Source organism: Silene latifolia, chromosome 6 (assembly GCF_048544455.1).
Source record: "Silene latifolia isolate original U9 population chromosome 6, ASM4854445v1, whole genome shotgun sequence".
Taxonomy (NCBI): domain Eukaryota; kingdom Viridiplantae; phylum Streptophyta; class Magnoliopsida; order Caryophyllales; family Caryophyllaceae; genus Silene; species Silene latifolia.
The window spans coordinates 11,918,120-11,989,587 of record NC_133531.1 but is presented as its reverse complement, the minus strand read 5'-3'; the positions used below and the strand labels follow the sequence as shown (position 1 = coordinate 11,989,587).

At 37.6% G+C, this 71,468-nt stretch overlaps 5 protein-coding genes across 10 annotated transcripts in view; 2 read left to right on the top strand and 3 right to left on the bottom strand.

Moving 5' to 3' along the window:
• Positions 1–13,346: 13,346 nt before the first annotated feature.
• Positions 13,347–15,365, top strand: LOC141658590 (protein STRICTOSIDINE SYNTHASE-LIKE 10-like). The gene is made up of 3 exons (XM_074465515.1): positions 13,347–13,689; positions 14,425–14,691; positions 14,806–15,365. Exons 1-3 carry the CDS (start codon positions 13,448–13,450, stop codon positions 15,248–15,250), a joined length of 954 nt encoding a protein of 317 aa, XP_074321616.1. The 5' UTR covers positions 13,347–13,447; the 3' UTR covers positions 15,251–15,365.
• Positions 15,366–24,598: 9,233 nt separating this feature from the next.
• On the bottom strand, positions 24,599–30,650 carry LOC141586359 (uncharacterized). Of its 2 annotated transcripts, none has more exons than XM_074407561.1 (15): positions 30,585–30,650; positions 27,805–27,926; positions 27,666–27,725; positions 27,474–27,593; positions 27,271–27,390; positions 27,021–27,162; positions 26,756–26,926; positions 26,503–26,658; positions 26,290–26,396; positions 26,093–26,183; positions 25,869–26,007; positions 25,540–25,696; positions 25,343–25,459; positions 25,116–25,239; positions 24,599–25,030 (listed from the first exon to the last, which is right to left on the bottom strand). In XM_074407561.1, exons 1-15 carry the CDS (start codon positions 30,627–30,629, stop codon positions 24,788–24,790), a joined length of 1,914 nt encoding a protein of 637 aa, XP_074263662.1. In that variant the 5' UTR covers positions 30,630–30,650; the 3' UTR covers positions 24,599–24,787. The 2 variants fall into 2 exon arrangements, with proteins under 2 accessions (XP_074263662.1, XP_074263661.1); XM_074407560.1 differs by lacking the exon at positions 30,585–30,650 and adding an exon at positions 28,382–28,515.
• Positions 30,651–30,849: 199 nt separating this feature from the next.
• Positions 30,850–36,540, bottom strand: LOC141586357 (uncharacterized). The gene is made up of 6 exons (XM_074407558.1): positions 36,343–36,540; positions 36,110–36,208; positions 35,296–35,431; positions 33,561–33,698; positions 32,994–33,115; positions 30,850–31,280 (listed from the first exon to the last, which is right to left on the bottom strand). The coding sequence occupies exons 2-6, from the start codon at positions 36,151–36,153 to the stop codon at positions 31,118–31,120; spliced, it is 603 nt and encodes a 200-aa protein (XP_074263659.1). The 5' UTR covers positions 36,154–36,208; positions 36,343–36,540; the 3' UTR covers positions 30,850–31,117.
• A 3,138-nt stretch (positions 36,541–39,678) lies between these two features.
• Positions 39,679–42,342, bottom strand: LOC141586352 (protein LURP-one-related 7). 3 transcript variants are annotated; one of them, XM_074407549.1, is made up of 5 exons: positions 42,216–42,342; positions 42,014–42,090; positions 40,399–40,633; positions 40,109–40,303; positions 39,679–39,987 (listed from the first exon to the last, which is right to left on the bottom strand). In XM_074407549.1, the coding sequence occupies exons 2-5, from the start codon at positions 42,040–42,042 to the stop codon at positions 39,850–39,852; spliced, it is 597 nt and encodes a 198-aa protein (XP_074263650.1). In that variant the 5' UTR covers positions 42,043–42,090; positions 42,216–42,342; the 3' UTR covers positions 39,679–39,849. The 3 variants fall into 3 exon arrangements, with proteins under 3 accessions (XP_074263650.1, XP_074263651.1, XP_074263649.1); XM_074407550.1 differs by having other exon boundaries at positions 40,399–40,818; positions 42,216–42,329; XM_074407548.1 differs by having other exon boundaries at positions 42,014–42,299.
• A 15,374-nt stretch (positions 42,343–57,716) lies between these two features.
• Positions 57,717–71,468, top strand: part of LOC141586351 (MADS-box transcription factor 23-like) — a 20,307-nt gene continuing 6,555 nt past the window's right edge. Inside the window, exons 1-10 of one of the 3 annotated variants that reach the window (XM_074407545.1) lie at positions 57,717–57,944; positions 58,089–58,280; positions 64,541–64,619; positions 65,857–65,918; positions 66,381–66,480; positions 66,554–66,595; positions 66,686–66,769; positions 66,862–67,013; positions 67,115–67,176; positions 68,177–68,473. In XM_074407545.1, the coding sequence (XP_074263646.1) occupies positions 58,099–58,280; positions 64,541–64,619; positions 65,857–65,918; positions 66,381–66,480; positions 66,554–66,595; positions 66,686–66,769; positions 66,862–67,013; positions 67,115–67,130 (717 nt within the window). In that variant the 5' untranslated portion in view covers positions 57,717–57,944; positions 58,089–58,098 and the 3' untranslated portion in view covers positions 67,131–67,176; positions 68,177–68,473. Of the gene's footprint in view, positions 57,945–58,088; positions 58,281–64,540; positions 64,620–65,856; positions 65,919–66,380; positions 66,481–66,553; positions 66,596–66,685; positions 66,770–66,861; positions 67,014–67,114; positions 67,177–68,176; positions 68,474–71,468 lie in introns of those variants that run through there. The other 2 variants (XR_012519511.1, XM_074407546.1) reach the window with 2 other exon arrangements.

Below are 71,468 nucleotides of genomic sequence, written 5' to 3'. Positions count from 1 at the left end.
AAGCCTGATAATGACACTTTTCGGCTTCGGAGCTGTGAGGTGTAATTTCTGTTGGCACCTCATCTGTCAGGATGGCAATGTCTAAAGCCATTATACCCAGTGTATACTTTGGATCTTTAAGGCCCACTCATCATAATTAAGCCCATTAAACTTTACAAAAGAGTCAGCAGATGCAAACATATTTGGAGATGCTGCAAACATTTTGTAGACACCTCGTTTCTGCACCCCTCGCAAAACACCCGGTGATGATTGGGCCGCATGTTTGATACGCGGAACGATTTGTGACAGTTCGTAAGATTATCGTCAAGTGATTGCTCAAATATTAAATGTCGACCTCATAGTTGCCATCTACGTCCCGATACGGTCGTTTTGGCGATAATTAGAGTACATTCGGTCCGGTCAAAAACCGTCTCCCATTTCGATAACCGTTAAATCCCGAGTCGAATATTCGGAATGTTCGGATGTTTCTATTCCATATTTCACAAATTTTATCTTTTGGCAAATAATATCCCGTAATATTCATAAGATAATCGAATTATTTCCGTCCTACCATAACTCAAACGCGAAATCTTTCTTCACGGAGGAAACCTCCTGGGAATAGACGCAACGAGCGGTCTTTGCGCCTCTTCCAAGAGACGCAGTGGCTGCTGTGCCTCTTCCCAGGCCCTTCTTTGCATGATTTACGTATCTTTTTCATATCTTTCCGAGATTCACTTCCAAAGAGTCTCCGAAACCCTATTCCTTCACGTGATTAGTATAAATAGGAGCCTTCGCTCCTCATATTTCTCACGCGAGTGTCCGCCCTTCTCTTCTCCCTTTGCATTCTAGACTTTGTTCTTACTTATTGGCGCCTACGTGCTTGGACTTCCGACCACGTAAGCTCGGATCTTTCCGGGTACCAGCCTCTCCGTTGCATGACCGACCAATTTGACCAACTACACCAATAATCAACTTAATTAATCAATCGTTTTCCTCTTACGAGGGCACTCTCTTTGCATTCGCGTCGAGCATTCACTAGTCGATATCTTAGTCCTTGTCGTTTCGTCAACATGTAAGTCTGAGGGTGTATAATCCTTATTTATTTATTGTATTTACCTTTTGTATCACTCATTGTAAGATTTACGTCGAAAATACCATTAAAACCGATTTCTAAAACCCTTTGTTAAAACGTGTTTTTGCGGATTTCCAGTAGATACCCGTCGAGAAAAGACGCAGCAACTGCTGCGCCTCTTCGAAGGAGTGCAGTTCCTGCTGCGCCTCTTCGTGAGGCTGCCGCAGTTCCTGCTTCTTTTCTTCTTCGTTTGTCCTCTGTAATTCGTGTTCAAATTCTTTCTTTTGTTTGTTTCGTCTGTTAATTCTTCGTCTCAATATCATATAATCCACATGTATTATAATCATTCATCATTAGCATGTTTTAATTTATCATAAATCCGACTTAAATCCTAAATAATCCAATATTTACGGGTTTTCGTCATAAAATTCAAACCCGGATTTTAGAGATTCAATTTGTTCATATTGAGTTTCTGGAATTCGTCATTGATATAGTTTAATCTGTTTATTCGCATGTTCGTCACGTATTCGTTGTATATCCGTCGTATTTAGCCTAATTGACTTATTTCAATAGAGGACTCATTAGTACTTTCTTCGTTTTCATCATAATTTCATGTAAATAATCCGTTTCCGATTCATCCTATCCATGTTTATCGCTTTTATGACCGTCATTCACATGTAATTAACCTGTTAATCACTTTCGTCCGAGTAAATATTATCAATCAATCATTAAATTTACCAATCGACATTAACGATTTGCAGTTCCGGCTTCACAGCCAGAACTCACCCTTGGAACAGACGCAAAGAATCGCTGCGCCTCTTCCAGAGGGCGCGATCTGCTGCGCTGTTCGAGATGATTTACGTCCCCGAGCTCCGTTTACGCCTTGACCTAGTTTGTTTAGCTTACGTATAATTGACTATTATCCGTATTATCACTTTCTGTTTCGTTCGTTAATTTATTTGTTTTCATCCTTTTATTTCTTTTTCTCAATTATCCGTTTTAAAAGTATTTTCGACATAAATCGCCTATCCAATGTAATTAATGTAATTTTCATCGTTGTAATTTATAATCATTGTATTTCTTTTATTGCTTGTATGTTTTCACATGTAAATCAACATTAAATCCTACTTCGACCCTATTGTGTGCTAAATTTCGTGTCAACCGACTTAGTATTAATTCTCACATGCTAGGATTAATCTATGGGTGTTGCATTGCATGCATTATAACCGACGATATATCAAGTACGAATAACTTCCCTAATCATTAGTAGAGGCCGCTATCGAGGCGGGCGGGATTAGGTGTTCGATCAAAAGAGCTTCCTAATACGTACCCTCACCCCTTACTCCAGATCTCCGTGAGCACCCGTGTTCATTGGCATCCACGAGAGTCATTCTAGACATAGAATGCTAAGGGTAACGATTGCTTAGTGTTCATGTCACTACTTTGTGTCTTGACATGACACGAGGTATTCGAACGGTTCCAATTTCCCATAAAAATTGGTGGCGATTCCATACAAAAATGCAAACGCTTGTTTCGTTTCTCACCAAGCGCCCCCGTGGGCGGCCCGCTGTCCACAGTTTGGCGACTCCGCTGGGGATAATACACTTACGTGTAGCCAAGGGTGAAACTTGAACAAGGTTAGGGAATAGTTTGTACAAGACAATTGTCGGTTTTCATAACTCGGTCTTCCTAGACCGTTTATTCGGTCTTCCTAGGCCCAACCCAACCCATTCGACCAATCGTCCCGTCTAAACGGTCCTAATTCTTATTTGGGCCTAAGGATGGATAACGATTGACGTCATCCATACCATGGTACTTACTCTTGTTTGTATCAAGGGCCTTCACTACTTGAGGAAATGGACTAGGAATCGGCCTTACTCTTGTTTGGTACGAGCCTCTCCACAGACTTCGGGTTTGATGGTTCGGTATGGCAACCCACCCTTTAAACCAAAACCCTTTTAAATGCACTCAGCATACCGTTATAATGCCTGTATATATGTATAAATACGTGATCACCATTTCTAAACGAAACCATGACAATTTTTTGTAAAATTTAAAATCCTTTTTAAATGAAAATTTCGAAAAAGGCCTTCAAAATAGCGCAAAATGAGTCAAAACTCTGTCCATATGTCGAGTCAAACTTCGGGCCTAAAACCCATTTCAAAACTAAATACAAAAAAAAAACCAAAAAAAAAAAAGTCGAGCAAAAAAAAAAAACAAAGTCCAAAGTCCAAAAAAAAAAATCAAAAGAAAATCGAAAAAAAAAACCAAAAAACGTTTTAAAAAAAAAAAAAAAAAAAAAAAAAAAAAAAAAATCTCAAACTGTGTAAATGTAAATATGTAAATTCAATTGGGCTAAGTTAGAGTCAAAGTTCAAACCGACTATGTCCTAGTCGGAACTCTGTCGAGTCATAAACCGTTTTCCTTTACTTTTTTGGGTCTTCAAGTCAAGTCCTAAGGCGTCACGCCGTCATTTTGGACCCCCTACCCCAATTCAGTTAGGATCTAAACACTCGAGTCACACGTTCCGAGGCTCAACACACGAGTCTCAATGGGCCTCATATTTGAGTCTAAGCTACAATAGTCTTCTTAACACCTATACCCGAACCTCGAGTCCAGAATCAACACGTGTCATCAATCCCGTCAATAAGGTCAATCATATTAGGGTCACTCTGTCAGAGTCAACACTCGAGTCTAAAATCAAGGTCAAACACCGTGAATCCAAACACGAGAAGTCACTCACGACATTTTCTGGATTCACAAGTCAAGAGTCTAGCCATCTCGTCTCGTCGTGTATCCTTTGTTTGTTGCCTTAGTATGCGTGATCCCATGTCAAATCAAGTCGTAATGCGCATCATTTTCTTCTCGGTAGGAATTCTGCAATTTTCAGTGGAAGTATTCAAGAACGTTTATCTATCGTCGTCGAGGGACTAAGTGCTGCAGTCATTAAGCTCCAGGCCACCGTCGAAGACTTGAGAACTCGTGTCATCAATATGGAAGACAAGATAGACATGATGAAACCTTTACCATCTTCTCATACCCTAAGGCCAGGGCATAGCTTCAACACGATTCACCCATCTAAAAAGGCCAATGAAGACAAGGGAGTTAACCTCTTGCAAACTCCACTCAGAAGGCCGGGACGAGCTCATAGGGAATTCGTTGACCTCGGAACCACATATGAAGTAGCTCTACAAAGACTGATTTCCCAAGGAAAACTTCATCCAATTGGTCCAACCCCAGACCCTGAAAAGATATTCCCTAGATGGAAGGGCGATTCATATTGTCAGTACCATCGAGGTAGGGGACACGATACGGAGGAATGCTTTTGTCTAAAGCATATTATTCAGGATATGATCGAGGATCGCAAGCTTCCTGTGCCACCTTCCGCCAAGAAATCCAAGAAGACCGACCCTCTTGGGTCTAATATCATTAAGCATGATGAAGAACCACCCCTAGATTGTTCTCATCTCCTCGCTCCTCATGGGAGTGAAGAGATCAACGTGCTTGAAGACGAGAGTATCCAAAATGGAATGCTCATGCTTTCCATGGCCTTTGACAACAAATTTTCTAAAATAGAAGGAGCTATTGATAGCCTAAACTCTCGGCTTTCCAACATAGAAAACCAGTTCGCCGAAATGGGTAAGAAGCTTGATGCCCAACCTCTCAAAATGAAAAGTGTCCAGACAAACCCTCAACTTGACAGTCCTAAGGAGAAAGCAACAAATGGACAATCTATTCTTAGTTCTTATCATCGAGGAACCAAAATTAATAAAGGCATCCTCATGGATCCTTCGTCAAAGAAACCTAACAACCCTCCAAGGGCATTTCCAAAGGCTTCCGAAAATAAGGGCACACCTCCTAGGAAATTTACCAACATTGGTATTACATACACCGATGCCCTTCAGAGACTCATGGAGCGACGAATGTTAAAGCCTATAGGACCTACACCTGACCCAGAGAAGAAGTCTAAGTTCTGGGATGAGAATGCCTACTGCAAATACCATAGAGGCAAAGGGCATGATACAGAGAAATGTTACAAATTAAAACACGTCATTCAGGATATGATCGAAAGCGGGAGGTTGTCCCTCTCAACCTTTAATCCACAAGGTAGCTTAGGCAATCCTCATGGATATACCAATTATCAAGAAACTCTTCTTGACTGTTATCCTTCCGATGTTCCCAATGATGAGGACGAGGTGCTCAAATGGGTGAATGCTCAAAGCCGGATGTCGAAGCCAGTTGCTGGAAGAGAAAATGTTCAAGCATGGGCCGATGATTACGAGTCTGGATCTGAAATCGAGTCAAAGTCCAAATCCGAGTCCGAGTCTTAGGCTGTCTATCTCATATTTGTTCTAGTATCTTTCTTTGTGTCCATTTCCATTCCTAGTGACAACCTGGGGGCTGTCCCACAAGTCACATGTCTTCTCGAGTCTATGTTAAATACATTCATTAATCATTTCAATAAAAGTACAATTTTCAATCCACGTATTCTATCATACCTCTTCTTTTATCCATTTCCTGTGACAACAAGAATTGGTTTGAGACATTTTAAATGAATAACGACAACACATGTCAGTCAATGTGAGTGCACTTATATGATGTTCCATTCCAAGTTGTAGAGGACCTGAAACTCCGTGTTCGTTTTTCCTTACCTATTCCATGTCTGGCAATAGAAACCACAATATAACCCCATTTTAGGACGAGCCTATCTCAAGAGATTCTAGGACGAATCCAGACCATCTCCCTTGTTAACAATCCATGACGGAAGGCAAGCCCATTCCCCACAATAAACAACCCGTGTTACTAAAAGACCAACCCGTTTCACATCAAAAGGTGCTAGTCTGACCCAAGCCCATCCAAGACGATACGAGCCATGATCAAAGACCAAAGGCTCAATCAAGAGAAATGAACCAAGATCAATATCCGACACAAAAGAGTCAAAAGAAGAAGGCTCAATCGAGAAAGCCATGTCAAGACAACGTTATCCTTCAAAACCTGATCAAAAATCTGAGCAAAAATCCTAGATATATTCCGGACCAAGAATCTGAATCTGAATCAAGAATAAGCCTGAAATCAAATGCTATACAGAATACTGCTGAAGTCTAGGTAGAATCAAGACATTGATGAAGATGGTTAGCTAGCACCCTCACTTAGCCTTTCACACATATCACACCCTAAGTCCTTCTCGAGACCATTACAGGAGATAGTTAGGAATTTTGAGAATCCTCTCAAGCTCGTCAAATATACCCATCCTTTAGGGCCAAGACATGGAAACTTGAACCCACGTCATTTTAACCCACCTTTATGTGCTCAGGCTACATCAAGCCAAGAGACTCCATTTCCAAGCCACATTACAAGCCATAATCCCATTAAAGCCTTAACTCCACAAAATCAAGCTCCAGAGATTTGTTCATCAAAGCCTCTTATGTCCGAGCTCCACATTCCAAATATCCAATCCAGTTTCACCTTGACCCATACACGGAGTCTTCAATACTTTGCTACCCAGAATGGGACATACCCATATCATCCTTAGGGTCCACTATATGTGCTCACATGACAAGGAAATTTTTACAAACTTAATTATACCTCTTTGGTCTATGATCATAGGGAGTTATCTCAAATCGATTCTTTGAGTCACCAAAGGAATATTACCCTTGTGACCCCTGCACTTTAAGGCCCTAACAACATAGCTTAGGCACACACCTGAACTACGATCTTGTTTGATTTCACCTTCTCAGGTGGATACGTAGGCAGTCCTTTCTTACCCAAGAAGGATACAACCACAACACCCAAACAAAATTAACCAAACCTCAGAACTACGATCTGGTTTGATTTCACCTCAGGTGGATACGTAGGCAGTCCTCAAGGACACAACCATCCCAACTTTCAACCTCAACTATCAACCACCTCAATTATCAACTTTCAACCTCAACCATCAACTTTCAACCTCTATTTCTCAACCTTCCAACCTCAATTAACATCCCTTCCACAACCAACACCTCTATGCTGGGGGCTCCTTATTGTCGCCCAACCTCTTTTTTCACCAAATTCTAGAATCATCCTCCCATCCTGGGGGCTTCTCTTCCAAGATGCCGCCCTTCCTCTATTCCTTTAAGTCTAGCTAGTGCTCGGTCCAGGCAATGACAAAGGTCTTAGATCAATTCTCCAAGTCATCGTGCCTCAAGAGGGGTCTCTTTTACAGCAAACGGTGGTGAAAGAAGTCCTATTAGACAGATGATCCATGCCTCATGCCTTGCATTTATATGCTTTCATCATTCTTGCAATTCTTCCACCTTTGGAACTGATACGCATTGTCACCCACACTTGGCTAGGGGTTGCGCATACTTAAGCAAAGTCTGTCTAAGTCATCCCTGTGTCGCGTCAAACCTAAGTCTATATGTTGTGTCCGTATAAGGTCTACGTCGCGTCAGTCACGTGTCTAAAGCCCATTGAATATGCATAACGTATTACAAACGACAAATTTCCTTTACACAAGTTTTAAACAACTTTTATAAAGAAACGCCTTTTGCAAAACCTATGTGTTTCCTCATTCGAGGTCCATGTGATAATTGCTTACGTGCATATGTGTTTATGTTCTATTTGCATATTAGATTGCATTCTTGTGTGGCTAATATCCATGCGGGTAAGTATCGAAGCGTGCGTGCTCGCTCCGATTGGGGCTTCACCCAAGTCTTCATTCTCCCAGTAGACAGATTTTTGCAAGATTGCTCACTCAAGATTTTTTCCCTGACGATCAAGATGTTCCTAATCGTCAAAATATGTGTCCCCATCGCAGCAGTATTTTGCAGTATTGCTCACTCAAGATTTCTTTCATGACGATCAAGATGTTCCTAATCGTCAAAATATTCCCCAGCAAGAGTTCGCTTGGGACCGACGCAAGCAGATTCAACCTCAAGTTTTTGCCAGAGTTCGCTTGAGACCAACGCAAGCGGATTCCCCAGCAGTTTCTACCGACGTCCTGCTACCCCCAACATTATTGTTTCCACGCGGAGTTCGGCAAAGGTGTCGTTCTCCAGAAGTTCCCAAACCAGAGCCTCCTTCCTTAGGTTCGTAAACCCAAAGTTAGGATTCTTACCCCTAGATTCTTAGATCCCAAAGTGGCTTCCCATATGTTCATGAACCTTTAAGCTCCCACACAAACGTCCTTAGGTTCATACACCCAACTCTTTAGGTAACCCTTTTCAGGATAAACCCTTCAAATCTTTCAGAAACTTACCTTAATCTTTCAGACAACCCTTTAGATAACCTTTCAGGATAATCCTTCCTTCAGCCTTATCCCTTCAGACAACCCTTTAGATACCCTTTCAGGATAATCCTTCCTTCAGCCTTATCCCTTCAAGATAATCCTTCATATGTTGATCCTTTCGGTAACCTTCAAATAACTCCTTTTCAGTTAAGTCCCCTTCAGCCTTCCCTTTAGAGAGAATTATCCTTCAGCCTTCCCTTTAGAGAGAACTATCCCTTCAGCCTTCCCTTCAGTGGGAGATATCCTTCAAGAGTTAGCCTTCAGAAGTAGTAAGAAGTTCCTTCAGAATCCCTGTGACCCCTAATTATCTTCAGGCCAAAGAGTTTTGCCGAAGCGTCTTCAGTCCCGTTTCACCCAGGGGTATCTCAGGTATGGTCTCTTCTTATGGCTGGCGAGCTTCCTTACGTAGTCTAATGGACTTTAAACGACCCTCCCCGATAGTCGACAGACTCTAAAATGTTCCCGACGACAGGTCCTTGGTTCAGACCCCTTGAGCCGCCTCGCGTCGCCATAGTCGTCAGGTTGTAATCTTCAATTGACCTGATGGCTATACTTTGACTTTCGCCTTGTCCAAGCCTCAGTCAAAGTGGGGGCTCTGTAGACACCTCGTTTCTGCACCCCTCGCAAAACACCCGGTGATGATTGGGCCGCATGTTTGATACGCGGAACGATTTGTGACAGTTCGTAAGATTATCGTCAAGTGATTGCTCAAATATTAAATGTCGACCTCATAGTTGCCATCTACGTCCTGATACGGTCGTTTTGGCAGTAATTAGAGTACATTCGGAGTCCGGGTCAAAAAACCGTCTCCCATTTCTGATAACCGTTAAATCCCGAGTCAGAATATTCTGGAATGTTCCGGATGTTTCTATTCCATATTTCACAAATTTTATCTTTTGGCAAATAATATCCCGTAATATTCATAAGATAATCGAATTATTTCCGTCCTACCATAACTCAAACGCGGAAATCTTTCTTCAGCAGGAGGAAACCTCCCCGGGAATAGACGCAACGAGTCTTTGCGCCTCTTCCAAGAGACGCGATGGGTGCCTTTGTGCCTCTTCCCAGGCCCTTCTTTGCATGATTTACGTATCTTTTTCATATCTTTCCGAGATTCACTTCCAAAGAGTCTCCGAAACCCTATTCCTTCACGTGATTAGTATAAATAGGAGCCTTCGCTCCTCATATTTCTCACGCGAGTGTCCGCCCTTCTCTTCTCCCTTTGCATTCTAGACTTTGTTCTTACTTATTGGCGCCTACGTGCTTGGACTTCCGACCACGTAAGCTCGGATCTTTCCGGGTACCAGCCTCTCCGTTGCATGACCGACCAATTTGACCAACTACACCAATAATCAACTTAATTAATCAATCATTTTCCTCTTACGAGGGCACTCTCTTTGCATTCGCGTCGAGCATTCACTAGTCGATATCTTAGTCCTTGTCGTTTCGTCAACATGTAAGTCTGAGGGTGTATAATCCTTATTTATTTATTGTATTTACCTTTTGTATCACTCATTGTAAGATTTACGTCGAAAATACCATTAAAACCGATTTCTAAAACCCTTTGTTAAAACCTGTTTTTGCGGATTTCCAGTAGATACCCGTCGAGAAAAGACGCAAAAATCGCTGCTGCGCCTCTTCGAAGGAGCGCGATTCTGCTGCGCCTCTTCGTGAGGGCCGCCAGCTTCCTCGCTTCTTTTCTTCTTCGTTTGTCCTCTGTAATTCGTGTTCAAATTCTTTCTTTTGTTTGTTTAAATCGTACTTCGTTAATTCTTCGTCTCAATATCATATAATCCACATGTATTATAATCATTCATCATTAGCATGTTTTAATTTATCATAAATCCGACTTAAATCCTAAATAATCCAATATTTACGGGTTTTCGTCATAAAATTCAAACCCGGATTTTAGAGATTCAATTTGTTCATATTGAGTTTCTGGAATTCGTCATTGATATAGTTTAATCTGTTTATTCGCATGTTCGTCACGTATTCGTTGTATATCCGTCGTATTTAGCCTAATTGACTTATTTCAATAGAGGACTCATTAGTACTTTCTTCGTTTTCATCATAATTTCATGTAAATAATCCGTTTCCGATTCATCCTATCCATGTTTATCGCTTTTATGACCGTCATTCACATGTAATTAACCTGTTAATCACTTTCGTCCGAGTAAATATTATCAATCAATCATTAAATTTACCAATCGACATTAACGATTTGCGATTAAAACTTCACGGCCCGAACTCACCCTTGGAACAGACGCAAGAATCGCTCGCTGCGCTCTTCCAGGCGGGCGATCTGCCGCGCTGTTCGAGATGATTTACGTCCCTGAGCTCCGTTTCTGCCTTGACCTAGTTTGTTTAGCTTACGTATAATTGACTATTATCCGTATTATCACTTTCTGTTTCGTTCGTTAATTTATTTGTTTTCATCCTTTTATTTCTTTTTCTCAATTATCCGTTTTAAAGGTATTTTCGACATAAATCGCCTATCCAATGTAATTAATGTAATTTTCATCGTTGTAATTTATAATCATTGTATTTCTTTTATTGCTTGTATGTTTTCACATGTAAATCAACATTAAATCCTACTTCGACCCTATTGTGTGCTAAATTTCGTGTCAACCGACTTAGTATTAATTCTCACATGCTAGGATTAATCTATGGGTGTTGCATTGCATGCATTATAACCGACGATATATCAAGTACGAATAACTTCCCTAATCATTAGTAGAGGCCGCTATCGAGGCGGGCGGGATTAGGTGTTCGATCAAAAGGGCTTCCTAATACGTACCCTCACCCCTTACTCCAGATCTCCGTGAGCACCCGTGTTCATTGGCATCCACGAGAGTCATTCTAGACATAGAATGCTAAGGGTAACGATTGCTTAGTGTTCATGTCACTACTTTGTGTCTTGACATGACACGAGGTATTCGAACGGTTCCAATTTCCCATAAAAATTGGTGGCGATTCCATACAAAAATGCAAACGCTTGTTTCGTTTCTCACCAAGCGCCCCCGTGGGCGGCCCGCTGTCCACACATTTATACATGTTACCAATTAGTGCTTTGAAAAACTATCATACAGATTCAAATAATATTATATAAACTTTTATACATGTATTTAAATGACCTTTGGGCAACACTTAAATACAAGTAACCATCATTGATGTTATTGTATTCTTTAACAATTAATTATAACACACATGAATCAAATAAGAATGCTATCTTTGGATATACATACTATTAGACCCACTTTATGAATAATTAATCCTTTCATATTATCAACTATATTTAATGACCCACCTTTGGGTGATCTCCCAAAATATAGATGACAAAAAATAATTGACCAATCAAACTATAATGTCATTTTAACTATATCTTTTAATCATTATCAATTAAAACTTTAATTTCAAATGTCTAAATGCAATATAACAAGGCCACTTTGGTGACTAACATGTCATATACAATATAACATTTAAACTTCAACAGTGAAAATTCCTTCAATACTTTTATGTAACATCTTACTGTCATAATGTGTGTGAACTTTACTACACATATATATAAATGTTACCGTCTTATCGTTCAAACAATAATGAAACCATGCCTCTTATTTGCAGAAATTTCTTTGTATAATATAATGCCCAATATTATAATCATGGATGCGTGTATACCCAAATAATGCATAAATGATTCAATAATATATGGCTGATGACAATAAAGAAACATCCTTGAGCAATGCAGCGAAAAAAAAAACTTACTGGTAACAATACTTAAATCAATTCAATTTAATATTGCAAAATTTGGGCTATCTTACAAACCCAATAAACAAATAATAAAACAAATTGATAAGATTCATATTGTATAGCGTACTGCATACCTACAGAACTATGACCATTGTACTAATCCATTATGCCATCAAAATTTCTCCACTCATGACTTAAAGCACCATCATTATTTATCATTAGTCAATATTGTATTACCATTGGTACATTATTCAACGTGCAATTCATGGCTATAAAAACCAATGGATAATTACAAAAGTGATGCAGCGGACGCAAGTGTTGAAGTGTTTCAACATACAGTGATTTGAATAATCTATCTGACATTTAACAGTATACCAATGACTATAAACAAAATCAATAGTCAATTCGTGAACCCATACAATCAGAATGACAATTCTTTTATAGGGAAATTAATCAAATCTATAGTTGCTCTGATACCAAATGTAAGATATACTTTATGATTTCGATAATGAAATCAGTCCCAAGATACAATATAGATTTGAATCAATTCAACCTTTTATACAATTAAAAGACGGAATAAAGGACTAACCTTGGTCCATGTCTTACATACGCAATCAATTCAATAATAAGAAGTATAAACCAATTGATTCTCCTCCTTAACCCTTTCCTTTATGTTGTTTGTTGATGATGGAGGAAAAAACTGTCTCACCCTTTCACTTTCTTAATCGTACGATGTTTTGTTCTTTTGTCAGGATGAATTATAATTATTATCCTTTTCTTACTGTATCCCATCATATATATGGTGGGTTACGTACCTTTTCACAAAACAAAACCGTTCGTACCTTTTCGTGAAAGACGACTTATTAGGGTAAGATAGGAGGGAATAATAATTCTCGTACTTTAATTACATTTAATCGAGACCGATCCATCACGGTATCGTCTTTTATATTAAAGTCTCGTAATATTTAATCTGAACTTAACTTATATTTAAACCGAAGCACTTAGGCCACTCGAATATAATTAGATATTCCAACAGGAAAAACAAATACTTAGGCTTATACCTTTTCCTAGTAGTACAATAGGATTATGGATTAATGTCGGAATAACGTAACAACTAAAAAGTTGTCTATATAAATATATTACTCCCCCTCCTAACAACTAAAAAGTTGTCTATATAAATACATTACACATTACTCCCCCTCCTAACAACTAAAAAGTTCTCTATATAAATACATTACTCCCCCTCCTCTTGGTTACACATAACAAGACAACAATAACTTTTCACATAATCATTACACATATCAACAAGACAACAATAGCTTTTCACATAATCATTACACATATCAACAAGACAACAATAGCTTTTCACATAATCAGAAACTATGATTTATTTTCATCATATTGTCGTCATTATTATTGCGGTTTTCTCTAGTTTTCTTATTATAAACACTCAATCTAGAGAATATCATCACCTCCCGTTAGGTCCGAACATGATCGGACCCGAGTCTATAGCTTTCGACTGTAAAGGCGAGGGTCCTTATGCCGGTATCTCTGATGGCCGTGTTATGAAGTGGCAAGGTGCCATACAAGAATGGGCGGAATTCGCTGTAACTAGCCCATATAGGTATATCGTTTCTTCTAATGAATCACGTATTAATGCTTCATATTCATATATATGCATGAGTTGTGTATGCGTTACGTGGATCACTTATAGTTATAGATTCACTATATCTTATGACACTCGTCTTATATATTACTGAAAATTTGAACGTTCGAAAAACGTATACAATCTAATTTATAATGTAAATACGTAATGTATCATTCTGGTCTCATTTCGTACATATAAACATATCCATGTTTTTTCTATATATTTATCTATAATTTAAGTTCAGTTTAGGTGATAGATAATCAATAGGGTTTATACTCGATCATGACCTAAATTGGAAGCCGTTAGTATTAAAATTGCCCTTGTGAACATTAATAAGGCCCACTAAAGCATAGTATAACAAAATTCTCATGTGTCATCACTGTTATTTGGTCTTGCAATAGAGAAGAAGACAAGTAGGTAGCTCGTTTAGAGTAGAGAATCTTATCTTTATGTTATATTCTCACGTGCAACTCTATGTAATAAAAATATTTTTTTAATAAGATCCATTCTAAAACATCATCACAATTATTCAATAGAGTTTGTCTAATAATAAAGAATATTTTTAAAAAAAAAAAATATTGGCACCCGTATGAATTAGTTGGCCGGAATGAATCATTGTATAAATGAATGTTAATAATCAAATAATTATTGTTATAATTGATATTTTAGCATATAACCATCTTGAGATTGACTATTTGGTAAATTGTTTAGGTCAAGATACTGTGATGGACTTGATAATTCAATAATGGAACAATATTGTGGAAGGCCCCTGGGAATAAAGTTTGATATGAGAACCTGCGAACTATACATAGCTGATTCAAGCTTGGGTTTGATGAAAGTGGGTAGCGAGGGTGGTGTCGCTACATCACTTTCTAGGGGTGTCGCGGGAGTTCCATTCCGATTTCTAAATGCATTGGATATTGACTCCCAAACCGGAGCTGTTTACTTCACTGACACTAGTTCTAACTATCATCGATGGTATTTATTTTTCATCTCTTTTTTCAACTCTTTCCATTAAGTTTTATAATAAATATTGAAATATTTTCGTAAAAAAAAAAAAAAAATAACTTGTATTTGTAATTTGTGTTATAGGGAATATGCAAAGGCAATAGCTAGCTTCGATCACACTGGAAAATTACTAAAGTATGATCCAAGGACCAAAGTTGTCACAGTGTTACTAGATGGGTTGTTTTTTGCAAACGGGGTTGCACTAAGCGAAAAGAAAGACTTTGTGCTCGTGGCTGAAACAACTGCATTTCAGATAAGAAGACTTTGGCTCACTGGGCCACAAGCGGGAATTTCAGAAATTTTCATAAAGCTTACTGGCTTACCCGATAATATTAATCGGAACAATAAAGGTGAATTTTGGGTAGCCCAGAATCCCGCCAAACCTGTTAAATTGGATCAATCCGGTAAGATTATGGAAAGTCTGGACACGCCGATGATCGTTGATTCAAGCGACATCATAGAATTTCACAATAGTATTTGGATTGGATCTCTTATTCAACGTTATCTTCTTTATAGTCGTATTGGGTAGTTAGGGTTTTAAATAACAATTCTCATTTTGTTCGCGGTTTGTGTGTAATATGTTCGAGTTGAACCATGATAAAGGATGGTTTACCATGTGCACCCGTCTTCTTTTATAATAAAGGCCCTGTTCTTTTGGACTTAAAGTCACTTAATTTCAGTTCACTTCAGATCCTATAAGTTCAGTTCAGTTCACTTCAGATCCTATAAGTTTAGTTCAGATCCTATAAGTTCAGTTCAGTTCACTTCAGATCCTATAAGTTTAGTTCAGATCCTATAAGTTCGATTCGATTCGATTCGAGATCCTATAAGTTACTGTTCATTCGAGATCCTATAAGTTCGATTCGATTCGAGATCCTATAAGTTCAGTTCAGATCCTATAAGTTCAGTTCAGAAAAATTCAGATCTTATAAATTTAGTTCAGAAAAGCTATATACAGAGTATTATTTTTAAAGACCGATACAAAAACATTTGACATTAATTATCCGATACATACATTATTATTTAAAAAAAATCACTCCTCTCATTAATAATTTCAGCGTCACAATAGATTTGGGCATGTTTGATAAAAAGCGGAATAAGGCCATGTATTAAGTACGAAACAACATAGTCAAAAACATTTGGCGAGGCAATGGATCCGTTGTTGAGAGTGATAGTGAAGATGAAAGTTGATGCGTGTCTAATATATGATGTTTTGCACCTCATTTCACACGCATTTCAGAGCTCGATTGAGTAGTTTATGCTACTATTTCCCTTGTTTCGTGTATTTCTTCCTTTTCTTGTGATTTTGTAGGAATATGAAGATTTCAGTGGAAAATAAGCTGAATCCGTCCCTAAGTACTTAGCATTGCATTTGACATGGAGTATTGACTCGAAGAATGAGCTTGGTGCGCGTTTCAAGGCCTAAAGATAGCAAAAGCAAGGGTGCGTACGAGTTTAACAAGCAAAGAAGCATTTCAGATATTGCAGCCTCGTTCGGATGGCTATATCTCGAGTTATAGAGCAGATAATCGAGTGATTCCAATTGGAGGTAAAAGCTTATCCTCTTAGCTTTCCAACGCCGCATAGAACGCCTGATTTGACCAAGTAACGAAGAAATGACAGCTGTTTTAAGATCGGTGCGCGCTGCAGGAATCGTCAGAATGCAATTCTGTTCAGCATCTTTGGTCGATCGACTGCCCCCTATGGTCGATCGACCACCACGCGGGCTGATGCGCAAATTAAAAGAACGAGAATTAAAGGATTTTAATGTAAGCCCATTTGTAATTAGGTTTGGAGAAGGAGTTACGTGATATTTTCTATATAACTAACTCTTCCTCATCAGATTCATCATCTATCTAGTTCCTAAAATACAGTAGCTATTTTCGTAGTTTAGAATTCTCAATAAAGTTCGTACTTTGCTTTCGGATTCCTCTTGTTCCTTTGCTTCGGTAATTCTAACCTTTCAATTCCTGTATTGTTATTTCGTTTCATTAGTATTAGTTCTTGCTAGATAGAATCCCAAAGCCCTAGTTATAGTTTTATGCGAATTTGTTTATCAATTATTTCAATTATGCAATTCTTTATATCCATTATCAAATTAGTTCTTATTATTTGCGTAAGTATGAGTAGCTAAATACCCCCTTGCTAAGATGTAGGGGATCTATGGCGTAGATGGCATTAGAATAGGTGACCTCGCATTAGGGCTTGGTCGATCGACAGGCTTATCTAGTCGGTCGACTGAGCCAGTTGGTCGATCGACTGGGATAGCTGGTCGATCGACTGACTTCGCGTCTGGTTTTGCTTTGTTTGTTTCGTTAAGTGCTTTATCTTTCAATGAGACCGAGAGGAGACTTGATAGATGCTTAAACTTGACCATCCCGTAGATCGAGAGATAGGAATGGACAATAATTAACGAATTAAAACGACTAAATTGCTAAGATCGAGAGATAACGTGATTTAGTTTGCATTAGGAATCATTAATCAAGAACGAAAGTTAGTATTAATGAGACTTAGGGTTTAGTAGCATAGGCCGAGAGGTAGTTACTATTTGACATGGACCGAGAGGACTTGTTTTCACCATCCTTCGCGACCGTATTTCGAGACTTACCTAGACTTATGTGCCATCGAAGCTGTAGTGAACCGACCGTCTTAGCATTTCTTTTATCATTGTTTACCGTCCTTATTTACTTTTACTTGTGTATTTAGTTTATGTTATTAGACTTAGTTACAATTTACATCAAAACCCCCTCAAAACTGTTACCCTTAGACTAAGATTAAAAGCAACTATTATCTCCCTACCTCCCTGCGGATCGACCCTTACTACCGCTTGTTAGTTGTAGTTCGGAATTTATAAATATTATTTTTGGTACTCACAACGACGGGTATCAAATTTTGGCGCCGTTGCGGAGGCTAGTTTTTAGTTGTTTTTCATTTTAGTTCTGTTTTTCGCCTCAAGGGAAGACGAGTACCTTGAGGCGCTTCTTATCTTCTTCTTTAGTGTTGTTTATTTGCGATTTTCAGAGAGTCCACTCATGTTCCATTCTCGGGAAGCGGCGAGTCTTTGTTTTGTGGGAGATGCGGTGGAGTGGGACACACATCTGAAGCATGCGGGCACCCTAAGGAGAAGATGTTTGCTTTTCATCAACTTCAGCTCGACAATTCGTATAACTACGCTCCTACTTCACCGTATCAACCATATGAGCCTCCAAATGAAGCCCCACCACCATCCACTCCGTCACAGCAAGAGTTGAAAAACGAAGTTGCAGAGTTGACGAGTCTATTGCAGCTTCTTATGGTGGAGGTACAAAAAAGCAATGCGGCGAATCAGGCCTTAATCGCGAAGCTAATATCTCAAATTGCTACATTAGACAAGAATGCAGCTGAGATACCGAGTCAATTTCACTCTCTGAATCAGCGTATTGAGACCGTACATGCAATGACGCTGAGGAGCGGGTCCGCTCTCGATGGACCCGAGAAAGTTCTTGAAAAGGGGAAGAAGAAAAAGGGGAGAAAAAGACGATCAGATAAACACGATCGATCGATCGACATACCCATCGATCGACCGATCCGCGCAAAGACACAGCTTTCATTTCGTAGTCGATCGATCGATCGACATTCATGGTCGATCGACGACGACGCTGCTGTAGGTGAGTCTTTTCGTCCTCCGATGCCAGACAACTTGAGGGACCACTTGTTTCGGGATGAGACGACTCCGAAATTATTGAGGCAAGACCTGAGTGCTGATGGGTCAGTCCCGGTTCCGAAGTATGACCCGATGTCGATTAACGGTTCATATCTGAGACGGTCTGAAGAAGGGTCAAGCTATAACAAGGAGAAAGTGGTGGATTTTCAGACTAAGTCCACTGATGCCGGTGTGAGAGACCTAGAGGAGAGGGCAAAGCTACTTCTGACAGTCCCTTATCCAGAAAGACTGGTGCCGACCAAAGATGAGGTAACATTCGATAAATTTAAAGATGTCGTGCGTAGTCTTAACGTGCAAATTCCTTTCTTAGAGCTAGTTAATCAAATACCTGCATATACGAAGTTCATGAAACAGTTGCTAGCTAAGAAGAGGTCTTTGAATGTTGTGGAGTCAGTGCATTTAACTGAAGAGTCTAGTTCGTACTTAACTCACACCGCCACTCATAAACCGTCGACCCGGGTAGTTTTTCTCGTCCCATGTAGCATTGGTACCTTCTCAATTGAGAAGGCATTATGTGATTTAGGGGCTAGTGTCGGTGTTATGCCTTTGAGTCCGGCTAAGAAGCGGGATTGACTAGATTTGCCATTACCGACATGATCGTGCAAATGGTGACCGTTCTGCGATTCGACCGGTAGGGGTCTTAGAGAATGTGCCTGTTCAAATTGAAAAGTTCCTTTTTCCTGTTGACTTTGTTGTTTTGGATATTCCTGAAGATGTCAACACCCCAATTATTTTGGGAAGACCATTTTTGCACACTGCTGGTGCAATAATTAATGTAGGGGAAAGAACTTTGAGATTCAAGGTAGGGAAGCACTCTATTATGTTTGCCCAGTCCCCTAGGAAGAAAGACCTCATGTGGCCCATGACCTGTAATATGATTTCTGAAAAGAAATCTTATTTTGTGCTTTCTGACATTCCCACTTCCTTACCCGTACCTATTCTGTTATGACACCTCCGCCCCAGTTGGGAGCAAATTGGAGGAAGATTCTTCAGTTTTGAATATTGCAGGAACTGGTTTGGGGAAGGAGAAGCCGCTCATTGCTCCAGCTGTGAAGGAACCCATTGTTCAGAGAGGCGGTCTAGGGTGTCTTAGCTATGGCACTGACGAGGAGCCAGAAGAGGAGTCCAAGAAGAAGGAGCCAGTCAAAATTTCGGAGTCGGATCTCGAGTGTGAGGAGCTAGAAGATGATGGCCATGCTTGGGAAGATGCTAGAGATGACCCATTGAGTATTCCAATCGGAGTAGAGTGGAGTCCAAACCGAGATGAGCACTGCGGAAGCTACTTCATGTAGGCAGAAGCCTTGGTCGGAGATTTTCCGCAGTTTCCGTTGATCTATTTTATTGCTTTTAGACTTTATCGTTTTTCGTGTGCGCGAGACTTCGCTTTTATTTATGTTTGCTTAGGATTTAAGACCTTTAGACTTTACATTTGGGTTTTGCGCAATTTTGGGCGCGTTATTATGTGTTTTTGCAGGTATAAAGACCATATTAGATCACTTTATTGAGCTAATTCGAAGAAATCTGAAGTTACAGCAGTATTTTCAGTCGATCGACTGCCTTCTATGGTCGATCGACTGGTCTGCAGTTTCCAGGAGCTACTGTTCCTGTTCACTCTGGTCGATCGACTGGGTGACGTGGTCGATCGACCGCCTTGCACTGCTGTACCTTTTCACGACCCTTCCCCTGCTGTGTTTGGTCGTTTTGCGGAATTGAGGGAGTCTTTCCTCCTCCTTATTTTCCGACATATTTCTGTTTTCTTCCATTTTCTTAATTTTGCATATAATTACCATCCCAATTTTGCTTTCTTGGTTTTATGCGTGGTATTTTTGTCTTTTCAGGTACCTATTAGTAGCACTGCTGGCTACTGAAACCTCCTAGCTCACGCTGGTTTGGGGAGGTTTCCTTTTTGCTGCGCTTAAAGTCTTGTGAGTTCCCGATTTTCACTTCATGTCTTATTTCTTTATTTTCTCGCAAATTCCCGTTCTCCATTTTTCTTCATTACATGATTTTGCACAATGGGGACATTGTGCGATTTGGTTTGGGGAAGGGTTTTGCGTTGCATTTCATTTGCTTGCATTCACGTTTACATTCTGTCTTGCATTGTTGTTTATTTCTTTATATATATACAAAAAAAAAAAAAAAAAATTGAAAAATTTCAAAATTTCAAAAAAAAATATATCACGTTTATTTTAGCATATAGGTTGAGTCGGAACGGTAGTATTTCAAGGATGATATTGCATTTTGCACCTGTTTTGCCTGAGCCTTGCTTGATTAACATGTTATTAGTAGAATCATAAATGCATATCTACGAGTTTTCGTTAATTATTTGCTGAACTTGGGACTTGACTTAGATTTTTGGCAAACTACTTATATTTTCTGAGGTTTAGAGCCTATAACTGGTGACATTCATGACCAGTTTATCTAGGAATGTGAGTAGTTACTCCTTATGAGACATGTTACATTAATATGCATAAATATGAACTTAATCTGCTTAATACCTGTATGCATTCGGTTTGTGGTTTTTGACACATGTGGTAGAGGTTTCCCTTTATTCATTTTACCCATGAGCCCCTCATAGCCAAATTTAGCCTTTTCTCCCTTAACTACATCCTATATTTAGCCTGCCTTTGTCAAGCTAGTAGTCTTAGTTTCTGGGAATTTGTTTATTGCGGTTTGGTTATATGCTCTCATTGAGATGATGTTGGAAAAAGAATGAAGGAGGAAAAAGAATTGAGAAAGTTGAAAAGAAAAAGAAATAGAAAAAAAAAAGAAGAAAAAAAAATGATTCGAAAAAGAAAAAAAGTGTGCTTACTGTAGAATCCGGTCGATCGACTGTTCCTTATGGTCGATCGACTGCAGCCCGAGAAAAAAAAAAGAAAAAATCACATGTTTCAATTATTATGATTTTATTATGATTTGGTGATTTTCACTCCCATGTTATCATCTATATTCTTTGGGGAGTTGACTTTTATGGAAGTTGCGAGATTTGTGCTTGATAATTAGCACCCGGTTTTATTGTTGATTTTGAGCAAGAAGTTGGATGTTGTCATATGGTTTTGTTTAGGTACTAGCTTGATCACCTATACCTCCACTTTTCCCATAAATGTTTTGCCTCTTCTTACCCATTACCTCACATATCCATATCTACCTCGGCATGTGTCATGGTCTTTTGTTTGGTTGGAATGCGTATGTACGGTTGTAGAGATTACTTTCATATTAGATTGCAGGCATGTTTTCATAGGTCGTAGTTAGGTGAGAGTCTTTACAAATTTTACTTCTTTCTATCTTTTACATATATTCACCTTGTGCTTATTTGAGTGTTTTGAGCGACCCGTGAGAGTCCAATTTGATAAGTCTCTACAGTTGATGGTTCAGCGAATTTTTAACGACATCATAACTCGTTTGCATGACTCACCTTGCTAATTGATTGTTGGTTATTGCATTAAATTGGCTTAGGCTTGACAGGTTGCATTTCGCTCTGAGATTGAACTCGTTCCATTAGGTTTTAGGATCGAGTCTAGTTCTTGCTTGGGGACAAGCAAGGGTTTGGTTTGGGGAAGTTTGATGCGTGTCTAATATATGATGTTTTGCACCTCATTTCACACGCATTTCAGAGCTCGATTGAGTAGTTTATGCTACTATTTCCCTTGTTTCGTGTATTTCTTCCTTTTCTTGTGATTTTGTAGGAATATGAAGATTTCAGTGGAAAATAAGCTGAATCCGTCCCTAAGTACTTAGCATTGCATTTGACATGGAGTATTGACTCGAAGAATGAGCTTGGTGCGCGTTTCAAGGCCTAAAGATAGCAAAAGCAAGGGTGCGTACGAGTTTAACAAGCAAAGAAGCATTTCAGATATTACAGCCTCGTTCGGATGGCTATATCTCGAGTTCTAGAGCAGATAATCGAGTGATTCTAATTGGAGGTGAAAGCTTATCCTCTTAGCTTTCCAACGCCGCATAGAACGCCTGATTTGACCAAGTAACGAAGAAATGGCAGCTGTTTTAAGATCGTTGCGCGCTGCAGGAATCGTCAGAATGCAATTCTGTTCAGCATCTTTGGTCGATCGACTGCCCCCTATGGTCGATCGACCACCACGCGAGCTGATGCGCAAATTAAAAGAACGAGAATTAAAGGATTTTAATGTAAGCCCATTTGTAATTAGGTTTGGAGAAGGAGTTACGTGATATTTTCTATATAACTAACTCTTCCTCATCAGATTCATCATCTATCTAGTTCCTAAAATACAGTAGCTATTTTCGTAGTTTAGAATTCTCAATAAAGTTCGTACTTTGCTTTCGGATTCCTCTTGTTCCTTTGCTTCGGTAATTCTAGCCTTTCAATTCCTGTATTGTTATTTCGTTTCATTAGTATTAGTTCTTGCTAGATAGAATCTCAAAGCCCTAGTTATAGTTTTATGCGAATTTGTTTATCAATTATTTCAATTATGCAATTCTTTATATCCATTATCAAATTAGTTCTTATTATTTGCGTAAGTATGAGTAGCTAAATACTCCCTTGCTAAGATGTAGGGGATCTATGGCGTAGATGGCATTAGAATAGGTGACCTCGCATTAGGGCTTGGTCGATCGACAGGCTTATCTAGTCGGTCGACTGAGCCGGTTGGTCGATCGACTGGGATAGGCTGGTCGATCGATCGACTCAGCGTCTGGTTTTGCTTTGTTTGTTTCGTTAAGTGCTTTATCTTTCAATGAGACCGAGAGGAGACTTGATAGATGCTTAAACTTGACCATCCCGTAGATCGAGAGATAGGAATGGACAATAATTAACGAATTAAAACGACTAAATTGCTAAGATCGAGAGATAACGTGATTTAGTTTGCATTAGGAATCATTAATCAAGAACGAAAGTTAGTATTAATGAGACTTAGGGTTTAGTAGCATAGGCCGAGAGGTAGTTACTATTTGACATGGACCGAGAAGACTTGTTTTCCCCATCCTTCGCGACCGTATTTCGAGACTTACCTAGACTTATGTGCCATCGAAGCTGTAGTGAACCGACCGTCTTAGCATTTCTTTTATCATTGTTTACCGTCCTTATTTACTTTTACTTGTTTATTTAGTTTATGTTATTAGACTTAGTTACAATTTACATCAAAACCCCCTCAAAACTGTTACCCTTAGACTAAGATTAAAAGCAACTATTATCTCCCTACCTCCCTGCGGATCGACCCTTACTACCGCTTGCTAGTTGTAGTTCGTAATTTATAAATATTATTTTTGGTACTCACAACGACGGGTATCAAAAGTGATGAGGATTATGATAATATGGAAATAAATGGTTAGAAAAAAAAATATAATATGTGATTTATTTGTTATCGTAATGTAATCGTAGTATAATGTATGAACAAACTAATGTATATAAAGCGGAAAAATGTTATTATTTTACCTTGTGTTTTAGACTATAATTTTTTTTAATCAATGTTCTCTTTTGTAATAATAATAATAATAATAATAATAATAATAATAATAATAATAATAATAATAATAATAATAATAATAATAATAATAATAATAATAATAATAGTTAAGTTAAATAAAATAAAATAAAGTTCGGCTCCTATAAGTTTAGTTCAGTTCAGTTCAGATCTTATTATAAGTTCGGTTCAGTTCAGATCCTATAAGTTCGATTCGATTCGAATCTTATAAGTTCGATTCGAATCCTATAAGTTCGATTCGATCCTATAAGTTCGATTCGATTCGAGATCCTATAAGTTCGAATCGATTCGAATCCTATAAGTTCAGTTGATTCGATTCGATTCGATCCTATAAGTTGATTCGATTCGATTCGATTAGATTCGTTTCGATCCAAAAGAATGCGCTTATCATATTAATCGGATTATAAATGGGGCACTTCATATATTTGTTAGGTAATAAGAATCTTTCTCTAATTAATTAGCTTTTTAATGTTCATAATCAGCTCATACCGGATACAACTGACTGATAAAAGTGTGAGTGAAGTTATATTTTCCAATGTCAAAAAGTGGAGCAATTTCAAAGAATCGGTGGGAATATGACTTAGGTCATAGTAGCTGAGGCATTCTACGATTTTATAGTAAAGTCCCTGAGCTAGTCGCGGTGTTGTGGACTTTTAGTGAAACCGCTGAGCGTAAAAAATGGCTTTAGTCCGATTCTACCTGAACCATTTTCGCAAAATAGTTTCAAGAGAATCCCCGTTTATATATAATAAAGGTTCAATTAGTTTGTTCATTAGAAATTCGAGGATCTTAATTAGCATCATAATATTACAGAAGAGTACTGTCCGAAACACTATATAACTGGCCGCTGGTATAATATCATAGACTGCCTAAAGAAGTAAAATATAGTCCTTTAATACTTGGCATTTTAATCGGAGTCAGGTGGTGCTTCAAGGCGAATGTAGTCATACATGATCCCAACAAAAGGGCTGCCACCTCTAGACTGAGTCAAGAAGACGGTATTATCGCCCTGTACAAGCTTGACGCCCTCTATGTCTGCAGTGTAAAGCCTGTACAGTCCATGAATCCCGTGTCTTGTAATTGCATTATCATGTCCTATTAGCCCTGTAGTAAATACTGGAGGGTCTGCTTTTGGATCGTTAACTCTCACCTGCAAAATTTTCCGTATCTCTTAGACACAATCTAATTTTGTTCAACTGAAGACGGAATTATTCAGGAATTTCTGAAGACATTACCTGTAATTCTGCCTGATTCGCCATTGCAAGTGCTAATCTCAGTTTGTAGACTCCGTTTTGGTTCACGTTCTCGAGTTTGAAGATAATCTGCCATGTTGTTCCAATGTATGTGTTGTCTTTCTTCCTGATAAATTCACACAAATTTACGTTTTGATTCATTTTTATGAAACGGTTCTGCAGGATTATCTCATGGGTTTCAGAATTGAAGTCTTCGAAGTTAGAAGTACCTAGTAACTTGAGCAAAGAACCAATCTTTCTGACAATCACTGACACCAACGGTGTAAACCAAATCGTCATTGGGATACAACTCAGTGTATCTATCCCACAGACCATACTGCCTAAATCTGCGCAATTGTCCGAAAGTAAGAAGAAAGAACAAACAACAGAAGCTTAAGATTAGACAGTATGATTCCGAGACTGTAACCTGTCGGGATGGTTAAGGTATAATTTATTGACATAGTTAGGATCAGGATCAGGGACGTAGAATTCTCTCGCTGTTCTATCAGGAAAGCCGATCTCCCAAATTGTCGGTCCATCTCTTGGAGGTTTGTACACGACATCATCCATGTCTATAATACAACCTGCTGTTTCAAGTTCCTTGTACCAGTTAATATTTAAAATGAGAGTCACAAGCTGTCGTTTGAAACCGTCTCATGATATTGGCTAGTTATCTTTAACTTTATCAGATTATACTAATCACATGACCTTTCAAGAGACTAATTGAATGAGGTAAAGACTGGAGTGAGTTACGACCTGCAGTGATAGAGATGGAGAAAGATCTGAAGTCTCCAATGAAACCGGGTACCCAAGCGCAGAGAGCATAGTCTCCAGCTCTAATATCAGTGATGTAGAAATATCCACTCTCATCTGCCTTTGTCCAGAACTGATAGCCCTGAAAACAGTAATTTTGTCTCCGGAATGAACAAATTAGTACACAACGAGAACATTTTAAGCTCAGGTTCCGTAATTCTAATTACCTTGCTTTGTAATTGCCAGGAGTTCACTTCAGTTCCGGAAGCTAGCCCAACATATGCACCGTCAGCTGGAGTATAATCTTCATCAGAGTAACTGCACAATATCGGAACTATTAGACTTTCAAGTTAACAAAGGCAATTTTTTTTTGTTTAGAACATAATTTCGAGAAAATGGAGTAGTAATTATCCATTGTACCAACCTATCGTAAACCAGTAATCTACCAGAGATACTTCCCCGTTGATCCGATGTTGGAAAATCTTCTGAAGCAGGAAAAGAGTAAGGCCAGCTTTCTGTTTCAGTAAACAACTGCAGCATTATCGTTGTCAGTGTTGTATAATTAAAAAAAAAAAATTGCTCCATACTAAAATATCGGTGCCCTAGAAAGCCAAAAATTGAGAGAAGATATATTAACCTGCTCTTTAGCATCCTGCCACAACCAATTCCAATCAAATCCCGTAGGCAGACCGTTTAAGTACATGAAAACTGGGCCGAAAACTCTTTTCCATGGCTCACCATCCGCGAATTTCACCACCATGTCTTCCCCGGCATAATGAGCACTGATGAACATCTGAAAGCAAAACATCCAACTTGATCACATTGATGGAATTATACGTAGTATACGACTGAACAAGTTCTACAAACAACAATAACATTCTGGTGCTCACAGCAAGGTTTGTTGGTCCAACATGAGAGGTCAGATTCTGCTTGAGCGGCCCACCAGTTCGAAACTCATCACTAGGCGTAATTTGCCAGAATCCTGTTGGCGGGTCCTTACATATCCATCCTTGGACTTGAAGATCCTTGTTCTCGCATGAGTACTGATATTTGTCATCCACCTGTTTCATCAGGGTTTAAGTCTAGTCTAATTGTCTCATTTTCAGTTAATATATATACACACGCATGTACGCGCACGCGCAGACACACACACACCTCTCCTTTAAATTCAGGCTCAACCGGGTTTGTGAGCAGCACAGCTTCAGGAAAAGCCAACGTTTGGCATCGTTCAGGTAACCTGTCATCTGGAAGAGGCATGTCTCTTTGCCTGTCATCCGCCACAGCCATGTAGCGAAACCTATTCATTAAGATTCCAAAAGTTAATTCTAGCAAACAACAAACTCACAACTGTAGAGTATCATTATCGTCAAACAATGAATTATCGCAAATTCAGTTATCATTTTACCATTTTTTATTAAGCTTGAAAGCGATCCTAGTTTGAGCGAGATTAAATCCAGGCCATTCCTTTAGTTTTTCGTAGATAGCGTATGAGTAGAACCCTGATGAACCCTGGAGCACTATGAACCTTAAAATTCAAGACATGACCTATAATTAGATTACGTTAATCTTTAAACTGTAAGTACTGTAATGTCTGAATTAGCAGCTCACCTTTTATCGATGTTTAATGGTACGAGTTTACCCTGATAAGAAGCGTCCCATGTCCTCGAGAAGGATACCTCCACCATTTCTTCATCTTCAACTACGATACTGAAGCTCGTTGCTGCAATCCTGCATCAATCTTACTGTTATTAGCTCCACTTTAACACCTCAAAGCAAATGTTACAGTATATTGATACATACCTCTCGTAAAATCCTGTTGTTCCCGTTGATCCAGCTGCGCTCCAGTTAAGGTCCCAATACCTGAACTTAAAAAGTGAGTCGTTTTGTTTTATTCCAGCATATGATACAATCGTGAAGTTCAACAAATGATATGACGTACCCTCTATTATCTTCTGTATTTGTTTCTTCAAGTAAATTCTCTATTCCGTTGTACACTATCTTTGTGACAATCCCATCAGGATTCGATATAGTCATTTGTAGTATACCATTATCGATCACAACCTGTCAAATTCCGAAATAAGATAATCAGGCTTCGAGCCAAATGTAAAAATACTCGGTTACACATCACTAGACCTGTACTCGGGCCGGGCGGGCCGGGCTCTCCGGGTCAGACACAGGCCAGTCCAGGGGGAGGGGCGGGCTTGGTCAGGCCGGGCCTGGTTGGGATATGCTTGACCCGGACCAGGCCTGAGGCGGGCCAAAGGGCGGGTCGGGCTAACGGGCCTTACCAATTTATTTTTTTATCTTATTATTTTTGCTAAAATGGCGGGCCAATCCCATGCCAGAGCCGGGCTGGGTCCTGCTGGGTCAGGCCAAGTTGCATAAAATGACGGGTCAGGGCGGGCCGGGTCAGCCTGTGCTGATGGCCAGCTCTACACATCACATACACACATTAAGCTGTAGTTGTCGAAAAACTGTAATTTACATAATGTAATGGAAATGTAAGGCTTATTTACATAATGATCCTGGATTTGTAACTGGACTGCTTGGAATGACATAGCCAAAGATTTTAATTAGGTTTACGACACGCGATTAGAAAGAAGGCGAAAGACGAAGCTAAAACATAAACTATGGGAAATTGGAAATATGGCTGAGACATTTTTGAAATAGAAGCTATTTATAGAAGAAAAAAGGCTATCTTACAAGGAAGAATATGAGTAGTTATTGCGTAAGACGGTTTCGCACTGTGAGACGGTCCCATTGTGTAAAAAGATAACTCATTTATTAGCAATAAATGAACAACTTTTTTACAAAAGAGGGCCGTCTCACGGTGTGAAACGGTCTTATATACCCTCTTATTTCAATCTAGCTTGTAGTTGTGTAAAACCGTCTTACATTAACTTATTGTCGAATCAATTTACTCGAAAAAGAATAAAAGATGTAGCCTTTTGTATCAATGAGCGTTTTAGTTAGTGATTACTTCCTACATGGCTTAGCCCTTATCATTTATTTATTTTTGATTAAAATATTTCTAGTAATATTGATCATTTCATTATTGTAATATTAATAAGATAAATAGATAAGATAAACAAATGACTGAGACGGAAAGAACATTCGCTTATTTACCTTTTATACTCTGTATTCTATACAAGTTAATTACTATTTTCGTCTCAGTCATTTATTTACCTTTTATACTCTGTATTCTATACAAGGGGTATTTTAATCAAATATAAACAAATGACTTGGATGAGATGAGTAAAAACAAAGAAGCGATTACATATTGATCGGACGTTAAAAAGAGAGTAATTAAATTCCATTGTGACTTTTTGTTTTCTTGAAATAGAAATAAAGCAAAAATATTCTTTAATATTTTGACTTTTGGGGCATGCGTATTCTCTTAACTTAGTTGATACTCTCCATTACATTTTGATGTTTTTGGATAAAAAGAAGAAGTGAAAGTTTGCCATGTTTTAAAGATTGAGCAACATTTTACGGACTTTTGATGACCTCTTAACAAATTTTACGTAATATGAAAGCTCAATAAACCTTTAAGTTCATAGTCACCAGCCGGAACGTCTTAAAATAAATGGAGGTTTTGTACTTCAATGTTTGGATTGAATTCCGTCGATAAAGCTTATAAATTTGATCACCACAGTTGAAGGTGCGGTTTCCCTCGCTCAGGCAAGAACACAAGGTCTTAAACGCCCTTGGTAATGGCTGAGCCAAAATTTCGCCGTTAAAGGGGCAGAAATTTTCATCAAGGACGAACGAGTAATACCATGAATTTGAAGAAAAAATCTAACTAAAAATTTCTAATTTTTTCTCTCTCAGGGTAGACGAGCGCCCTCGTTAGGAAAAAAAAATTCTTATTCACATTTGTCCACCCAACTACGGTCATAGTTAACAAATCCGTCTTTTGAGACTCGTCTTCGCTTCCCTTTATTTCGCATCCGATAAGGCCTCTCACAAGTGAGAAGCACGCGACACCCCATGTGCTTTCCCACTCACACCCTAAATGGGTTTTTTGTGAGAGGAAATGGTATCGGTCTGACAATTTCAGACGGATATGGCGATCTGAAATAAGAATTTGTGAATAGTTAAAGCCTTTTAGATATTTTTCGTATTTTGTCCATCTAATTAGTACAAACCGATAACAGGAACAAATGATGCATGTGGCTGGTTTTCCCTTAAAATGAAGGTACCCATCCTAATAATTCTACGTAATTATGCTTGATTAAGGGCGCCCATAATAATTCCACAAATGATAAAAAGACAACTTTTTGGATTAAATCGTTTTCAGTATACACTTGTTGAGTTGTTGGTCTAATCTTGTAAATTTTAGGTGCATTTCCTAAATTTAATAAGGTTTCTCTTGTGGCGGGCTACAAGTTTACGAATGTACTTGTCAATCCCATGCTGTCATATTTAGTGCAATTTTTCATTTAATTCATCAATAACTTTTACCTCCTCGATCCATGACTAATAATGAAAGACGCCATTGCGAGTTATGATTACACTACTTACTCAATTCTTTACGTTTTCTTTATTCAGGAATGACATTCATTTCTTTGCATTTTCGTTTTAAATATGTACATCTTCTTTTCTATTTCTTATAGCATCCTCTCTTTATTCCTCGACTTGCTGTTTTAGTGAGCCATTTGGTTTTATTTCGTCATATTTTTTCACGAAATTGGATAAGGAAAATGAAATTAAGATTACCAAGTTGGGAAAAATCATATTTACTCCAGCCAACACCAGCATCATCGACCGTCTGATTAGGCACGTTGCTGCCTGCATGAAGTGAGAGCCGAAGTTCAGGATGCTAAACAGTAAGTACTTGAGAAGCAGGCGGAATTTCCGACTGACAAACATTCACCACGTCTAAATACACACCCATCATTTAATTTCAAGAAATAAAAAATTATCCGAAAATGGTACAAGGCGTCAGGATGCTAAATGAAGAGCATCTTGTGCAACAAGGGGATTCAATAAACTGAGGACGATTTTATTCTCCTTTCAATGCACAATGAACGAACATACATTGAACAAAGGTCACTAGACATATATTTACTGCTGTTCACTGATCAGTTCCGAAAAATTAAACCTCATTCATTGCTTAATGCTTAGAAAGCATGTAAAGCAAACATTTTTGGTCGAAAGACAAATTCTGCACATTGGTTCAGATACACATAATACAGATAGAGCCTCAAAGTGTAAATTTTACTGATAAAATGTAATGTGCCGCCTGACGTCTAGTGACCTGGAGTGATGTCAGACTTCTTCTGAAAGAGCAGAGATCCCAAGATAAACGCGATCCCGGTGATGGCGATAGAGAATAGCAGATGTCTACGCAGAAACGGTGGTCCAGCCCTTCTTTCTGGTCGTGGTGGTCTTTCAGCACCTGTCCGTGCATCCCTGTAAAAATTATAAAAATATGGCAGATTGTTACGCATCTAGAGCAAAGATCAAATTTTTACCAAGTAAACCAGGGAAACAATACCTCAACAGTCATGTAGTAATTCAGCAGAGCACAAACATAAATATTTAGGGCAACGTTTTGTACCCTATCACACATACCGAATGGCCACTACCAACTAGGTGAAAGTCTAGAAGATACTACTTTCAGAACGTAAATTCTCATATGAGACGGGCTAATGATAAGATGATACACACTAGATAACAGCCCTCCCGGGGCTACGTCATAGGCACATTGAGAACGTAGATAATTGTAACCATATACATATAAAATAACAGCAATGGAATGCCAATCTTCGGGCTTAACTTGTTTAATCTCTATTCCTTGGTAATCGAAGCCTAAAGATCTATGAACTAACCCATGTTTGGCTAGCTAAGCAGACAAATGAGTAAATGACCCTGCATCATGAGAATGGCCGACATAATCGGGGTAATTATTATTTTGTTAGAGTTTTGTAAGCTTAGTGAGATAGATGGGTGGGATTTTTTATTTAGATGAGTTGGTCTCACATTAAAAGAGTATGAGACCATCTCTCAAGAGACTAGCTACCTTAATTAAAACCCGTCTGGATTGGTTATCACTCTTTAAATCGCAAAAGTCTTAATAAGAGCAATATGAACTTCTGCTTCAAAAGGCTAATGGAAATTGCATGGCCAAAGATGAAGAGAGGTCAAGCAGATGGTTTGAGAGAGGTTGTATAGATGAAAGCAGGATCAGACAATGATAACTAACGATAAAACCATAATTCTTTGAGGAGCACATTGGCTTAATGGGTCAGAAAAGAAAATGCAAGACCCTCGATCAAAAAAGGAACTCCAAATACCATTATTGTAGAACTTTCATACAAGGTCAGCAGTTTATCTATTTACCTATTAAGGCCCTGTTCTTTTGGACTTAAAGTCACTTAATTTAAGTTCACTTCAGATCCTATAAGTTCGATTCGATTCGATTCGAGATCCTATAAGTTCGATTCGATTCGAGATCCTATAAGTTCGATTCGATCCTATACCTCACTTAATTTAAGTTCACTTCGATCCTATAAGTTCGATTCGATTCGATCCTATAAGTTCGATTCGAGATCCTATAAGTTCGATTCGATTCGATTCTATAAGTTCGATTCGATTCGAGATCCTATAAGTTCGATTCGAATCCTATAAGTTCGATTCGATTGATTCGGATCGATTAGTTTCAAATCCAAAAGAACAGGGCCTAAGCCCCCAACTGGCCAACCATACCCAAGCCTACGGTTGATAAGTCACAGAAAGAACACACTAATTTTTACAAAAGATGAAAGAAGTGGCTTCAGCAAACAAAAAAAGACAATCAATGCATTAAACCATATGGCACCAAGACCAAGTTATTTTTTTTCAAATAAATGTTGGCTAGAGAAGGTGTCATACTTAGGCGGTATACCTAATGTTAGTGAACATCCCCTCTGGAATACTCTAGTTGATGATTCAGTGAACTTATAAACCAGAGCCTTTTCACTAGGTTAACATCACTATAAAACACACTACACCAAGAGCACCAACTTTCTGAGTTAAACCCCAATAAATCTATCAACGAACTCCAACATCAGCGTCATCATAATCACAATACCCACTGAAGAAGCTAAAGCTGTAAGATTCAAAAAGAAAGTAGTGCATTATTACCTGGAAGAGCCCACGATACCCTCCACAACAGCATTGCAAGTCGTTTCATGGACATAACTATCACGTAGTCTGATGTACCTGCTACAACGAAGACAGCGTTCCGTTCGATTTCCACATACTTCCTGTAAAACAGTGTTATTTGATAATTTAAAGTACTTTATTAAGTGTTCAACAACAACATTACCCAAGTGTCTCGACTGCCAACTCCAAATATTTGGGACTACTTGTATAGTTGTATTATACTCCCTCCAATCCACACCAAAGGTAACATTCACTTTTTTGTGGTCAAACTTCAAAAACTTTGACCAAGTATACAGTTAAAAATATGAAACTTTAAAAGACGAAACTTATATATATAGATTGGTTATGAAAAAGTCTTTCATAAAATTTTATTTTTGTAAAAAAAAGTGGCGTATAAATGAAGAAAAATACGGTCAAAGGACCGCCTCGAAGACCACCAAAAAGCAAGTGTAACCTTTGGTGTGGATCGGTGGGAGTAAGAAGAGGTTAAAGTATGACTGTATGAGTACTTGGTACCGAAAGACCTGCTTCCACCAGTTGACAAACCTGATGTTCAATCAAATCAATGGCTGGCAGAGGAAATTCACAGAATTCACATGTTATAATCCTTTGAGGACAGCTTTCACCTTTATGCACATCCAAAATATCACGTTCCATTGTCGCAGTACATAGAGAACAAGCTACCTGTTCATGGTAGTACACTATAAATCAACCAAAATCAAGACAGAGTATGTGTCATTGAAACTACAGAAGCCTTTTCACCATTATGCATGCCATATCTGTTAGTGCCTCAGTGATGAGAAAATATAGCAATATTGAGAATTTTTGAGACTAATCAAAATCTGGTTCATCTTTATGATTGCATATTTGCATCATCCTAAAGATAAGAGAGAACATGAGAGACCAAGTAACTTCACATTCTTCAAGGGAACAACCACTCAAGTGTGTTTTGATAAGGCCATAGGAGGTTCCATGCATAAAAGCTGTGTACATAAAGAGGTCTGAAGAACCGACCGCGATTGCACCTAAACCTGATTGCTTTCTTTGTTGGTGTACCCATAAATACCAGCAAACTTAAGATTATATAGCTCACATATACATTATACAAGTGTCTCTAAGTGTGGCGGTGATGTCTCATTTATTGGCCACTAAATTGCAAATTTGCTTATGTCGATAAACATGTACACATTGCCCAACAGGTATGTTGGAAAGGAAGCATACATAATATAACTTGTAAGACTACTTATATACACAGTACATTATAGTTTCTCAAGCTCCAAGGCCGTTTCATTATTAACAGCTGACTACTTGAATGTTCTAACTATCTTTGGAAACAGCATTGGGGTGCACTTCATCCACCACAATTGAGATACTGATCTACTTAATCTCATCAACCCTCTTTTTTTTCCATACACCAACTCATTCAATTACTACCACAAAGTTCCGAAAGTATTGAATGGTTTATACACTGGAGAATCAAAAATCTACTGTCGTGTAGATACACTCCTACGCAATCCAATCCGTTTTGACAGGGTACATACATAAGCATACACAGAAACACAATAATGCTCTAAGAAGCAGCTGCTTAAATGTAATGTATGCATGTTACTCTTTCCATTTTCTATTCATGTTGACAGCACTCACAAGGCTAAGCACTTGACATCTGAATTTGTGACCCTCACTTACAGAGACTGCCGGTCATAGAAACAACTCTAGTTTTCAAGTCAAGAATAATTTTATTTTTTAAATTCAGATACTCAATAGAGAGTAATAGCAACCTAAAGTCCCAATAGCCCAAGACACTTGATCTTAGACCCTAACGGCCCAACTAGTTGGCTTTGCCCCTAAAACTTTTTAAGTGTTTTAAGTAGTTAATTATGGATGAGCACTATAAGCTTTGGAAATGAAATGAAGATGGATTATTGTAATTACTTCTCAATATTTGGTTCTAAATGAGACCCCTGCCATCTTGGTTGGATTACTGTTGAAAGTAGTTAACCGAACCTTAAACTTGCACAAATTTCCCCAAGGATGTACAAGTATTATGAATGTCAAGGCCCCTACCATCTTGACTGGATCACTTGTGAATAGTTGAACGAACCTTAAACTAACACATACTTCCCCTAGGGTATACAAGGGCACCCTTAGTGTGAAGAAGCTTTTCCGTAAATACATGTGTGCTATCAAGGGCTCAAACAGGCACAGTCAAAGATGCTAATTGACAAAATAGGCAATGAAAGCATATATGAGCTGGTGTACATTAACGGAAAGAGTGACCTACAGGAGCATGAGTTTCAAGGTAATGATCTTCGGCATGCTTTCTTGGAATCATATCACCGCAAACTTTGCATTTTTCAAGATTCCGAGAGCAGTGAACAAAATGCAAATCGATGTTGGTCGAAGGGATAGGTCTATTGCTGGAATGAAAAGGGTACCAAGAGTTAAAAACTGTGCAGGCACACACAAAGTTCCATCTTTTCGACACAAACTAAATACAATATCCGTTTTCACATGATCAACATGGCATAACCTCATAGCATTACCATAAACTCATAAACTCCCTCCGACCCAACCACTTGTTAATCTTTGATTAAAATACCCCTCACAGAGAAATGATTGCGAGGGAGGGAGTAAACCGTCATATAATCAAGGTCTATCCCACTTTTTAGATCTTGTTTACAACAATGCATAACAAAACCCAACAATTTTCTAAACTACATCAAATTTCAGCTCCATCCATAACAAAACAATCAAAGACACAAACATGAACATCATCGCAATAACTACAAGCCTAGCTAAGAGCGTATTCTCTATCCCATTTTCATGTTCCGTCTTCTATCCCACCACCTTTATCTTGTAAACATCATCCATTTAATATGATTTCCTCAATATTTTCTATAATCAACAATTATCTACAGTCATAGGACACAAGATGGAACACGAAAACGGGACAGATAACATAAACTACCCATATCACTCAGCCTAGCTACCTTAACATAAACTACCCATACAAAAACTACAAACATTACATCAATTTCAATGATCAAATCAACCCAACAAGTAAAAACATGTAAAAAATGAGATAAAATTATTACCAGTGACTGCAAAGGGTAGTAATTTCTTCAGATAACATAGCCATTTTTCCACAGTAAAAAATAATCAATTAAAAAGATTGTATCTTTTGATCAAATTCACTGCAAAATTCCCACCGACAAACATCAATTATACAATTATTATACAGAAATTAAATTAAAGAAAACAATGATTTATGAATGAAAGATTAAAACTTGAAATGATTGAAATAATAAAGGTGGGTGATGAAGATTACCTGTGAATACCAAACAAAATTAGAGGAGAGAGAAAAGTAGAGAGACGTATTAAAATGTTGTAAAAATGAGAGACTGCATTCTGTTAGCCTTTTATTTTCATTCTGCCGGGCGTTGGTTGTTGCAGCCAAATTCCTACTACGATCCAATTTTAACAAATTATAAAATCGAGTCGGTCTCACAATAAGGTTTATCGGATGCGCTTGTATATCGAGTACATTGTGTCTTAGCTCGAGGAATCCATTTTTGAAATAATGCCGAAAAATAAAATATTTGTTGTTTTGGGTTGGTTTTGAAAGTATTTGTCAAAATGGTGTCTACGTAGACTCGGAATTTCTAGACCTGAAACATGCCACTACCAATGACGTGTTTTGTGAAGCAAACACGCCGTTAGCAGTGGCGTGTTTTTATACAATTTTTTTCTTCAACTGACATAACTTTAAAAAAAAAAAAAAAAAAAAAAAAAAAAAAAAAAACTAAGACGCCATAGGGAATGACGTGTTTCCACACCGAAACCCGCCATTCCCAATGACGTGTTTGTTTTAGTCCATTTTTTAATGAAGTTTCTTTCCCTACTCATTATAAACACGCCATTGGTAGTGACGTGTTTTAGGTTCAGAAATCCCGAGACTACGTGGACACCATTTTGACAAATATTTTCATAACCGACCCAAAACGACAAATATTTTATTTTCGAGCATTATTTCAAAAATGGACTCTAGCTTGAGACGTGAGAAATAAATGTTGGATTTTCTTATCTTATTTTAAGACTGCGGATTTATGAACTTGGCTTGAAACGTGAGATAAAGTGACATACTTTTCATTAGGTCTTAAATCGTAAATTTGATTTGAGACTCGTTAATACTATGTAGTACTCAGTAACACTTTGTGAGTAGAAAAGTTGTATGTAAATCGAATAAAGATAGTCTTATAGTAATACTAGTTTTCTCTAATTTACAAACAATTTCATAATAAACTAATTGTAAAACCTGTTTATATCTTATACCGACCATCTTGTGTTTGTACTCGACTCACCTACTATATATTACTCATTTGAACCTCATTAAAAGGATACTCTTTTTTTACCCCAATAAAACGAGTTTCTTCGGCTTCTTGGGAATTTGAGTTTAAAAGAATTAAGTTTGTCATTTTGAACTAAATTTTTATTATATTTTTTTTACACAATACCATTTCATAAAAATAATACGCTTTCAAAATAATAATGGGAGACATAAGGAGTATAAATACTGAAAGCATTTATGATTTTATCTACAAACATGCAATTTATTTTTTTCGACACAATATTTTATAATGAATCATGGTCATATTCGTAATCACCTAATCCGTTGGTCGTGTTTTTAAATTAAAAGTTCATATCATCCATTCAATAATGACTCTTTTAGTTGGGTTAGTTGGAATCCATTTTTGAAATAATTGTCAAAAATAAAATATTTGTCGTTTTGGGTCGGTTTTGAAAATATTTGTCAAAATGGTGTCCACGTAGGCTCGGGATTTCTGGACCTAAAACACGCCACTACCAATGGCGTGTTTATAATGAGTACGGAAAGAAACTTCATTAAAAAATGAACTAAAACAAACACGCCATTGGGAATGGCGGGTTTCGGAGGGGAAACACGCCACCCCTAATGGCGTGTCTTATGTAATTTTTTTTTTTTTTTTTTTTTTTTTTTTTTTTTTTTTTAAGTTCAGTTAGTTGAGGAAAAAAATTGTTGTAAAAACACGCCACTACTAATGGCGTGTTTCCTTCACAAAACACGCCATTAGTAGTGGTGTGTTTCAGGTCTAGAAATCCCGAGCCTACGTGGACACCATTTTGACAAATATTTTCAAAACCGACCCAAAACGACAAATATTTTATTTTTGACCATTATTTCAAAAATGGACTCGGTTAGTTGCCAAAGAGTTAAAATTCAGTTTATGGACTATACAACTTCAAGTGATTGTGTAAAATCCGAACTTTATAACAAGCTATACGAGTTTTATTTTAAAAAAATACTCCCTCCTATTCTTAATAACCCTCCCTTTTCATGGAGGGCACGAGAATTAAGGGAAGGGAGTATTATATGGTTAAGTATTGTAGTGGGGTAGGAGATTGGGGAGAGGGAATGTATTGTGTGATTAAAATAAGTATTGTTGTGGGGTAAGGTGATTAAAATAAGTATTGTTCGGGGTAAGGTGATTAAAATAGATAAAGTATGAGTATTGTGGGGTATTGTTATGGGGTGAGATGATTAAAATAAATATAAAAATGTGCTAAATAAGGAAATAGGGAGAGTATTGTGAATAGACGAAAAAGGAAATAGGGAGAGTTATTTAGAATAGAAGGGAGTATAAGTTTTATTATAAAGTTTATGAATTTATCCACTTAAAAAAATGGAAAAGTTTAGAAAAAATGCATATAAGCTGAAAACTCAGATAGATATATGTTGGGTGTACAATATTTTATTGTACACTGAATGTATAATCTTTGTGGTTAAAATTACCCATAAAATCATTTCTCAATGCATGCCATGACACAATTTGAGAACCGGTTAACAAGGTGACACCAATAATCTCTTCACACAAAATCATGGTAAATTTTTTTTTTCTCCATTTCCTTTCACAAACTCGTTTTTAATAATATTTTCCCCTGTAATTATTATTATCCCTTTTTTCTATGCATAAATGTAGAACCGTTCGATGTTGCCAAGATACAATCTGGACCGTCGATTTCTTTTTAGAAAATGGAGAGGATTTTAACTAGTAAATATCAGTCTCAAGAGTGGTTTTTAAGTAATGAGTTGGAAAGTACTTTCTTATGTGTGTTTTACATACCAAGAATAGTTTGTTTTGTTGACTAGTATCACTTATCGACAGTTAGGGCAATCTCTTTCGCATATTGAATGCAACTTGATGGGTAAACCTCTCCCAAATTTTGTTTTTCATTCGGAAGAATCGGGAATCGGGAATCAAAACTCTAACCACTTATTTAAGATGAGAGTTATTGTCACTCACACCAAACAACCTTGATTTTATTATGAGATCCTCTCGTCTCATTTTTGTGTCTCATCTCATCTCCCGTCCCATGCTTCCCCTTTTGACACATAGACATAAAAACCACATATATGGTATATTTATTATTTTCTATGTTGATGTGTCAAGAAAGAAATCATTAGACGGGGAGATGACACCATACTTTATAGGGATGGATCCTTACTGTGATTTTACATACTCCCTTTTTTATGTCATTTTCATAGTTCGTTCAAAATTTCTCCAATATAATGTGAACAAATGTATGAAAATGACTTAAAAGGAAGAAACAATACGATAAAGTCAACTTTGACTACTAAGTTAGCTCGTTTGACCTCTGAGAAATCCTCCAAGATTAAAGTAGAAAAATATAGGGGGAGAAGAAGATTGTTCCAACACTTCAAAGTTGAACCAACTCCACCAACAATTACAATGAATTGATCATGAATCATGATACTAATTGTCAATAAAAACATGTATTATTTCCGCCCTTCAAATAAAACCAATATCAAACCCGCAACCAAGGTATAATCTGCGAAACCAGGAAATATGGTTACTCTGAATTTACTCCTTGAGACGAAGTGCTTCCGAAAACCAAGTGTATACATTAGATTCGTCTGCATAAGGTGAGAAAAAACAGACATCAACTCCATTTGCAGACGAATGCAAGCGAAGTATATAGCATCAACTCGATTTCTGAACTATAATAATCTACTGAAAATTTCTAAACATTGCTACCTGAGCTACTAGAGATTTGTCCTCCTTATAGATTGTGCAAGTTCTCCAAAAACAGCAACCTCTCATTGTGAAAGTCGAGTCTCCAGTAAGGATTACATTGAACTCTGCCTTACTGAATGTATTCAGCGTTCGCTCCACTTTGAATAATAACTCCTCTCTTAGACCATCGCCTTTAAGCCCTTTCCATGAGCCATCCTAATAATTATAACATCACCAGAAACGTAAATATACATTTACAGATCGACATGATGGAAATTGTTAATCAAGCAGAGAGTCAGAGAGATACTGACATGAGAGCGGAAAAGGGAGAGAAGAGTATTGCCAGAGACATCATGCAAGACATGTCTGCGATTGCCATGGTGTTGGTGTTGAGAAGCAGTTGATTGGTAGACTAGATTCTGGAAAGCATCAGTAAAGCGAATAGATTTGCGAGTCTTCTTCACAAATAGATCAAAGGGTATCTGTGGAATTCCAATTCCGATTTCATCCTCAGAAACAATCACATCCGTCTCTTTTTCTTCTACACTTGAAGTTGAATGCATCATTGTATCCATTAGTAAATTTGACAAAGCAAATTCGATCCTCCTTAAATTTTAAAGCTTGACGCCCACGTTTACTACAATTAGAACTTGGATGACCGCAAATCTTACTTAGCTACTATCTTACCAAGCGTATCGTCTTCCTTTAGGCTTCATAAACGTAGCTACACACTATGAAATGCCCCCTTTAATGAGATTAATTAACTAGCATGTTTTTCTTTGCATTTACCAAAAGTTATTACCGGTTTAAGTTTAAGAGTACTAGCTCATAATTTGGGGTGATAACGAGTCGAGCGCGAGCTCGCCTTAGCTTGTAAAAACTGAGCTCATTATCAAGCTCGTGGACCCATGAGCACTTAGATCAACTGGCAAGGGGTTGTTCTAGCTTAACCAGAGGTCTCGTGTTCGAGCCCTGGAAACGCAGCAGTGTTAAAACTCATGAGGGAGAGCTTTACCGCCCTAGTGGTCCTACCCGGCTCGAATCCAGATTAAACCGGATGGTTTACAACAACATCAGAGCCTTAATCCCAAAATGGTTTGGGGTCGGCTGACATGAATCATCTTTTAGAACCGTCTTTGGGTGAACGCACACCTCACAAACCGGATGGTTTACACCCAAAAAAAAAAAAAAAAAAAATTATCAAGCTCGTGGGCTTAAACCCGAGTTTGAGCAGAATTTAAGCTCAACTCGAGCTTATTTATAATTGTTAAATTTTGATTTTTCCTAGATTCGACATAAAGATATTGGGCAATCAATGAGCGGAGCCAACATTAGCTCGGCTTGACTTATTAAGTTCTTGAGCCGAGCTGAGCTCTGTCTCGTCTCATTATCATACCCATAATCATCCTGAAACTACCCCATTCATTCCTATCTACTCTAGGATCTTGATGGACAAGAATCAAAATGATATTTTGACTCGTACCTCCCCTTACATAGAAGAACAGGTTTTGTATATTTTCATCTAGTGATACCAAAATTCGTAAACCTAGTGGTTAAGACGGAAGTAATGTTTACATTTTACCAGATGTCGGCTAAATTAGCATCTAATTTGCCCTTTCACATACTCCCTCCGTCCCGGTCAATTGTTGTCCTTTGGTTTTGGCACAAAGACCAAGAAAAGAGGGAAAGGATCAATTACTAAATGATAAGTGGAATAAATTGAGTGTGAATAATCAAATTACTCATCAAATTCATTCTTAAAATAGAAAGGATAACAAATGACTGAGACACCCAAAATGGAAAAGGACAACAAATGACCGGGACAGAGGGAGTACTTGTTAATGAAGATCTACTACAATAGGTAGCTTTAGTTCATGAAAATAAAAGAAGGCAAAAAAGAAAAAAGAAAAAAGAGGAATAATTTACCAGGGAGTATCAAATTGTTGAGACACCATGGCTATCTTTTTCTTCAATCAGAAAAATCAATCATTCAATTAAATCAACTGCAACAAAATTAACAATGATGTGAAGAATATGAGGCCCAAATTGATGGCAACTAAATTAACAAAACTTTAGGATTAAAGATCAAAACTTTCGATTGCGTATGAAGGAATCAATCAATTGAGACGATCAGCAAACTTAAGAAGTGACAAAAATATTGAAGACGAATAGTCGATTGTCGTGTGACAGCTTATCTACTTTTATCTCTCGCTCATTCTTGCAAGAAATCCATGTTTATTATCCAACAAAAACGGGTTAATCAGGTCGCGCTCAAGCCGGGTTAGTTTGAGTTGGGTTGTATTAAGTTTGCAAGGATTTGGGTCGAAATAGGTGGGGGTCAAATTGACCAGAATCGGTCAATTAAGGTCCTCAATACGGGTGCGTCGGGTTATTGAGGACGGTTTATTCAGGCCGTCTGTCTTTCGGATCGGGGCAATTTTGCAGGTTTACTTGTATCCTTCTTTTATTTTTAGAAAAAAAAAAGAAATTAACTGCAAGTTTCGAAACCCGTAATTTATCAAATCAAATGTCTTATAAAAACGACAAATTTGAAAATAAAAATATCGATTCAGAACTTGTAGCTGGGTGATATGGTGGTTCAAAGTTTTTTTTTTTTTCATTAAAAAAATGTAATTTAACCGACCATGTAACACCTTAGGAGATTATGAGATTAAGTTAACCAATATCGGGAAATTGAAGAGCTTATGACATGTTTCAAGTGATTCCACCCATTACATTAGTAGCAAAGCCTTGTGCTTTTGGGTTTAAATGAAGACAAAACAGGCGTGAAAGTGGACATCTCATCTTTAGGGGGTGTGTTGCGACGATGGGGTGGGATTGTTATAGAGCATAACTCTCGGTTACGAGTTCAAAAACTTTTTTTTTTTTTTGCAAATTAAATATTTGTCATGACAATCCATTTAGAAAAAAAATGTAGTTTTTAGCTTGAAACATATTTATATTTACTTAATCACTCGTTATTGCCTTCTTCACCCATTATAAGTTTCACGAATGACGAACGAGTTGAATGAATTTTTAAAGCATCTTATTTCAAAAGTGATCCATTGTCATCTCTACATCACAGTCAATAATTTACGCGTTTTTAGTTGACGTATTGAGGCAATTAGTAACTGGGATGCTTGAGTCACAAAGCCCATTTTTTTAATTGAATTTAGCCCAAAGGACCAACATTATGAAGCATTTGAACATTGATGAATACGTAACCGTTAATCAAACAAGGGTTTTTGGCAAACACAACCTTTAAATTTTTTTTTTCCCAAACACCACCTTTAAAAAAAAGTTTGTCAAACACAACCTTTAATATTTTTTTTTGTCAAACACAACATTTTGGCCAAAGTTTGATCACTTGTAATGGGGTGATTTTCAATCGATGTTTGAGATAGCAAACGAGGTCGGTTTGAGGTGTTTTTAAACACGTTGGAAAGGTGAGAGTGTAAGTTTTCCAGGGGTTATCAATATGGTGGCAATAGGTGGCTTTATATGGGGTCTATCGGTATGTAAAGTAGGGATGGAGGAGCGAAGTGGAGGTAAATACAAATAAATAAAAAGTTAAAGTATGACTTTTTTTTTTTTTTTTTGACAGTCAAGAGAAGTCACTCAACCCCTTACAGACTTAGCAATAGAATGGGCAATCTTATTAAGATGCCTAGGGCAGTGACTTAAGGAAAAACAATGACAAGAGGAAATAAGATCATAAATACTAATAAGAATATTCTTAACATCTTGAGTAATAGTCGCCACGCCGCCCATCTGAAGGGCCAGAGAAAGGCAATCAGTATTAGCATCGATATGACGAAAGCCTCTTGAAAGAGCATCCTGAATAGCAAACTTCAAAGCATAAGCTTCAGCTTGTAATGCAGAGACGGCCCAGAAAGAGCAAAAACCAGAATGAACCATCGTCCCGTCCATATTCCTAAAAAACCAACCCGCTGAACCATTACGGTCAGGAGTCCAGGCAGCATCACATTTAATACGTATATTGTCAGGGCAGACGGAAGTGCCAACCAAGAAAAACGGGTAATGGTTCTTAATATGGGTATAGATGCAACCGTCCTTCAGACTATCACGCAATCTTTTAGTTGCAACTAATTTTCCTTGCACTACTTCCATGTTGATGGTAGCCTCAGAGATAATAAGATTAACTGAAGAAAGAGGGAAGGTTTGAGAGCCATCAAATACACTAGAGCAACGAATACACCAGATACGCCATAAGGTACTCATAAAGTAGGAAGTGGCGTCGACCAATTTCTTTTGTTTGAAAAAATTCAGCCAGTTAATAACCCAAAGATGCAAAGGAATAGAGCCACCAGAACCACACCTTATTCCAATAGGGGAAGCAGCCCAAATTCTTCGAGAAAAAGAGCAGTCACGAAAAAGGTGACTAAGAGTCTCAACAAGGGGAGGGGAACAGTCACACAAGTGACAATGAAAATCCCAATCAAGACCACGCTTCATAGCTTCATACCCACAAGGAAGGGAATTAGAAAGGAGCTTCCACAAGAAATTCTTCCATTTAGCAGAAATAGGAAGGGACCATAAACTATTCTTGCAAAAACTAATAGTTACATCATCCATTCGATTATGATCTGTCATGGTAGCCTTTTGATTCCAGAACAACGAAAAAGCAATACCATACCCACTTCTAATAGAATACACACCACTTTTACTTGGCTTCCAGTATAGACGATCCACTTCATCTGGCTGGGGAATAGAAACAGCGAGAATGAGAGGGACGGCATCGTCACCACAGAGGCTACGGATAAGGTTTGAATTCCATTCGCCAAGCTGATTCTGAATCTGGCAGACAAGGATATGAGGCTTGCCACATAAATCAGTATCAGAGATACCCAGTAACGTCGCAAGAGATTCACCATAAAGCCAGTTATCCCTCCAAAGATCAAGAAAAGACGGAAACCCAATCTCCCATGACAAATAATTTCTTAGCAGTTGGACTCCCCATTGCACACCTCTTTCCCCCCACGAAATAGGACGAGAATAAGAAGGAGGGGAGGATAGGATAGTCTCATGGCTGATTCTATATTTCTTCCCAAGCACTTTGCCAATTAAAGTAGAAGACCCATGTAAAATACGCCATCCAACTTTAGCAAGGAGACTTTGATTGAGACAGTTTACTTTTCGAATACCCAGGCCTCCACTAGACTTTGGTTTATTGATAAAAAGGTTACTACTCCAATGTAGACTAGTTCTCATACTCGTTCCACCCCACCAAAAATGCGAGAGCAAAGAATCAATCTTTGAACACACACTTACCGGCATTTTAAACGCCGATAGGGAGTAAATGGAGAGTGAGGACAGAACAGAATTAATGAGAGTTAATCTACCAGCTGAAGATAAATAAGAGTTATTCCAAGAATGGATTCTCTTACGAACCTTTTCAACAACCAGGGAGAAGATTTCCTTCTTACTTCCCCCAAAATCAGTCGGGAGACCTAGGTATGTACCCATGCCTTTATTAGCTGGAGCATGCAAAATGGCGAGGCATTTGCGTGAATTCTGAAGGGTACAATTTGGGCTGAAAGAGATTGAAGTTTTGGCTTTGTTAACTCTCTGACCCGAAGCTTCACAATAAGAATCCATAATAGACATGAGTTTGTGACAACATTTAGGATTGGCCTCAATAAAGAAGATTGAATCGTCTGCAAAAAAGAGGTGGGAAATAGCAGGCACATTATTGCAGATTCGAATTCCACTTAAGGAGCCCTCCTCTTGAGCATGACATAATTGTTGAGATAAGACTTCAGTGCAAAGGGCAAAGATAAAAGGGGATAAAGGATCTCCTTGGCGAATACCCACCGTTGGCATAAAACTATCGCCAGGAAGTCCATTAACAAGAACTTCGTAAGATACAGAAGAGATGCACTTCATAATAAGATCCACAAAACGTAGAGGGAAATTCATAGAGGTGAGAGTTGCCCGAATAAAATTCCAATTTAACCGATCATAGGCTTTGCTCATATCGATCTTGACCGCCAAGAGCCCCTTTTTCCCCCGTGTTTTCTTGGTAATATGATGAAACAGTTCATGCGATAAGATGATATTGTCAGTAATGCTACGTCCAGGGATAAAGCCATTCTGAAACTCGCCAATTAAACCAGGCATAGCCTTAGCTAACCGATTAGAAATACATTTTGTGACGATTTTCATGATCACATTACATAGACTTATTGGCCTATAATTGTCCACCGACTCAGGGCCATTTATTTTTGGAACGAGAACAATTGATGTGCGATTAAAATCGCTGCACATGAGATCCGAGTTAAGAATACTAAGGACATCATCCTCAATATCCTTCTTAATAATATGCCAATACCTTTGATAAAATAGGGCAGGGATTCCATCTGGCCCCGGAGACTTAGTCGGGCCCATCTGGAAGACAGCAGTACGAACATCCTTCCTAGTAAAATTTTTTGAATAAAGATCATGTTGGTCAGGATTAAGCTTATAGGCAATCTTCGTGAAAAGTCCTTGATGCTTGTCCCAAAAAGAAGAATAAGAGTCGGTGACGTTGTTGGCTTGATAAATATTTTTAAAGAAGTCCTCAAAAGATCTTCGAATGATAGATTTATCAAACACCCAAGAGCCGTCAGTCTCCTTAATACCTGAAATAAAGTTACGGGAGAACCTACTTTTAACAGAATTAAAGAAAAAACGTGTGCAAGCATCTCCCTCTCGTACCCAATTCAATTTAGACCTTTGCCTCCAAAAAAGAGTTGCTGCTTTATTGAACTCCAAGTATTTCTCATGGCTGCTAATATAGGCATCTTCACTACCTCCATGGAAAATATTTTCTAAATCCTTGGACAACAAGTCATCAAAATCAGACCATTTGCAATTCCATGAACTCTTTTTCTCAAAAGTCCAATTTTTGAAAGCATTACGAGTACGCCCTAATTTTTTCTTTAACTTTAATACCGGAGATCCCCAATCCCATCTGAGCCAGGTTTCTTTTAAAATATCCAGACAATCTTCAAAATCGAAAGTCCATGCTTCCATTTTAAATGAACTTTTCTTCTTGCATCCAAAGAAATCAGTGTCAAGAATAAGGGGTGCATGATCAGAACATTGTATAGGCAAATGCCTAATGCCAATGTTTGGGTAAATATCGTGCCAATGACTGGATGCAAAACCTTTATCAATACGCTCGTAAACTCTCGCAGAACCCTTCCGATTATTACACCATGTAAACTTAGGGCCCTTAAACGGTATATCTTGTAACAAATTGCGGCATTTCCACTCCAGAAATTGATTAGCTCCAAAAATTAAACCCTTGCTACCTCCTAACTTATCATCATGAAATTCCACTTGATTAAAATCACCGATCATAATAAAATGTGAATCCATACGTTGAATCCATGCTTCAAGATCATCCCATACAGCCTGCCTCATTTCTTTTTTTGGTGCACCATACACACAAAACAAGTACCAAAAGCGGCCACCACATTCAGTTATCTTTAGGATAATAAAGTTACTACACTTAGTAATACAACTGATGTTCGAAGAGGGTTTCCAGCCTACCCAAAGTCCCCCTTTAGAACCATCGGCATCAACTCGCTCTGAGCAAACAAACCCATACAAACGAAAATAAGAGGAAGCCACAGTAGCCATACATTTTGTTTCAGAAATAAAAATTACATCACACAAATTATTATTATGCATCATTGCTCTTAATTTAGAAATTGTAGGGTCGAGCAAATTACTAATACCCCTACAATTCCAAGAGACGCATTTCATGGCGAGTGAGAGGATTGTTGTGGTTCAATCCTCGCAAGACCTTCTTCAGTGCCTTCAGAATCAGTGCTTGAGATAGTCATTTCTTCATTAGCCACAAAAATACGAAAGGAAGCTCTCTGTCGCCCTTGACGAGAGGATTCAGCAGTGAACTCCGTAGGAGAGACCCTGTGCCTTTTTGAAGGACTAGAAACAGAAGGGAAATCCACATCATAATCATACATGGCCCATAAAGAGGTTTCCTGCGGGCCTGGGTCAGATGACGACCTTCTTTTCAGATTGGGAACACATAGGTCAGATGGAAGACCAAGAGATTCAGCAAGCACTTTCAAGTTTTTCCCTCTCCTAGATTGAGGGGAAGCAGTCCCTGTAGGAGGGTAAATACCAGTATCAAACCTTGCATTTGCATCCTGCAGGAGAGGGTTAGTACCAACATTGTTGACTATAATGTCATTACCCACTCTCACAGGAATTTCTTCCCCATTTCCTGCAGAAGGAATAATAGTGGTCCCCAAAGAAAAGACATCATTCAAATCCTGAACAGCATCATGGAATACATCTTCCTCAGACACAGAAGTGGAAAGATGATTATTAATAGTAGGCAAAGAACCAGATGATGAACTTAAAAGTGGCCACTCTGGAGTTGACATATCAGAGCTTGAAGAATAAACAACAATAGTATCATTAGTATTTTGATTAAGAAAAGGATCTGCATCAGTATCCACAGTACCCTGCGCTTGGACAAAAGAAGGATTAGGGAAAAACATATGTAAATCTTCAGGCGCCTCCAAGAATTGATTATAACCCCGAGCATCATCTTCCCTGAAGGCTAAATGAGGTTGATCTTCGACTCTAGCGTTAATAGAGCCCTGAACAAAGGCATCTTCATCGAAAGGGTAGGTTCTCTCCCCATGAGAAGTATATGCATGATAAGGATCTCCTTGGTACTATTTATAGGGCTAGCAGCAGTATCAATGTGGCCGGTTCCCCCATTCTCCAACTGGTTCTCAACTACATTCCCATTTACTGGTAAATCCTCAGCCATAAAAGGAAGATCATTGGTTATATTATTCCCATTTATGTTAGCTAAATCAACATGAACATTAATTTCAATGTTATCCCTGAAATCACCATGCAGCTGATCGTCATCACCAACAGCCACATTTCCATTGTTATGCAAACGGCCCTCATTTAAAGGGTTTGTCACACCCTCATTTTGGGGGTTTGCCTCGTTAGGATTAATCTCAATCCCCACAAGACCCAATGCAATCTGATCATTGTTAAAAGCGGTATCCCTAGGATCATTGAAATGATTATGAAAATGATTGACTACAGGATGAAAGAGTAAGTTACCATTATCTTGTGGACCCACAAGGAGATTATTGGCATTCAGAGGGCCTCCATGAGGGGATAAGGGATTCTCATGAATAGGACCATTTGCATGCCCTTCATGACGCCCCACAAAATCATTATCATGCACACCAGGAGGCATAGTGGTATTGGCAGGATGAAAATCAACAGGATTATCATGGACCCCATTCTCAGTGATGTTGTGAGCCATCATAATATCATCAGGAATAACTGCATGCACCATCGGATTAACTACTTGAACATCATTCTGCTGATCCATAGCAGTTGGATCCCTTACCTCCTCATTAGCATTTACTTCCCCAACTTGATTCCCCACAATACCATTAGGATGGCCACCCGTAGGTAAAGAACCAATGGTAGAATGAAAGTCAGTAGGATTAACATGGAAACCATTCTCCAAGTTGTTGTGAGCCACCATAGGGTCATCAAGAGGAGCAACAACATCTGCATGCAACATCGGGTCAGCATGCAACGTCGGATCATCATTTTGCACTCCAAACTGCTGATCCCCAACATCCCCATTAATATCCATATTGGCATTCAGATTCTGCATGTGATCAGAAAAAACAGCCTCATTCTCGAAAATAATTGGGCTAGCAAAAGGTAAAGCAGTGACAACAAATTCCATCCCAGGAAAAACTCTTCCCCCATCCACTAGACCCAAATCGAAGTCAAAAACATGCTCCGGAAGATAATCAGCAGGCAGAATAGCCCCCCTATGCTCCCCAAGCCTTACTCTAGAGGAAACATACTTAGAAGTTGAGGGTAGGGCACTCAGATTGAGATTAAACATAGTAAACTGATATCTAGTTTGGAAAATCGCAAACCCTCTATCAATAATCCTTTCCAGAGAAGAATTAATACTAGAAACAATATCTTGAATCCTCTCCACACATTGCATTCCTTTATGACCAATACGCCCACACCTAGTACAATATTTGAAAACTTCTTCATACTTGAACTGAATCCAAAGAAGCTTATTAGAATGACAAGCCAGGAAGAAACCAGGGTTTAAAGGATAACCCAACCGAACAGTAACACGCATTCGAAAATAATCATGATCAGGCAAAATATGAAAACCTTCCACAACAGTATCGTCACCAAACATATGGGCAATTGTATTAGCCATATGCATGGTAAGATACTCGAAAGGTAACCCACAAACCCGGACCCATATACGAGCTGTAGGAAAGCGAACAGTTCTTGGCACCAAACCAGGCTGCCATTTCTTAAGCACCATAAGAGCACCATCCACAACAATAATACTTCGGCTTAAGACATCCTCCAAGTCTTGCATGTTGCCAAAATGTATAATGTAGATATCCCCCAAACGCCAAACATGCACAGACCCACGAGTGGCCCAAGTATCCTCAATGATCCTATTGACAGAGTGTGCACGTAGCAATCTGTAATCAACCAAGTAGCCCAGAAGACAGCTACCCCAAAACTCCATTGAGTGCCCTAGATCTTCCCCACTAGGTGACACCACACTTCCACTTCTAGGGAAGCGCCACTCATTGACTAACCCAGGACTATTCTCAGCTTCTGTACGAAAGTTAATATCATTAAAGATATTTTCCAGAGAAGGATTCACATCCTCCGTATAAAAGTTGAAGTTATTTTCCATAGGAAAGGAAGCAGAAAGAGTTGAAGATAGGGAAAAGGTAAAGAAGTGATACTAAAAAGGTAAGAGTGATTGATTTAAAGGAAGAGTATTAAATAAGAACAGAAGGGAAATTTAAATTAGTTTTGCATGTCTAAAAGAGCCAATAATAAAGGAAAGGAGGTAATCATTAGATTATGGAAAAAACCAAATAAAAGCAAGATTTTCTGAATTCCAATGCGTACATGCACCGGGGGTAAGGGAAGGGTCATTAATAACTCCAAGAAACCCTACTTGGAAGAAGTAAAGAAAGTTTGCGTATGAAAAGGTGATAATTGAGTGCTTCTATTTTGGAGAAATATTTTTTATGGTTTTGTTTTTTTTAAAAGAGCTCTCAAAAAAAGAGAGAAAAGTCTCTCTCAAGATGTTAGAGAGAGAATTAAAGTATGACTTATTCGTGAGTCAATTTACTCTTCTCGAACCACCACTTGCAAGCAACAACCACCGCAACCACCACAACTACGACCTAACTTGCACTCCCCTCTACCTACATACCAAATTTCAGACCAAATAAAGCATCATAACCCTAATAAAAGTCTCACAAAAACCCCCCGACCAAAAGGTCGTGTTTGACAAAAAAGAAATTATTAAAGGTTGTGTTTCACAAACTTTTTTTTTAAAGGTGGTGTTTGGAATTTTAAAGGTTGTGTTTGACAAAAAACCCATCAAACCATGACTTAAAATTAAGACATAATCAGAATCGATTTATATAATGTTAAAATGGAAAGAGGAATGTGGACGGTCATTTCTGTGAATAATAACACACGAGTATCATTCAAGTAGCCCCAAAATTTATTTTGGCCCATTTATCAGCACAGAACTGGTAGTAGCATAATTTTGGTATTGACATAGGTCATGGGCTTACAACGGAATAGGTTTTGGACTTAATTGGAGCTCGATAGATGTAATTATATGAATCGACCGGAACCTGGTTTTTGTACATGCAATCGCTTTCAGATAATTGAACCAAATTATCGGATGTTTGAAATTGGATTTACAGTCGGGGTTTTGGGTTCTAAGATTGGTTCGATTATTTCGATCATCCCCTATTGACACATACCCTATGCAGTATGCACAACGTCTTTCAGGGCCAAAGAGTCGTATATTTTCAAGTGTCAAATGAGATACAAAGTTAATAGAGTACAAGCGGGATAGGGGATTAAAGATGAAAAAACCAATCATTTATCACTAATTCTCATTTGTGACGAGCATATCCGTCGCAAGGTTGCAACGAGTCAAGTATTATTAGTTTATTACCCATGTGGGGGTAGATAAGACAAAGCAGAATGCCTAAAGAGTAACATTCTGTTTTGTCTTATCTACCTACATGGGTATTACTTGACTCGTCGCAAGTATATGACGGATATGTCCGTCACAAGAGAGACTTGCTGATCATTTATTTACCTTTTTTAATTTTTCGTGAGAAGTATATTAATTGAAGATTAGCAAATGATAGACAAAAAAAGGTACGTAATGTCTTTTAAAAAGCAAGGTCTAAAATATAGGGAGCTTCTCTGTCTGATTTTTTGTATAATCAACAATATAAGTTTAAGGATAGCTTACAAAAACTGAAAACCAAAGTTAGCTGATCTGAGTGGTAAAAGCTCTAATCTCTTAAACAAGTGGTCATGACTCTTGTAAATGAAAAAGTTAAACTTGGAAATAGTCAAGTAGTCAACCCATTAAATTGTCTTCAGTATCCGAAGGAGATTGTCTGAGCTGTCAGTAAGGAATACTCCGGGTCAACAACACACACACACAAAAAAAAAAAAAAAAAAGCACATGATAAACACCTATACAACACAAGCATATCTTTTCAAAGAACCTTGGATGGTAAGCTCACAAAACACTTTCTTGTTTTGTTGTCATGGATATGCTTCAGACATCGTACAACACATTTTTGGTTGTCACTACTTAAACTATTACTACAACACATCTCAATTTATTAGAGACATACAACAAGAACAAGAGTTAGCTAGTAAGAGCTCTCTTACTCCAATCGTGAAGTTGGTGGTTCGATTCTTACCTGTGATATAGTTCACTCATTTGAACAAAAAAAAAAAAAAAAACAATGGACATACCACGGAACATGTGTGATAGATACATCATAGTACGTTTTCAATACACATGTACGTTACTCCCTTCCATTCTGAAATTGCAACATTGCATTAAAATACTTTGGTATATTATCAACCAGTTAGCAATGGAGGGAGTATTACTCATCTCTATCATACACGAATCTTTTACATTCATACGCGTAATATATTTATATAAGCTAAATAATCTCTCTTTTCTTTTAAGCAATTAAGGAAACAAAAATCACTCACATCTCAACAACACACAAATTCTTGTTTGTGACGGCACATATCCGTCACTCTTGAGTGACGGATACCATTTTACCTCACAAAGTACCCACTTTTTCTCTCTCTGCAACACTATTCATGTGGTCCCCTTTCTCCACTAACCCATTTTATTACCATTTTAACTCACAAAATATCCGTCACAAATGGTAACCCGTCACAAGGGAGACCAATTGTCTCAACAAACCAAACCAAAACAATACAATACAAAAACTATTTCATATTACTGAATTAGGTTGGAGTGATTGATGACAGCCATTTAAAAATAACCTTTGAAAAGTCCACCCAAACATGATGATAAACTAAAAAATGCCAAGAAAAGTTCCATTTGTAGATCAACCATAAACAAAATATTGCAACTTGTGATTAAGTAACTAATTTAACGTTGGATAAGCCTAAAAGTAGCACTAATCCTCAATTATTTGATCATTTAATCTTTCCTAATTGCATAATGCAAGGGTTTATTATAGTGCCACTTGCATCATACAATCATACAACTTGTTTTTTTAAATCCTCTAAAAAAGGAAAGGTACTATACGTAAGTTGGAAAATGTTGGGTCTTGTAATATTGTCTAAATAGGGAAACCTTGGATTAGTGAAGCCCAAAAAAAAGGGTATTGTACTATTCTCCCAACACTTTTGGACAACTAATGTCTAATGCAAGTTGAGGAAATAGTTTGTGATGTTCATGTTTTTTAAGGTAACGTGCTCGAAATCTAGAAGATATAAATATTTCTCACAAAATTGCTCATAAAAGGGCTTAATTCTAAATTCCAGAGAATTTGACCTAAATTTTAACCACTAAACTTCACTCTTTTCGACAATTCTGTCCAACTTTTTATATGAGAATAAGTTGGATAGAAAAGCTAAACAACAACAACATCAGAGCCTTGATCCCAAAATGATTGAAATTCATTAAAACCGTTAAAAATGTATTATTGTTCTACAAAGAAACAAAATCTAGATCACTTGTATGTTCAAATTTGCTAGTTCTCCGGGAAATCAACATCGCAACTCACATTTTTTATGCATGATATTTTATTAAAACTCGGGTTACTAATTAAAAAACCTGGTATTTATTTAATCATTTTTATTATGACTTTATAGATGGCCTCTGGTTGAAGAATTTGTGTTCATAATTTACAAACAAGTCATTTTAAGTGGCTGACCATTCATCTGAACGTACAAAAGTGTCGACACTTAAAACCTTATTTATATGCTTTCTCCTTGTTAAGAAACTGTAGATTAGCACTTTGGCAGACGTGCGTCATGTTCCTTAATTAACAATTCAATTTCCCGACACATACTCAATCCTTTGTGATACGCATCCTCTATAATGAATGACCTTGTAAAGCAACTACTCTGTATTCGATATATGCGCATTATCGCATTCACATGTGCTTTCTCAAAAAACCGCATCAATAACAAATGTAAAGAACCGATTAAATGAGGGAGTAAAACGAAAGGATGTTCAAACATCAAATGACAATTTTAAGACATGACAAAAAGAGAGACATACTTACGAGTTTTGTTAGTGTCAGCAATAAGTTCGATTTCTAACTCTTGTGAGAATTCACGGCTTGAGTGAGTTCTTCTCAATAACTTTGCCTTCTATTCTTCAACAGGTGTGCTCAACTGTCAATACAAAATCAGCTAGTCTTGTTTGTGACGGGCTAATCCCGTCACAAGCTTGTGATGACCTCTCACAAAAAGGGAGAGGGGGACAAGGTGGGGCACCCCCCATGTGCTTCCCACTCACCTCTCAATGGGTATTTTGTGAGAGGAAACGGTATCCGTCACAAGCTTGTGACGGATATCGCCCGTCTTCAATGAGATTTTGTGATACAAAATACACTTCATCAAAAATAGAAAAGAAAAAGAAAGAATAAAATTTAGGATTTTAAATGAGTGGTGCTCATTCATGTACGAATTTTACTCATTCATGTACGTAAATGACCATAATACCCCTTTTATTTTAATGATTTCCTTTTAATACCCTTCTTCAATCCCTCTCTTCTTCATTTACTCTTTTCTCACTCTAATTGCAACCATCCAACCACCATTCGTTAGCCGCCATCGACCACCTTTACCGGCGTCTCTCTTGTGCGAAAATTACCAAGATAGCAAAAAAGTAAAATAAATGAAAAAACATTTAACACAAAAAAAAGGAAAAGTAAAAGACATTGATACTATTTGACGTCTTGAACTGTATCCCTTTCAATTTATCACATCCATTTCTTCTCGTTATGCGGGTAAATTAATTACTTCTATTAACCAAAGGCTGCTTGTAAATAAAGCGTTATTAATTTGCGTTATTTGTTTTCTTGGCCGGATGTTGGAATGTTTGCAGGAAACATGCAGTAAGTGTAGCATTTTGTTCATTAAAACGTTGGCCACCACTACCCCTAACACCCCTTACCATGCCACCACAATCAGGCACCACCAACGTCACTGCCACAACCGACTTACGTCGTCCCTCTGCCCAAAGTCGGCGACGGCCGCCGTTTCTCACCCTAATACCGGGACGGTTTAAACAAACCCTAATTTAATTATTGTAAACCAATTCCTTAATTTGATGTAATATAATTAATAAAATTAAGAATTAAAATTATTACTTGATCGATACGAGAAGTAACATTTACTATAGTGTAGTTTGATGGATTTGATTAATTTGGGGGATTCGATTAATTTTGTGTGGGAGAGAATTTGAGAGAACTAGAGAGGATTAGAGAGAGAGAGAATTAGGCAAAGGGCATGTTATGGAAAAATAATGAAAAAAAGTCCATGAATAAGTAAAACTTGTACATGAATGAGCAACTACGTTTTAAATGACTCTTATTAGCAAGATCAATCTCACATGAAACATTATCTATGCCAGTCACATGAAACATTATCAATGCCAGTCAACCTTCAGAGGGATCCTATCTCCCAAGAAAACGGTAACGTGCTACTCCCAATCATTTTTTTACCCTTTCATTCTTTGTATGATGTATTTTAACTAAATAAACAAATAATTGAGACGTAGCAGGTAGAGTGAGTTGTGACCTGCATAACAGGGAGCGACAAGGTTAAAAATTCAGACATGAGGCAGCAAAAATGGTAAGCTGCCAAATTGAAGGGCAAAATGCACAAGAATAGGAGAACTTCAGTAAAAATGCCTAATTTTGTTGGAGGCAGCCAATCCTGCTAGTTACTTCGTACTATAACTTCGCTGAAGTTCACGATATACCACTAAACCAACTCCTGGATTGTTAATGAAAGTTAAAAAGATCCATATGGTCTCCCGTCTTCCAATATTTTTTTTCCGTTCACATATCTGCCCATCAAAACGTTACTGCGTGTTACTCCATATATACTTGCCCAAACTTCTTCACTTAATAAACTCAAATTGTACTTCGTTTATCCCAATCAATTTGCACATGCGGAAAAAAAGTAACTTGCACATACTTCGAATGGAAACATAAAAACATAACTAAAAGGCCTAAGTAATATATATTTCTTCATTTGTTCATGAATTTGCGAGTGGAGCAGAGTTCATGAGAAGATAACAAGTAACAAGATAAATACAAAAATAAAAGAATGTCACAAAAAAAAAAAAAAAAAAAGATAAGTTCTATAAAGCTATATATTAGATAAACATTTGACCGTTTGGCTAAATTCCCGACTTTTTTTTTTCTAGTTTACTCTATTACTACACTAGACCACTCAAGCTATAATGCAGGGCGCACAATACAAATCCGACTCTTTCTTTAGTCGAGCAGGAGGGTCAAATTTAAATAGCAAACACTACCAAGGGTAATAACTTAGAGCATCTACAATGTTGAAGATATCTTATGGTGAGGGCGTGTACAATGTATAGTAGACCATAATATATACTTTCTGTATCCTGATCATTTGTTTACCTTTACTATTGACATAAAAACCAAAAAAAGAGGACGACATTTGCAGTGGTGGTTATTGAATGACAAATGAACAATAATGGATGTAAAAGATCAAATTACCCTCTAGAAACATTCCTAATATACCAATCTGGATCTTTTATCCCATTTTCGTGTCTCATCTTCTGTCCCACTACCTTTATCTCCTGACACAGAACTACTTTAATTGTTAATGCTTACTATGGGGAACTAGTGAGACATAAGATGAGACACGGAAATGTGACATATAATTATGACTCCTAATATGCAAAGATAAACAAATGAATGAGACACTCAAAAATAAAATAGGTAAACAAATGATCGAGAAAGAGCGCACTCCGCACTCCTATAGCTTGTTGATAAGCTTGTCATGAAGTCCTCACATTAAAAAATTTAAAAGAAATACTTTCATATGCAGAATGACTATAAAAAGCAACCTACGAACTGCCAAATGTCAGTGATCTACTAGTTAGACGACCCTTTTACTTGGAATAGCCAATGAAATGAGCAAGAAATTGATTCTTATAATTGATTGAGCACAAACCCCCATTATTAGTGTTCTACGCCTTCACCTTTTTCTCTTTTTTTTTTGGCATATAAACACATCAATACTTCCCTCATTTAGCAATATTCACGATTAGAAATCAAAAATCAACTTATGGACATCAACTTTTAGACTTGTATAAAATTCAACTAATATTGCCAAAAAATTCTTCCTTCTTTTGTCTCCCTTCTTTACCTAGGCATCTTGTTTTCTTGCCCTCAACTTTTCTCAGGTGATCCTAATCTTGAATCACATCGGTCTTTCTTTCCTGATAATATACCCGCTAATCTAAATTGTAACCCCGTCCCCAAAATAGTAATTTCATTGACATTACTCGAAGTTTTATGTGTGAATTTATTACTCGGAATTTTATTAGGTGATCCATAATGGGGAGGGGAAAGATTGCTATCCGAAGAATCGATAACACAACTAGCAGACAAGTAACATTCTCGAAAAGAAGGAATGGGTTGTTGAAGAAATCCAAGGAGCTAGCTATCCTTTGTGATGCAGAGGTGGGAGTTATCATCTTCTCTAGCACAGGGAAGCTCTATGACTTTGCAAGCTCAAGGTCAGATACAATCCCAATCCAAACTCTTTTCTAATATTACGATATTGTACTGCTATAGTACCATGCTGGTGTTGTTCCCTTTCACTGCTAGTATACCGAAAGTATGCAATAATTGTTCTTCATTTGAAAGCTTGTGTATAGCTAAAGAATACTCTTTGCATTAATTTCAATAGCTTAATGCTGAATTCCTCTGGATTTCTATGTCAACAAGTTGGGATAGTAGAGCACTTGATTTTGAACTTCTGATAGATGAGAGTATCCCTTGCTAATCAGTACTGCTCAATCAACTACTCTTAAGACGGGTGAGCCATTGCAGATTAGTAGTAAGGAGTATAAATTATGAGTCAAATCTGGGATAAATGAATGAAATTTGTTCTCATAGATTTAGAAAAGAGTTCCTGAATCAACATGTTGCATAACAATTGTCAACCTTTTCTGACAAGCAATATGAGATCTTATAGCATGCTCTAGTAGAGGTCATCACAATGAGATCCCCACCATTATAGAGTTTGATTGGCAGTAATTCTCATAAGAATGTACTCTGAACGCTAATCAATCAACATAATACCTATCGTTCCACATGTAAACGCAGTTACTAAAATGGATATAATCGGGCACAAACTCTTACCTTTTAAGGTGATCTCCCCTGCCTCTACCCAGCAACTTGTACACTGATTATCTCGTCTTACATATACACAACCTACAACATAAAAACATCGAGATTCTGAACTCCCGTTCAAAACTTATAGCTTTAAATCCAATGCCTTCCTTGTCACATCAAATAACACAACCTAAGCAACCACCAAACGTGGTATATTGTCTTTACTGACCGCGTCCATCTGTCTATGGCTATAGCAAAGACGAAAGACCAAGTGGATAGCCTTAATGCACTTAAATCAGAAAAATGAACTCTTTCACCTGATCTAGCCACCCTTACTAACTCCTCCATAAAAGACACTTGCTCTAAACCTATCAAAACATATGTAAATAACCTTTTTACCCCAATTTCCATCATCAATCTAACAAGATATAATATCTGCATAGTCAATTCTGTGACATAAATTCAACCTATGAAACCAGATGTAGATATTTTCTGTAATAATTCTCGGAGACTAAAAACATCACTCAAAGGAATTCCAAGAATCAAGAAGAAATTTCAATGAAGTAAAATAATTACTCCAATTGTTTCTTTATACTATAACAGCCTATACCAACAACTAGTGTAACTAACTCCTTCTAGCAAACTCTAATTGTCTTAGAGCTAAGGTGACAAAGTTGTTATAATCTGTGATGCTCGGACTCGGATACGAGGATCCGACACGGACACGGATCCGAGGGTCCGATCCTTGAAATCTCAAAAACAAGGACTCGGATACGAGGATCCTTATTTGAATTTGGACTCGGCTAATGTTTTATTTTTTTGAAAATAAATTGATTATTAGTTAAAAAAGTCAAAGAAAAGAAAGGAAAAATAATTTTTTCATGTTTAACATGAATGAAGACATTATTAGAGCATTAAAATTCATGTCAGGATCACTCTTGATATAGGGCTGTTGTACAAAACAGAGGTTAAAAACAACACTCTCACATCGATTTCTCATAGAAGGATCCGTCAAGGATCCATGTCCGGATCTGTGTCCGGATCATGTCCAGTGGATCCTTAGGGTCAGGTGAAGAGTCCGAGCATCACAGGTTATAATCCGTTCTCCTTGGCCAAAATGCTTGTCCTCAAGTTTTCCTTCAGCTGGAATTCAGGAAACCATTTTACGAAGTCATCATATGGTTTGTTTCATGCGGCATCATCTTTGGTGCCGAACTAGCAAGTAGCCTTACTAGCCCATACACTTCAACATTTCTCACACCAATACGGAACTGGTTCGGCCTTCAACTGCAAATTGTCACCCATTAATGATATAGAGCTGCTAAAGGTGGGGGTCCACGATGTCTTCTCAATCTTAGCATGGCCAGGGAGCTTCAGCTTATACACTACTTCTCCTATCCTATCTAGGACCTTAAAAGAACCAAAATACCTAGAAGATAGCTTATTTTAAGACGTTAACATTGTCGGTAAGGTTGTAACTTCACATGAACTAGATCACCAACAATGAATTGCACCTCTGTTCTATACTGGTTGCTTGAGTGCTTGACTGTCTACTCTATCTCGAGCTCTCTTTAAGTGAAACCTGAGCATTCTAATGCATTCCTCCTTATTGTAAAAACTCGTGTCCATAGTAGCTACGGAAGTATCACCTGATATAGATGGAATATGCAGGTGAAGGATTTGACCATAAAATACTTCATATGATGCATAGTGCCTATGGAACCATAGGGTGTCGTGCCCAAGGAATTATGGAAAATGTTATACCACCATTCTGCCAATGGTATCCAATTCACCCACTCCTTAATTTGATCACCAATCATACATCTAAGGTAAGTCTACATATTTATTAACCACATCAGATTGTCCATCTGTTTGTAGAATGTAAATAATTCATTCCCAAATTTTCTCCCAGATCTGAATCACTGATAATGGTTTTGGGCATATCATGTAGCCTGAACACTTGTTCAAAGTAGACCCTACCATAACATTTTCTTCAAAAGGATGGCTTAGTAACAAAGTGGGCAATTTACTAAGCCCATCCACCACCACCAAAATGGTAAACCATGTGTGACTCACTCTCAATAAAATCCATTGAAATATTTACTCAAATGTCTTCAGGTTATTTCGCTAACAAATATCACATTGCTTGACGAGATTCCTCTTGTGATTCACACTCGATAAAATCCATTAGTCAGGGAATGCTAGCACGGGCGCACTGCTCATAGCTTTGTAATTCCCAGAATACTGCTGTGGCATTATCATTCCATAAAAGAGAATTTTTTCCTCAACAATTTTATTAATGGTTTGCTCATAATCCCATTGGCCAAGTCAAACTGTTTCACTTTAAAAGGGTTAGTAGCTACTCATGTGTAAAATGTGATTGTAGAATGGGGATATATATTAAGATATACATCAAGGAAAAAAAAGATGAACTTAAGTGGGCACTAAAAAAGGAATGCGTTGAACTCTGGAATGTCATAGGTAGGGCTTAGCAAAAAAATCCAATTATCCAAACTGATCCGATATCCGATCTGAATCCGATCCGAATTTTTGGATATCCAATCCGAAAGTTAAGTTTGGTTTGGATATCTGATCCGAAATCTTTGGTTTTGGTTTGGATATGGATATTAGAATTAAAATATTTGGATATCCGATCCGATCCGATCCGAAACTATAGTTTTCTAGTATAATTTCGAGAATAAAAAAATTTATTTGATACAACAACTTAATTAATGTTTAAAATATTAGAGAAATATCTAAGGGGTACTTAAATTTTATGTCGAGAACATTGGAGTAAGAATACTAAAGAAAATCATCATGTAAAACTATGAATATAATCGTGTTTCAAACTTAATTTTAAAGTAAATTCAAAAGTATGGATATGCGGATATCGGATATCCGCATCCGATCCGATTATTTTGGATACCCGAACATTGGATATCCGAAACATTTGGTTTGGATATTGGATATCTAACTTCAGGATTTTTAATAGTGGATATCCGATCCGAACTAGCATCGGATACCCGATCCATACTCTTGCCTAGTCACAGGGGCATTTGTGAGTCCAAAAGGCATCACCAGAAACTCATAATAGCCCTCGTGTACAAAATGTTGTAATGTGCACATCTTCATCACACACTCGTATTTGCCAATACCGGGTCTTAAATCTATTTTCAAAAAAATCCTAGAACCATGAAGTTCATCCAAGAGTTCTTCGATTCCTGGTAGGGGAATTTCGTCACAGAATATTTATTAAACTCTCTTTAATCTACACACAATCTGCAAGTACCATCCTTCTATTGAACTAGCACCAGAGGAGGAAGAGTAGGGATTTTGGCTATGTTACACTACCCCACTTTCCAGCATTTCTCCTGTGATCTGCTCAGTGGCAAAATTTTTGTATGACTAGATACCTTTTAAGGCCTCAAAATTAATAGGAGGAATGCCTACATCTGGTGGTAATGGCTGCTCTGTGGAAGAAGAAGAGTAGGTTCTGTAAAAACATCGTCAAACTTCTGCAATACCTCCTTAATAGGTTCCAGAATGCTTATTTAGATGGTGTTCCAGTCGTATATGTAGTAGGATGCACACTTAAGGAAATAACTATCCCGTTTTACAACCGTGCAATAGTTTCTTCCCCTCTGACCTCGGTAAATAATTACCAACTCACTGGCCCAAGGGAGGCCAACTATTGTTTCCAAAGCACCATTTCACACACCCATAGAGGTACACTCATTACATCTGCGCAAATCATACATTTTCCATTTGTGTTGATAATTGTGCAACAGTTAATTTAGCCAACTTCAATGATGTGTAGCAATGGCAGAAGCTCCAAGAAAATGATTTTATGGCGGAAGAAGGGTATTCATAGCCCAGAAAAGAGTCATATACCAGTTTAAATTATCCCAAGGGACTAATCCTGAAGAAGAATCACAAATGGAAAGTCAACAAAGGAATTAAAAATGGCTTACCCATTCCTACAATTGTGAGGTGGACTGTATCAGTGTATCCTAAAGTTCAGTCTAATCCATAAGAATTGCTAGCTACGTATTAAATATTGGTTTATCACAACCTAGTCGCTAAATGATGCCAATATTGCCTAAAATGTTGTCGGGGTAAACTTCAAAACCTTTATAAGGCGGTTATGTTTTGCTTTTACGGCCTTGACCTAGTATCATGATTACCGGTGACAGGCAGAAGAAAGCTAGTCCGCAGCTGAGGTAGGAGTGGTTTGTATGTGCAACAGTTGAACTAATACGTGGAGTGTGAACTGTGAAGTGCCAATACAAAAGAGAATAGTAGGATATAGTGAAATTTCTCGTATTTCTCGGATACCACAGCTGCTTGATTACTTTCAGTAACATTAGGGCATTCTAGTGCACTATTGCGCATCAACGAGAGGCTCGTCTTCTACACCTCTATTACATGAAAGAATATACTACCACCATTTTTTGTTTTCTTCCCATTTGACTTTTTTGTCAAGATTCCTATATTTTGACCTTAAATATCTTAAAAACAATAATGAATTGGCATTGATACATATTTATATTTACCATTCTAAGGGCTTTCAAAAAATTATATTTCCAACGAAAAATTAGCTTTTAAATGCATAAAAAACATGTTCAAAGTATCGCAATGAAGACCGTGTAGTAAAACGGGTTGAAAGCAGAAAGATGGAGGGAGTATATTACTCCCTTCAACACATTTTAGTCCATCCCACAATACTTCCCCTTTCTATGTCTAGTAAAATAGAAGGTAAACCTTTCCACACTATCTAGGATAACTGCTAGATCACTTTCAGAAATTATTTTATACGGCATTTTGATACACTATCGAGCATCAAGAAAAGGCTCATCTTCTCCACCACTATTATGTAAAATTATATACATTTAATCCTTTCGATATCAAGAAGAGGCTCAATCCAATGTATATTGCCCCCTATTTCCTTTTTGGTCCATCCAAAAATAATTGGCTCCCTGATATATCCAGTAAACTAAAAAAGCGAAATTCTCATATTATCCCTCTTATATAAATGTACTTTTGCAAGATGGGGGAATGAAATATTTCTTAAATACAGTCTCTAGTCAAAGGAGACAATATAGGGTGGGATAGAGGGAATAAACAAGAAAACAAAACTGGCATCACTACGCTCCCAATTTTTACAATTATTGAGTTTAGAATGTTTCTTGTATAAAAGAGAATTATTTTTCAGTTGAAAAGAATACCCCTTTAAAATGTTGTTAATGATAAGACTTTTGCAAATTTGATTTTTCACATAAATCCATATCATGAAATCAAAACAAATTGAACTTATAGAAATTTTGCTACTTTTACTCAAGCAAGTGATAAGACCGGCCCAGGAGGCATAGTTGAATTCTTGGATGATCCTAGAGACACTTACCATGCAATACTTAGAGCAAAAGTCAATAAAAGCTACAGTAAAAATAGGATGAAAACTGGGCAAGCAAAGGTGCAAAAAGCTAAAATATATAGCTGCAAATTAACTACATTTCCCAGTGTGCTACTGAGAAAAGGACATACCTGATGGTTAGTTACTCTCTGAGTTATGTATTCACATGCCTCTGAAATTACCATACCCAGCATTTTTCATAAAATCCTACAGATAATTGCTGAATTCATATTGTATATCCATTGCCAGCATGAAGTCTGTAATTGACCGCCATAGCAAAGTTAGAGAGGAGCAGAATCAGCTGGTAAATCCAAATAGTGAAATAAAGGTACGTTCAGTTTTTCATTCTCAACTTCAATGTCACTAATGTAGTAAATTCATAATCATCTATCTTGAGGAAAACAGCTACGCCTTTTTTTCTTGCCATCTTTCACTTGCTCAATTCACTATGTACCTCCTAGTAATAGCTCCAATAACAGCGGACCAGGAATTATTTTGGTACTAACCCCATTTGTCGGCGTTATTGCTATCAATAAGACAACATGAGAACTAAACAACTAATCCTTTGTCATTGTTGTTAAGTTATTTTGGGACTCATCCTTTGTCATCGTTGTTTTAAGTTGTAAATATAAAATACCAGTGACATGACTGATGCCAAAAAGCAAATTTGCACTCTGGAAAAATCATCCATAACATAATAGTAGTGACACCTATCATCCACATAAAAAATAACCTCTATTCAACTCCGATTCCATCTAGCATTTCTTCCCATCTTGCATTTTACAAATAGGCCAAAATCAAGTAAATTGCACTCCAAACACCAAATCAAATTCAAACGTTGTTGGACTTCGTGTTTTTTAGCTCAGATCACTCCAGTTTTGTATGTTCTACGGCTACAACTACATTTTTTGCGGATCAAGGATAATGCCCCAGATCCGATCCAAACGTACGAATTTTATATTTCGCCAAGAAATTGTATCACTATATTAAATGTAAAACTTAATATTTTGACACGAATTCTCATTTATGGCGGAAGTATCTGTCTTGAGCTAAGACAGGTCAAATAATAACCCACTTGTATAGATAGGACAAACATCTTGTTATTCCCTATGCATTTCACTTTTGTCTTATTTAAGATATTTGACCCGTTTTAACCTTAAGACGGATATATCCGTCTTAAGAGAGACTAGTTGATATTTTGAATATTCTTTAAAAGGCCTGAAGGCCTCGAATTCAAGTCCCAGCATCCAACTCCAAATCTGATACAACAAATCTTTAAAGACATTTGCATCCAAAATTCCGCACATGAACCAAATTTTCAATCCAATGTGAATAGCTAATCGGATCGGATCGCATTAGACAAATCGAGGACACCCCTATTTGTGTCTAAATCAAGTACAATGAATCCAATCACCAGAAACAAATACAAGAATCACATCCCAAATCTTTACAAAAAAAAAAACAATTGAGCCATATCACATTGATTTTTTTTGGGTGACTAGCCATATCATATTGATGAGATTGAGATGTTTCACTCAGTCTTAATGTTTTTCTCTGCCTAGCAGTTTTGGCAAAATGAAGCTGCGATGTTAAAACAGCAGCTGCACATCCAGCAAGAACACCACCGGTATGATTCTGCTCTATGTATGATTAACCTCTTCATTAGACTTAAACTACGCAGGAAACCAAACATTTGAATCTCCGAATAACCATGAGGGCTGAAGTTGATTTTGTAACAAAATTATCCTCACATAAGGATTTCAGATACAAGAACACCAAGATTATCAGAATACATGTGAAAATTTACAAATGAGGAAACTATTTATGACAGAAAAATGCATCTCAGATAATATGTAGTTAAGAGCATAAAGAATCATTTCACGAATACAGTGCATTATGAAACACTTGCTGTTAATTCCGACTTACATTCTCTAGAGATCACAGTAATAATGGTTTCATTGCCAATGGTGTCTTCTACTAGTTCAACTAACTATGTTTCATGCAGTATAACACTTTAATTCATAAGTTAACAAAACGAACAAGTACTGTCATAATATAACAGGGAGAGTCAATTTATTTCACACTGCAGACAAATTATGGGAGAAGAGCTCTCTGGTCTGAGTGTTAAAGACCTTCAAAATCTTGAGACTCAACTAGAAATCAGCCTAAGAGCAGTCCGTACAAAGAAGGTACTGAAAACAAGGTTAGAGAGAATATATGCAAATTGTCCAAAAAGTTGACTCACAAGCCTTTCTTTTGCAGGATCAACTATTTTTTAACGAGATACATGAATTAAATCAAAAGGTTAAACTTAGTTCTTCCATATTTATTTATCAGTTACATTAACAGAGGTAATTACTATTTAAGTACTTAAAGGTAAAAGACGTGTTACAGGGGAAGCTCATTCACCATGAAAATGCAGAGCTGTACAAAAAGGTAAATCTTATTCGCGAAGAAAACATGGCTCTATGTAAAAAGGTAATTGCAAGTTTAGTAATGTACATGATATCTTCTGCAAGTACCAAAGGTGTTGGATATGAATAACTTTAATGTCACGAGTTTCTTTTCAGGTTCATGAAACTGGTGAAACAAGTGGTTCTCATAGAGATGTTATGCTTAGCAATAGCAAAAGTGTTAGAGAGAAATCCAATGGACATATCCATCTACAGCTAAATCAACCACAGCAGCAAAACAATGAATCAGCTGGAACAATCGAATTGGGGTATATCACATGTGATAAACTATTCAATAACAGTTGTCCAATACTTTTAACAAAATATGATCCAATTTTGCCTGTACTTAATTTGTTTATTATCACTGCAGACTGCAACTGTACTAGAAGAGATGAATTTCTAGAAGCGTGCTACCCAAGTCAATCTTTCAAGGTTACTATGTCCTCCTGCTATTTTTTTGTGGGTTCAAGACCACAAACCTTCTGAAAAATATTGTTTGTCAATTAAACAGCAGAGTTTGTTAGTGTATGATGGAAATTTTAAAGAAGGTTGACAGGCAAGACCTAATAGATCATGAAAACCCCAAGAACTGTAATAATGAAAAGGATGAGGCATAAGCCCCATGCTCTTGAGTTATTTCTCCAACTTCTGATATGTTGAAGTGAAGCTGAACATATTGTACTTTGGTCAAAAATTACCCATTTAACTACCAAAATGAACTAAATATGGCCCCATTAGTTACTGACTCGATATAGAACATTCAGTGTACCACAGACAGGAAAATAATATAGGATTGGGGGAATAGCATGTGAAGTTTCTGAGAGGTGAGAGTGTGAGACTAATATCTGGTTATCAACAAAGAGTGTTTTACGCAATATTTCAAAAGGCTTCCTATGGAGCAACATACTTTACATTGGTAAATCAGATTTCATTGTGAGGACAACTTCAGGAAATAACAATTTAATGGATTTTCTAAAAAAAACTCGAGCATTAGCATTGGTAAGACAGAGATGGAATAGTTTATTATAGGAGGTAAGCAAGCACAAGTGAACAGCAATCGGTTTATGAGTTTTATCATTTGACGAAAAAATAATACTTCCTTTTCATATGTAAGGTAAAATGAAGGCATTCCTAAGCATAGTTGTATTAATTTTGTTGAGAATGTGGATGATGTAACAGAGCACAATGACTTTGTAGTCAGTCCAACCAAATATAAAATCTTGAACATAGTTCTAAGTCAGTCAAAGATTCGGATTATAGAAGTTTATCCACAAGGCAGGTAATAATTGTAATTTTGTTCAGAAAAGGCGGTAAAACTTACCTGTCATGCTCCACATATGTGGGCAAATCAGTTAAAAGGTTGACAAAAGCCATTGCTACGTCAGCTACTTCTTGTTATACTAAAAGATGTTGCACTGGGTAAAACTTGCAGGTGAAAAATCCCCAACATGCAACTCCCACCTGCTGACCAATTTTGGAGACAAAGGAGCCAATATGATCTGAAGTTAGTAAAGAAATTTGCAAAAAAATAAGATAACAAATGTACCAAAACAGAAGAGGTATGATATTAGGGTAGCAGTGATCTATGTACCTAGAATTTTGTTATATTGTCGGGAAAGAAATGCACATTTCAAATCCCAAAGAAAAATAATGAAGGTTTCTAGTAATAAACATCGTCAAAATAATTGAATCATACGGAGTATGATTTACTCCATATTATATTCCTTTACATGTTGACTAAACGTGTGTAAAATCGAACTTTCTTGGGCCACAATAAAAGTAAAAACAGTTCAAACCTTAGGCGTAGGTTGGGAATATTCCTATTACAAATACATTGATTTAGCAAAGAGGTAAAATTGATATTTATGAGCACAAAGAATACACATATCAAAATGGGTCAATTTCTTAGGGGTGTTTCGTTTAACCATTTCACGTACGATGGTTTTGGAATGAGCTATACACATACATTGTGTTAGTTTAAACATTATGTATCATCAAAAGGTACCTAACATTTCAGCCATGTGCAAATATGGTACCTAAAGTTTTTTCTTTTTTTGTTCAAAGGTGCCTATAATTTACATTTTTTTGTCGAAACATACCAACTAATGTTTTCCGACAAAAAGTCGAGATTCCATCTTGACTTGACATTAAACATGATTTTTGTTTTGACAAGACCTTAAATGGTAATTAACCTCTTAATTCCAACCCAAATCCTAACCCTCCCCTCAACTTCTGTCATCTCCTCGTCCATCACCAAATAAGCATCCAAGTCATCCACCACGACCACAACCAAGGCCCCCTTTGCAATCCTCCGCCCTTCATCCACCATGATACCCTTACGCGCCCTTGAAACTCGGACAAGCACCACAAAGCGACCTTATTCCTTCTTTGTTTCAACACCTTAACTTTACTATAGTCAACCACCACAACAACCTAAATTCGAACCACCCCTTAAACGACCAACAAATCCACCACCAAATACAAATTCGCCCAAACCAAGTAGTCTCTATTGGAACTCCATCCTAACCGTCCCCTCACTTACCCAATCCTCCTTAACCATCACCTTGGACGACTCTTCATTGGCTACTATCGTTAACCATCATTCTCGCCAACATTTGAACTCGAAGTTGATCTAACATAGGGGATAAAAAAAAGTAAGAAAGAGAATAGACAATAAAAGTAAGAAAGAGGATAGATAATGCACAAGCGAAGACGGATAGGGGGATGGGGTGAGATGGGAAAAGTAAGGGGTGGTTGATTAGGGTGTGGGAGAAAAAGATGGCTTGGGTGGTGTTGGGAAAGTAACCCCAACATGACATTGATGTACCTTAAGTTATGAATTTAATTAGTAGCATTAAGATGAGATGTTATTTTATGTTAGATATAAATAAGGGTCACTAGTCATGTTGGAAGATAAAAGAGTGTGTGCTTAATATCCCGAGTTAAGCATAGATTGAAATCTTAGCTAGTTGCTAAGTGTTGGAGGATTGATTGTATTATTGTTAAGGTTGAAGAATAATAATACAAGGTTGGGTTGTGGTTAAGTCCATAACAAAAATATTGTGAGTCTTTGCATTTTATATTATTTGTACCAAAAACCCCAACAAGTGGTATCAGAGCTACGGCTCGATGGAGAAAAGTTTTGGTACAAAGTTTGAGATGGAGTTGTTTAATGGCAAGAACAATTTCTCGTTATGGCAAAGCATGATAAAGGATGTTCTCATACAACACGGGTTGTATGCGACTCTTGAAGACAAAAGGCCCGAGGATGTTCAAGTTCTCAAATGGGAGGACATGAAGTTGCGCGCGGTTAGTACTATCCGGTTAGCCCTTGCACCAGAAATCAAGTATAGTGTGTTAGAGGAGACAAATCCTAAGGAGTTGTGGACCAAGTTATGTAGCATTTATAATGCGAAGTCCTTGACTAACAAACTATTTTTGAAGAAAGATCTTTTCGAGCTCGAGATGGTAGATGACGGAGATTTGAGGGATCATCTAAATAAGTTCAATGGCTTGATCACCCAATTGGCGAGTTTGGATGAGACATTCAAAGAAGAAGATAAGGCAATAATGTTGTTGGCTTCTCTTCCCAAAAAGTATAACACGGTTATTACTAGTTTACTTGTGGGGAAGACAACATTGGCCTTAGATGAGACCGTTGTAGTTTTGCTTGAGTCTGAAAAGTTGATGAAGCAAGGAAGTGGTGGCTCTTCAAGTGATGGTGGAGCTTTTGTGGGTGAATATCGTGGCAAGAAGAAAGGCGGTTGGAAAAAGCACAATCCTAATATCAAGTGCTTCTACTGCGATGAGTTAGGCCATATACAAACTGTATGTCCTAAAGCAAAAGAAGATTTGAAAGAGTTGAAAAAGACTCGTGCTAGTGGGGTTGCGGTATGGCGAGAGTTGATGATGGTGAACTCTTAATGGTTCATGGTGAAAAGGAACCTAGTGAGAGTTGGGTGTTAGATTCGGGAACTTCCTATCACATATGTGGAAGAAGAGAGTGGTTTTCTTCTTATGAAGAATGTGAAGGAAAGATGGTTAGTTTGCCAAATGGTGAAAAGGCAAAGATTGAAGGGATTGGTGAGGTGAAGGTAAGACTTCATGATGGCCAAGTTAGAAGGTTTGGTGATGTGAGATATATACCAAACATTAGTAGAAATTTAATCTCATTAGGTAGATTAGATTCTAAGGGTTGTACCATTCATGTTAAGAATGGTGTTTTAGAGGTCACTAAAAATAGCAAGGTGATTCTCAATGGTAGAAGAGGTAAAACTAACTTATTCACATTTGATGGAAGATGTGTTGAAGATGCATGGGTGTTAGTTTAAGGGGAGATACTCTCAAGTGAAGGGGAGGTGCTTCCAATTGAAAGTTGGGTCGCTCCGCTCGATGATTGACAAGTAGTCCAAAGTAATGTTGGGCTTAAGGGGAGGTTTGTTGGGAAAGTAACCCCAACATGACATTGATGTACCTTAAGTTATGAATTTAATTAGTAGCATTAAGATGAGATGTTATTTTATGTTAGATATAAATAAGGGTCACTAGTCATGTTGGAAGATAAAAGAGTGTGTGCTTAATATCCCGAGTTAAGCATAGATTGAAATCTTAGCTAGTTGCTAAGTGTTGGAGGATTGATTGTATTATTGTTAAGGTTGAAGAATAATAATACAAGGTTGGGTTGTGGTTAAGTCCATAACAAAAATATTGTGAGTCTTTGCATT

Excerpts from the sequence above, each read along its gene's own strand:
- LOC141586352 (XM_074407549.1), bottom strand. The coding sequence starts at position 42,042 with ATGGTGTCTCAACAATTTGATACTCCCTG. Across the intron at positions 40,634-42,013 it reads CAACAATTTGATACTCCCTG|TGTAGAAGAAAAAGAGACGG; the intron begins GTAAATTATTCC and ends TTCAACTTCAAG. Across the intron at positions 40,304-40,398 it reads TCTCCCTTTTCCGCTCTCAT|GATGGCTCATGGAAAGGGCT; the intron begins GTCAGTATCTCT and ends TATAATTATTAG.
- LOC141586359 (XM_074407561.1), bottom strand. The coding sequence starts at position 30,629 with ATGATGCTGGTGTTGGCTGGAGTAAATATGATTTTTCCCAACTTG. Across the intron at positions 27,927-30,584 it reads ATATGATTTTTCCCAACTTG|GTTGTGATCGATAATGGTAT; the intron begins GTAATCTTAATT and ends GGAATTTGACAG. Across the intron at positions 25,031-25,115 it reads CGAATCAGGCAGAATTACAG|GTGAGAGTTAACGATCCAAA; the intron begins GTAATGTCTTCA and ends AAAATTTTGCAG.
- LOC141658590 (XM_074465515.1), top strand. The coding sequence starts at position 13,448 with ATGATTTATTTTCATCATATTGTCGTCATTATTATTGCGGTTTTCTCT. Across the intron at positions 13,690-14,424 it reads GCTGTAACTAGCCCATATAG|GTCAAGATACTGTGATGGAC; the intron begins GTATATCGTTTC and ends TAAATTGTTTAG. Across the intron at positions 14,692-14,805 it reads AGTTCTAACTATCATCGATG|GGAATATGCAAAGGCAATAG; the intron begins GTATTTATTTTT and ends TTTGTGTTATAG.
- LOC141586357 (XM_074407558.1), bottom strand. The coding sequence starts at position 36,153 with ATGGCTATGTTATCTGAAGAAATTACTACCCTTTGCAGTCACTG. Across the intron at positions 33,116-33,560 it reads TTGATTTGATTGAACATCAG|GAAGTATGTGGAAATCGAAC; the intron begins GTTTGTCAACTG and ends ACTGTTTTACAG. Across the intron at positions 31,281-32,993 it reads GGTATCGTGGGCTCTTCCAG|GGATGCACGGACAGGTGCTG; the intron begins GTAATAATGCAC and ends TAATTTTTACAG.